This window comes from Crinia signifera, chromosome 1, assembly GCF_055691185.1.
Source record: "Crinia signifera chromosome 1, ASM5569118v1, whole genome shotgun sequence".
Lineage (NCBI taxonomy): Eukaryota > Metazoa > Chordata > Amphibia > Anura > Myobatrachidae > Crinia > Crinia signifera.
Genome location: NC_139217.1, coordinates 102,599,003 through 102,671,091, shown reverse-complemented (window position 1 = coordinate 102,671,091; position 72,089 = coordinate 102,599,003). Strand labels below are relative to the sequence as shown.

Sequence of the window (72,089 nt, the reverse complement as noted above, 5' to 3'; positions counted from 1 at the left end):
TGAGTATGTAAGGGGCATTGGACAGTCCGAAATCCATTACAGTCCAGTTGCATGGAACGTCTCTCCACAGGGAACTTAGCAGCCTCCTATGATTTGGATGTTCCAGTATCATGTTAAATGCCTCCTTCGGGTCTGTTTAGCTACAATGTTTAGCTTGGACCAGCCTAAAGGGTATATCTGCTAAACCCTCCATATGGAAAGACCAAGGTTTCATATATATTCAGTACTGGCCTATATGAAAGGTCCTGTTTCCTTACAGGGAAATGATAGCTGACCCAACCTATTTGCAATTGTCTGCCGACTCGATCTAGCCCTGTTAAGGCCTGGGACATTATTTATCCAGCATCCAGAACTAGCGTTCCCTGGATGGGAGCATATCTGGGTAGGAAAAGGAACAAGGGGAATATGCCCCTCTCCCCACCTGTACATGGTAGTCCGCCTACAGGAGGCTAATGCTCTGGAAAGACAGGGAGGAATCCTCTGTCTTTATTAGGATGGTATTCACTTCACCTCTCGTGACCTGTGTCTGGGAGAAGCCTCCTCTGAGGACTCTGCGGCTGTCACATTGCTCTAGGTTCAAACTGCTGGCTCCAACAGAATGACCCTCCTAGCAAACAGGCCCCTTGAAGGGCTGGGGACTTTAGCAGAACTTAACCTTGTGTATGAAGTCAGGACTGAAAGATCAGAATTAGGTTTGGGACATCCACTGATGCAGGAGCTACATTACTGAGATCTGCACTTGCTTGCTGGCAGTTCTGCAGGCATTTGAAATAGAATTAAAGGCCTGGCCAATCATCAGGGTCCTCTGACCTTTTCATGCCCTACTATCCACTAGGGCGTGGAGTGAGAATAGAATAGTGTGGCGAGCGCAGCGAGCCACCGAGCCCGAAGCGTGGCGAGGGGACGCGGACACCTTCACAGGTATCCGCGTGCCCTTGCGGGCTTCACAGGTGTCCGCATCCCCTCGCGGGGCTCGCTGCGCTCGCCACGCTTCGGGCTCGGTGGCTCGCTGCGCTCGCCACACTATTCTATTCTCACTCCACGCCCTAGTGGATAGTAGGGCATGAAAAGGTCGGAGGACGCGTACCGCCGCCCCTCGCGGGCTCGCTGCGCTCGCCACGCTTCGGGTTGGCGTCAATAGCGGGGTGGCGTTAACGGTGGTGGGGGGCCATGAAACATTTTTTTTTAAAAACATATTGCCCAATTTCACATTGTAATTTTATTTTAACATTGCTGTCTATGGGAAATCGGGTCCATCGCGTCTTTTAACATTACTGTCTATGGGAAATCGTGGGCATCGCGTCGCGGCCCCTTATAACGGCCACGACCGACGCGATGCCCCCGATATCGTGTCTTTTAACATTACTGTCTATGGGAAATCGGGGGCATCGCGTCGCGGCCCCTTATAACGGCCACGACCGACGCGATGCCCCCGATTTGGAGCTAAATCGTGGGCATCGCGTCGGTCGGGTGTCCTTAAGTTAATCAAACTTAAGGACAAAATCGGCAGCCCGGATAACTCACAAGTACCATATTTAGTCATTTATTCTCAAATTCCTTTTATTTGTCAGTGAACTGCTTCTTCCAGGTTGTCTATTAGCACACATAGCAATACCGTGGCGTGCCTGTCACCACTTGGTCATGGTGGTAGACAGAGAGAAGGTGTGCTCCTGAGCCTGGATACACATAAAGGTTTACCATTGTGTCCTTTAGCCCCATGTTTATGCTGTGCTTCAAATGTATGATTTTGAACAAGACTTTATTGACTTAATTAATTTAGCCTTTCTCCATATAAATTGCCTCCAGGGTGACAGACGTTTTGGGGGCTGTGGAGATGTCCCCTTTCGCCAATCTCATTTAAGTTGGCTATAGATCCCCTCCTTTGCTTACACAAAGGCAGCTCTTTCTTTAAGGGCATTTCCATTTGGGTTTTTTGTGTGTGTGAAATTAAAGTAACTGCATTTACCAACGACCTTTTTCTGACCTCCGGAAATCTGATCTTGCATTTTATCAATATGCTCATACCGGCTGTCTGGAGTTTATATCTACTCTAATATACTGTACCAATGTTGCAGAGACTCCAACCCCAATGGAGCCTGTTAGTCTTACTTATCTAGGTTTTCAACTGCCACATATTGCAGACATTACTTTAGCTGGTTTCTATCTGATGGACTTAGGGTCTAGAATCAGCTCATGCTTTCCTATCTGGGCTGGGGAAATTTAATTAAAACTATATAATTTGACATTACAGCCGAAGAAATGACACAAGCTATCTGTTCAATCCACACTAACAAATCTCCGGGACCGGACGGCTTCTCCGGGGAGTATTATAAGATATTACAACCTGATTTAATTCTGGCTCTACTGGAACTCTATCAAACTATCCACAAATCTCAACCTTTCTATCCCACATTCAATGAAGCCTACACAACCCTAATTCCTAAACCGGGACAAGACCCCGCCCACTTAGACTCATACCGCCCCATCACTCTTTTAAACGTGGATTTTAAATTATTGTCCAAAATCATGGCGGCAACAAGAACACAAACCTTTTTTGCAGATATCATCTCACCTGCCCAATTGGGCTTTGTCAGCGGCAGGCAGTCAGTTAAAGGGATACGAACAGCAATCGCCTCAGTAGTGGCCTCCAACCTCACACCCACCGCCCCACACATGTTACTAAGCCTAGATGCCGATAAGGCCTTTGATACTATGTCTTGGCATTTTTTATTCCAAGTTCTGTCAGTCTACTCATTTGGACCCCACTTTATAAATCTGATAAAATTCTTCTATAAAACACCATCCACCTCTTTACTGATCAACGGCGCCAAAAGCCAGCCAATACTAATGAATAGAGGTACTGAAAGACTGGCTATTATGAACCCAAATCTATGCTAACACTCCTATAGAACAAAATTTCTTACCTCGCATCTCCTTGGTTGCTTTCCTACATCTAGAACACGAAGATATCCCCACGAAGATACTTACCAACCCTCTTCTAAGGTTGGTCCGCAAATTGTGGATTACCCTACGCCACACCTTCCACTTAAACCCATACTACACAATACACCTACCCTTCATACAGAACCCACATTTTCAAGAGGGCAATGCCCCACCCTTCTTCGCTAGATGGAAAGACGAGGGCCTACATAGTGTGGGACAACTCATTAACCCCCAAACTCACAACCCGCTCACCTTCTCAGAAGCCTCGTCATGCTTCCCCGTAATCACCACCTTCAATTTAAATTTCATACAAGCTCAATCATACATAGATAAAATCTCTAAACTTATCCCGGAAACGGACTGGGAGAGCTATCTTGACAACGTACTAAAATCCCCCCCCCCCCCTTTATCTAAGAGAGCGATCTCAACCTGCTATAAATTCCTCACAAAACCCTGGACTACTCACCTTTACACACAGGCCTCACTCAATGGCTAGAACATTTCCCCTCCCTATTGGTAAATATACTGTTAAAAATACTACAAATTCCATCACCACCTTCCCGATGGCCAAATTCACTGAAATGTATCTAAATATCTTTCATCGCTCATATATTTCCCCCTCACTAGGTTTCCAAATGAAGATCCTAGACTCCACCACCTGCCCACAATGCAAACACCCACAAGCGGATCTATACCACTGCTTCTGGGATTGCCCCTTAGTCAAAAAATTCTGGCTACAAATTCGAAATTTCGCCAATGAAAACTTGGTGAATTTCACCCCACTTTCCCCGGAATGGGCCATATTTGGCCTTCTCCCAGAAGAAACTAGGTTCCCCAATGCTGTCAAGAAGTTGATGCTGGCAATCTCGTCTGCTGCCCCCAAGACTATCTTACAGATGTGGATCCAAAATACCCCTCCAACCTTGGCGGTCTTTAGAGATAAACTATTCTTTATTTGCCATATGGACTGGCTGGAAGCCTCCCTTCAAAGAGAGGCTTGCACCAAACAATTCTTCGCCACTTGGAATAGTTATATAGAGACATTACCATCATCGACCAAACAAACTATTCATCAATGCTTCCGAAATACCCTCTGGTATGAAGAACGGACATTATGCAACGACCCTTCAATAACATTTGAATAGTCTACTTTTATGCCAATGATGTCTTACTACATGCCTTCTTCTTTTCGTTATCTTGATGCGAACCTTCACATTCTCTGATCCTTGTATTGTATACAAAAATTACATATTTGTCAAATTGTAATGTTTTGAAGCTTTGACCAAATAAAAAGTTGTTAAAAAAAAAACTATATAGTTTACTGAATTATTTACGGTGTAGTGGTTAGCATTACTGTCTCCCAGCACTGAGGTCATGGGTTCAATTTCCAATGTGGAGTTTGTATATTCTCCCTTTGCTTGCGTGGGTTTCTTTGGGTACTCCGGTTTCCTCCCACAATCCAAAAATATACTGATAGGTTAATTGACTCTCAGCAAAATGAACCCTAGAATATGTGTACATGTACATGTGGTACGGAATATAGATTGTAAGCTCCACTGGGCCAGGGACTGAATGTTCTCTGTAAAGCACTGCAAAATATTTGTGTGCTATATAAATAACAAGAAATAAGAATAATAAATAATGTTGCAGTTACTACCAATAGCTCAAAGAAATGTCTGGATTATTACTCCATTTTCCACAATTTTCGGTGGAAGGATGTATGCCCCAAGATTATAATATGGAAGCTTTACCAGCCTAAGGCCAGTGGAGGTATTCATTTTCCCAAAATACAAGCAATATTTCTGCAATATGGATTGGTTTGGCAATATGGTGGATTTAGGAGCTTCAAAAGTTGGTTGCTGCCCCTTGACAGCACTCAGGATCGATCCTAATGATCCTTAAGAGCTAGATATGTATTGTACACAGTGTTGAAGAATGGTACTAACAATGATGTTACCTTATCGGTACAATACGTAAATTTACAACACCAAAGCTACTTATGGCCCCAGTGTAGATGTGTAATGATCCTATGCTACTTGTCCAAAATTCATGCTGATAACATCGACTCACTTTATTGTTTACGGTTGTACCCTTTTGTCTGGAATTTTTAGCTTTTGGTTAACAAATATGCAGACCCTCCTTTAGTAACCTACGAACTATTCACCCCTGGGTGGGCGTTGTTGTCCATACTTCCCAGAGAGGAGCAGATAAGTAGAGTATGTAAAAGGTTAGTGCCGCAGCCAAGAAGATAGCTGTCCAACAAAGAATAATCCCTTTGTTTCCTTACAGCAAATATAATTGTATTTATTCTGTATGGAGTAGATTGACACTTTATTTCACAGAGGAAAGGAAATTGATTATTCTTTGAGGTTTAGGAAAATGATATAATTACTCTGCATTTAACACTATTCCCAGCTTCATAATAGTTTTAAAACCACTTGTTTATTCCTCTTTTAGGTTATGTCTTTCTTTGTTTTCTTGTATTTCTTTTTGTTATTATTATTTTCCTTCATATTATCAGCAGTGAATTGTATTTACTGACAATGTTTGTTCCAATGTAACTTGATGGTTATTTGGTTTGGATGTGACTGTTTTCTGTCAAATTCAAATGCTGCATCCTAACAACACTAGTTTGCAGGAATCTATGATCTGCAAACTCTCTTTGTTCTAGGGAATAGGATTGCCACCTAGCAACAGCTGGTGGGTTATGGTGTAAGCCTCCCGACATACGCTGGAATGGTATAGTGAAATAAAATTTTCACTTACCTTACCACAGCCAGGGGAGTAGGGAGCTTAGCTGCTGATGCATGACATGTGCACAGGCAGTGCACATATACTGCAGGTCATGCAGGTGCACTCTAGTCACATGCACCTGCTGTATATAAGGCTAAGCCCCGCCCCCTGAGGTCAGATTTTACAGAAGCTTACAGATGGCAATCCTAAAGTGGAACAAGAGAGAAATACCATTGTATGCAAAGACCATTGTATGCAAAAATAATGTTACCTAGAACATTCATAACGTACATAGATCAGATCTGAGAAACTCTACTGGAAGGAGTAACAATGAAACTGGGTTGGACTAGGAACCAACAACTGAAATAACTGCCATGCTGTATTGTAGCCAGGCATGTTATAAACTGAGGCAAACTTGTGAGTATAGCAGAGAAGAGGAAATAATTAATTTCTGATCTTTAGGTGGCTGCACTTGTTGCTTCTTCTAGGCCTTTGGAGTGCCTTGAATCAAAGGATAAGTTAGGTATATAACCGAACCTTAGAGAGAACAAGCAGCAGACCTAGCAAGGTACTGGGTGGGAAGGGTGGGAGCTGTTGCTAGGTGGCAATCCTATTCCCTAGAACAAAGAGAGTTTGCAGATCATAGATTCCTGCAAACTAGTGTTTGTTCGTCGGGAGGCTTGCCACCTAGCAACAGCTGGTGGGTAGACTACCACACACCTGGTGGTTGCTCTAAGGAACGCAATTCTTTGAGAACCAGAAGGCCTCCAGCAATGTCTAAAGAAAGTCCAAGCGGATGACCAATGTGCAGCTTGCAATACAGGCTTAAATGGTATGCCTCTAGCAGCCATTGAATTAACTGCGTCACAGTGAATGGCCTCTGAAGTGGAGTGTCTATTCCAGAACTCTGTATGGTGGAAACTATACACTCCCTGGTCATAAAAAGGTCTGGCAGGATGAAAAATATTCTGGCATGTGAGAGAGAAGTTTGTTTGATGTCTCTCCTTACAGGTACTGTGAGGGGTAAGTAAGTGGATTGGCAATCAACTATACAAAGATCTGGATCTGACTGGTCTCTGACCAGATCACATTCCACTAGAGGTGTGTGCATGGAACTTGTTTTTGTGTGTCCCCGTAGAATAATAAGGAAACCCATTGGCGTAGGGGTCATCCAGGTTCAGATATGTGGTTTGACGAAAACTCAGCCCCTCTGGCTGCAAAGGCAGGGGCTAACAGTGAAGCTAACTTCTTTGAAAGGCCAAAGATATCTGCAGATGGTGGTATAGTGGCCAAGAAGTACAAAAAGGGATTAATGTCCCACCAGGTAGAATACCATAGCATGGTGGTCTAGCTAGAAAGAATCCTTTAAGTATTCTTATTCTCTGAGGTCTGGGATAAGGAGAGCTAGAGTCAAGCCATATGAGCATATCTTGGCATAAGCCAAACCTGTTTCGAATGTGGTGGCAAGGAAGTCCAGAGTTATGCTAGGCTCGGAAAAGGGGGCCTGAAGAAGGAAGATTAGAGGACTGTAAGGCTAGAAATTCAATTATGGATTGATATCTGGATCTTATTCTAGGCCTAAAACAGGCAAGGCGTGGAAAAGGCTGAGAGGTTGGGAATGGTCTGCAACCTAGTAATGTTGCAATCCACATACAATGTGGAAGATGTTTCAGTAGGTCTGTGCTGCCCTGGAAACAGTCTGTAGATGAACCTAGAGGAAGCCCGGAACCTTATGAAAAAGGTTGATAAAGGGAACAAAACTCTGGAGGGCCAGACAGAATATGCCAGAAATATTTGGGTATTTTGGACACGTCTGTTTTGATTTTGTGGATGACCCACAACCGCAGAGCCAGAGGGAAAAAGGCATATGAAAGTGGAATGTCAGCCCGCGAAAAAGGACATAGCATCCATGTGGAGAGTCCTTTGAGTCCGAATTTTGGATATGAATGTCAGAACTTGTACGTTTGATGGTGTTGCAAACGTATCCACTTGTGGGTGACCCAAGGTCTTTGCAATTCTGAGAAAGATCTCTGGTGTGTTATGGCAGCAGTGGGATCTAAATCTACACCTCCGAAGGAACTGGAGAGTCGCTCAATCCACAGTATGACTGGTTATGTATAAGGAAATGGCTATCTTGTTTAACTTGTATGCATGTAGCAAACAGGAGAATGGACCGCTGTACTGCCCACTTCCAGGCATTTATTGCCTGCTGACAGAGAATGCAAGATCAAGTGCCTCTTATTCTTTTGAGGTAGATAAACAGTGGTTTTGTTGTCCAGACAGAGCTGAACTGAATTATCCCGTGGGTCTGAGGGAAATACAGAGGATATAGCCAATCTGGCAGCTCTTAGCTCTAAGAGATTGATATGAGCTTTAGAATCTCAAGCGGTCCACTTCCCTCCTACTGTATTGCACTGGGTGAATGCCCCCCAGCCCATGAGGGATGCATCTGATGTAATGACTATGTCTGGAGTAGGAGGTAGGGGAGATCTGGAATAGGAAATGTTTTCCAACTGTGAATCTCCCTGTGGACTATGGGAGATAGTATCATTTTGTCTGTCCTAATCCTGTCAAATAAGGGATGATAGGAGGTTCTGGAATTGTCTGCATATGAGAGGTACGTGGAGAAAACCCAGGATCTGAGGCTCTCATTTTCCTTATCAGCCTAGCCAAGTCTCTCAGTGAAAACTGAGCACCTGAGAAACAGACTTGTATGGCGTTCCACTTGTCTGAGGGAACCGCTATTGATTAAGAAGAGGAATCTATCAAAGACCCCAGAAAGACAACAGATTGGGAAGGTATTAATACAAATTTCTCAAGGTTCTTATGAAAACCTAGATGCCAGAGGAGCGACAGGATAAGATACCTGGGAGAAAAGGGGGACAATTGTTCTGCATGCACTACCTGGAGATTACCTAGGTAGATAATAACAGCAAACCCTTTACTGTCTGAGGTGTGTAATTGCTGCATTCATGATGCATATGAGTATGTAAGGGGCATTGGACAGTCCGAAATCCATTACAGTCCAGTTGCATGGAACGTCTCTCCACAGGGAACTTAGCAGCCTCCTATGATTTGGATGTTCCAGTATCATGTTAAATGCCTCCTTCGGGTCTGTTTAGCTACAATGTTTAGCTTGGACCAGCCTAAAGGGTATATCTGCTAAACCCTCCATATGGAAAGACCAAGGTTTCATATATATTCAGTACTGGCCTATATGAAAGGTCCTGTTTCCTTACAGGGAAATGATAGCTGACCCAACCTATTTGCAATTGTCTGCCGACTCGATCTAGCCCTGTTAAGGCCTGGGACATTATTTATCCAGCATCCAGAACTAGCGTTCCCTGGATGGGAGCATATCTGGGTAGGAAAAGGAACAAGGGGAATATGCCCCTCTCCCCACCTGTACATGGTAGTCCGCCTACAGGAGGCTAATGCTCTGGAAAGACAGGGAGGAATCCTCTGTCTTTATTAGGATGGTATTCACTTCACCTCTCGTGACCTGTGTCTGGGAGAAGCCTCCTCTGAGGACTCTGCGGCTGTCACATTGCTCTAGGTTCAAACTGCTGGCTCCAACAGAATGACCCTCCTAGCAAACAGGCCCCTTGAAGGGCTGGGGACTTTAGCAGAACTTAACCTTGTGTATGAAGTCAGGACTGAAAGATCAGAATTAGGTTTGGGACATCCACTGATGCAGGAGCTACATTACTGAGATCTGCACTTGCTTGCTGGCAGTTCTGCAGGCATTTGAAATAGAATTAAAGGCCTGGCCAATCATCAGGGTAGCTCTATTAACGGCTTTCAATAGGGCCATTTGGAAGCAGAGAATCTAGGGAGTTCGCTGGAACCCTTCTTACTCTGCCTTATCCAGGGCAAATAATACTGGCCCACAGTGTCAGTTACTTTGAACTTTATTTATTTTTATTTATTTATTTTTTGCAGCACTTTGTCCCCCACTTGTGCTGAGAAAGCAGAGTCAATCTCTAGGGTAAAAAGGGCAGGGATTTCAGGAATGCCCAGGTGTTACAGAGAACAATCTGTCCTCCTTAATGAGGGGCTGCAAAAGCCAGCTGGGTGAATTACTACACCTCAAGCACTTGTTCAGGGCAGAGTGTGATGTGTATAGCATAAATGGGGCATTTCACTTGCCAATGCCACTCAGGTCATTTGCAAATAACTATATTCACCCCTGTGAGAGGATTCACTGGATCTTGTTACATCCTCCAACTCCCAAGCCACTCCCTGTGAGTTAGCTGGGGATTGTGTACTGTGGTGACTAGTCCCTTTTCTGAGCACTAGTCCCTGTTATGAGCTTGTTGTTGAGCATACTGCCAGTGACAGGCAGGAAAATGTGCCGGCCATGGGCAAGAGAGGGTGGTCTGTTACAGACCTCTCAGGTATTCCTACTGCAGGCAATACCTGGTAAAGAGATGTTATTGCCTGAACAGGCATCTCTTGAAGAAACATGAACTGTTGTTTCTTTCTTTTTATACCTTTCCACAACACTGTGAGAATAGGCAAGGTGAGGAGGAGACTCTGCCTGTCTGGGCTCTCCTTTCTCCTTTTACAGACCTCTCAGGTATTCCTACTGCAGGCAATACCTGGTAAAGAGATGTTATTGCCTGAACAGGCATCTCTTGAAGAAACATGAACTGTTTGTTTGTTTCTTTTTGTGCCTTTCCACAACACTGTGAGAATAGGCAAGGGGAGGAGGAGACTCTGCCTGACTGGGCTCTCCTTTCTCCACAGAAACTTCCCTGCTGTCTTCCGACCTGACAGGGTTAAATAACTTTCTCCTCTTAAATAATACCTCATTCTGGCCCTTATTCTAATCGGATCGGTACGGCCCGCGTGCGGCCGTACCGCCGATGTTTTTACTCTGCACATGCGCAGAGGTCAATCTGCGCATGTGCAGCCCCCTTCGCCGCAGACGGATTTCGTCCGCCGCAAAGGGGGCGTATAGGGGCGTGAGGGGCTTCATCCCCTCATTTCCCTATGTGTACGCCCCGCGTTTCATGGGCGTTCCCATGCAAACGCGGGGCGTATGCATGGTAATGAGGGCATGACGCTACTCATGGGGGCGGAAAGCTGACGTCGCCGGATGTCAGCTTTCAGCCCCCATACAAGCTACCACACGGACGATTGTCCGTGTGGTCTCAGCTTGCGGGAGCTGCCGCGGCGTGCGGACCTGCCTTCGATGGTCGACGACCATCGAATGCAGGGGGCAGCTCCCACCATGGTGGAGGCGTACGCCTCCACCATTTTTATGCGGATCGCCAGCCGTCCGTGTACGGACGGCCGTGGCGATCCGTAGGGTGGGCGGGGATTGGTTTGTGCGGCCAGAGCCCCGTGTGCGGCTCTGGCCGCACCAACCAGAATAAGGGCCTCTGTGAGGAAGAGGAGGTATAAGCAGCCACAGCCATGTAATGTTTGGAGGGCCGTCTGTTTTGCTGAAGGATGGGGATTTTATTAGTCTGTCTGTAGCAGACACAGACACAGCTTCCTCCTGCCTTCAGCGCTGAGGTAAAATCTGACCTCAGGGGGCGGGGCTTAGCCTTATATACAGCAGGTGCATGTGACTAGAGTGCACCTGCATGACCTGCAGTATATGTGCACTGCCTGTGCACATGTCATGCATCAGCAGCTAAGCTCCCTACTCCCCTGGCTGTGGTAAGGTAAGTGAAAATTTTATTTCACTATACCATTCCAGCGTATGTCGGGAGGCTTACACCATAACCCACCAGCTGTTGCTAGGTGGCAAGCCTCCCGACGAACAAAATACAATACTTAAAAATAAAAAGGGATGGCCCCTTTATAAATAAAAACAAATGGTTGTAAACTACAACCATTTTTTTTAAATATATCTACTCTGAAGTATCCATTCTGCCTATTTAGCTTTTGTTGACAGTCTGCTCATATAGATATGTGGTGATTCAGTTTGATTTTGCAGTGTAAATGATTGCCTCTTTAAAAAAAAACCTGTAGATTTCTTAAGGCCCCCATACACTATGCGATTTTGGGCCGATTTCATCCGATTTCGGCACTTTGTGCCGATAACCGGGTGAAATCAGCCCAAAATCGCAGGACTGTGACATCTGATCCGATCCGATGCGCGCTCTCAGCCAATCAGAGAACAGCTAGTCATTTGACAGGTGTTTTAAAAATATAATACCTGCCACTGCCCGGCCCCCGTCCGTCCCGCAGCGCTGCTGAATGATATATGTGAATGATCACAGCGCCCGGCCAGATCATCACACACAGGCGCCGCCGGCTAGTTACAGCGTCAGGACCCGCTGCCCGCTCCGGCGTCCCCCTGATGAGCCCTGCTACTGATCACACCGCCCCCAGGTCAGCACTCAGTACCCCCGATGCCTGCCCCACTGCTGCCCCTGATCACCACCGGCCCCCATGCCCCTCACCGCCCTCCCCCTGCCCCTCACCGCCGCTGCAGCTCCCCGTACATGTGATAAATTGCAAGCGATTTATCACATGTAAAATTTGGCTCATCAAGTGCCAAATTGTATGTGAGCCTCCCAGGGAGCTGCCGGGCGGCTCACAGGAGTATTGGGTCCGACTTGTCCTAAGGACAAGTCGGCCTAATGTATGGGGGCCTTTACCAAATCTCTCACTTTCTGATCTCTCATCCTTTTAAATTGCACCCAATATATCTTATGTGCCCCTAGGAGAAGTGGCATAGTGTATGGGGCCATTACTCTCAGAAAGTTGATAAGCTCAGTTTGAAGGAAGGACCACCAAGCCTAAAGGAAAATTACTTTTGTTTGAATGCATTTCTTGTGAAACTGAGAAACATTGCTCTTTTGGAGATAAACAATTTTGAAATAAGAGTTTAATGTTGATAGTTTTCCAATGTAAGCCTGGCTTTCTGCCGGTAACCTTGTACAAATACAGATGGCCTTCTGGAGTCTTAAACTGTGCAACAATGGCACGCACAATTTGTCTATGGTCTGATAAAGGAAAACTCTGTTAAAGTTTATTGGGATTAATCCAGCCCCCAGTTGTCAGTACCGCAAAGTATTCATCTGGAATTCTCTGCAATTTTGGTGTTCGGTACGGCACTATAAATGTTGTGATGGTTATGGTCAGGGGCTTCAAATGAAAATGTTATTTACATGTAAGTCTGCATTGTGTTTAAGCTACCATATACCACATATATAATGTATTTACAGTTTCTTATAATGCAGCATATTCCATTGCGCTTTACAATTGGAAACTGATAAAACAAACTGGGTAGTAATAAACCGACATAGAGGTAGGAGGGCACTACTTGCAAGCTTACAATCTATAGGGATAATAGGAGGGATCCCCCACGCAGGTAAGTGCCAGGGGAGGGGGTGGGTGCGGTGCAGGTACCCTTCCACGAAAGGTACCAGGGGAGGGGGAAGTAGTGTGGGATTTTAAATACCGTTTAAGAGGCATTCCCACTGCCTTAAAAACTGTATTTTAACGGGTTGAAATACCGGTTAACTTTAACCGGTATTTCAACTCTGGCGCTTTCCCACTGCAGCCTTAAACGGTAAATTGTGGGAAAAAAACTGCAATTTACCGTTTAAGAGCTGCAGTGGGAAAGGGGCATAAGAGGCAGACTGAATGTGAGGAATAAATGACAGTTCAGAGTCAGTTCAGAATATAATGCATGCAGCATACATGTTTTGAAATATGGATCATTGACTCTGACTAGAAATACACAAAGCATCATACTAGAACCAGCAGCACATCCTGGAAACATTGTGTTTTCTTATTGAACTGCTGACCAGGCATAACATGTAGAATCAAGTTCACAATGACATGGCTATTTACAAGGCTGCTTTTTCTCTAATGTAAAAATGAATCCCATTTCCAATTTTAGTAGACAAGAGGCACTGACCCTAGTGACTTAGTTATGTTTGATCATTATGATTTCCTTAGGGAAGTAAGGGGACTATTCATAAAAAAAAGTCCAGAAACCTATCATTATGACCAATCTCATGTCATCTACGCCATGCTGTTGCCATCTATATAGCAAACATATAAGTAAAGTTAAGGTGCCTCCTTTACTCCTTGGGGAGAGTTGCCCGCGATCCCCCTTAAACCGCCCGGACTGCAGGACTGAATGTGATACACCGTATGCAGTCCTTTGGCATATGTTGTATCGTATGCAATCCCAGCCAAGCCTGCCGAAAGGCCACGTGGCTCCAATCCAATGCTTGTGGGACCTGGGATCTGACCCTGATGTCAAACACATGCGACTTTGACAATTTTCTTCTGATTTCGCTCTGGAATCGGATGAAATGTGACCAAACCGCTGTGGAATCACCCTAGTGGATTGGCACCTTTTACACTTCATGTCACTCACTGTGATTTATTTTGTGTGGATGTAATACCTCTGGCTCCTTAGCAGCCAATAAACATTGGGCCTGATTCAGACATTATCGCTGCAAATTTGCAGAGGACTTCCATCAGATAGCTGATGTTTTTCCCAGTCTGTGCAAGTGTGCATTACGATTCCACAAGTCCGCGACGGAGACAGTCTGATCAAGGCCAGAACTGATGTCACACACCCTCCCTAAAATCGTCTGGGTGTGTCTCTGTTTTTCCTGACACTCCCAGAAAATGCCACAAATGGTGTCTTCCTGTCAGTCAAACTGTGGGGTGATTGTGAATAGATTTATCGCTGCTTTTGGTTGCTGTTTGGTGTCATGCATATGTGCTGCAATTTAGGTGCATCCACAGCTGTTCAATAATACGAATGAGACAATATTCAGGTCTGAATAACCCCCATTATCCTTAAGGAGGATACCGCTAGGTCTAGCCACAAAGCGTCTGTAATATTAGACAGGCCAGCAACGGGAAAGTTAGTTACTGTTGGCACATGTGCGGTAGAGATTGACAGATGCTGAGGAACAGAGTAGTAGCCCTGTGTGGCCACAGGTCTGAAGAAAGAGACTGCAAGTGCATGCATGTCATAGGACAGAGAACACACATTAACCTAGCATTAAATTCAAAATACATGATCAGTCTTTGTTATTCTAAGTAATCCACTTTGCGATTCATTATACTGTATGTGTGTTTTGTGGAGGTTATTGTGTTTTTAAAACATATCTACTTACCCCCTTTAGTTAATGTATTTGATTATACTATATCAAGGCAGTTACATTATGTCATTTTACTATATATTTGGGGAAAGTGTCTGCTGTGGATACATCTAATGGAGCTGTTTCCAGAGTAGTAAAGTCTACTAGAACTGCCATCTCATGTGTCCATACCTGCACCCCGGGTACATATTATCACCCATATTGAAACTTCATTAAGGAATGTACACAAGTTTTTAATGTTACGTTGTTATATGATGCCTTTTATCTTTATAAATTCTCCCTCAACTAGTCAGATATATTCCATATAGTCCATCTTTATTATCCCGCTATACAGATGGAGCGCCTCTCATTCAGCGCCAGCTCTCACCAGATCCCCTGTGCTGGCGAGAGCTGGTGGAGAGGTGCTCCATCTGACGGGAACGTGCGAGCGTCTCCCCCATCAACACGGCGACGGGGATCACTTTCCCTGCCCGTCTCCGATTCAGGGAGACAGGCGGGGTTAGGAGGGAGTGCAGGCAGCCATGGGGGAGCGGCGTGGAATCAAAAGGAGGCGGCAGACAACCAGACGCGTGAGCGTCTCGTGCGCGTGCCCCCTTCTGACTGATGGCGGGTCCTGGCTGTTGCCGATAGAATTGTCAGGACCCGTAACAAAGAGAGTCACTCCATCTGTACATAGCTCTAGTGCTCTGCTTCCCTGTCTCCTCCATTTCAGATACTCTATGCTCGTACATATACCTGTTACAGGTTCCTGAATTGTTGAACATACTTCAACACTACTCACCACTGCTTGTCCTTCAAGCTACAGTGAGTTTTCCCTCATCAGGTTAATCTTGACTCTTAATTACTTTCTTTTTAATAACACTTTTTACTTACAGATACTGAAGACAGCCATGGGAACAACATTTGCCCTAAGTTATGCCAACCTATACATGGGGTTTTTTGAGTCATGCTATGAGTAAGGGGGAGGAGGATTCAGCAAGTCTCTGGTCTTGTATAGACATTATACAGTATAAAGGATATTGTTTTATTTGTGATCAGGATCTTAATACAGCACAACTATGTATTTCTTATTTTCACACCAACACTTTCAAAATACAATTTACCTACACATATTGTAGGAACTTTCTTGGACCTGACCCTTGAGATTTGTAATAACCAAATTATTACCAGTAATTCATATAAAGAAATGGGATGTAATGCTTATTTTCATTAATGTACCAATAAGTACACTTACAGTATATGTGTCAGGAATATGAGTTTCAACGCTCATTTCTTGTACTAAGCGATTCAACACATACCTGTCCTGCAGGTCAGTTTTTCTTGTTGCACTTGTGTTACGATGCTGATGCATGGATGTTGTCATATTCGATCTTTTCAATTAACCGCATCTCTTCTAGTCTGAATGCTTCCTTACCTCTACTGACTCTGGCAGCCAATCTGTGACCTGCATCTCCTTATAACCCCTTCCTGTTCTCCGGCTCACTGACAGAACTATAAAGCTGCTTTCACATTGCATAAACGGCATTGACCCAGTAATTTGAAACGTTTTTAAAAATGGGTCAGACTGCCTTAACCCCTTTCACACCGCATAGCTTAAACTGTATATTACGAGTTTAAGTGCGGTCTGAAAGCGGTATTACCATTTCAAAGCCGTTTTTTCCATCACTTTTTTAAACGTGTAGGATCCTGCTTTTAACACGTTTCAAAATACCGGTATTCTGTAACCGGTAAATTAACAATGGAGCTTTCACATTGCAGCTGTCCCGGTTTTAAAATGGTAAAAAAACGGCAATATACCGTGTTAAAGCTGCAACGTGAAAGGGGTATGAGTCACATTGCTGAAATCCTGGCTATTATTTAGCAGATGCTAGTTTCACTACAATGCATTAGTATTGCTGGGTTTCCTTTCAGCTAGCACTGCTGAAGATTTCCAAGCCACAAATGTATACTGTAGTTCCTGTGCATTTACTTAGCTAAGCCTCAGTAATTCAAGTTTCAGATATTGGGCCAGATGCACTAAGCTTCAAAAGTGATAAAATAGAGAGTGATAAACAACCAACCAATAAGCTCCTGTCTGACATTTTTTAAACACATCACATGGCAGGTAGGAGTTGATTGGCTGGCTGTTTATCAATCTCCATTTTATCAATTTCGAAGCTTAGTGCATCTGGCCCATTACCTGTTAGTTCTGTATCTCAAAACAGGATTGCTTCCGGCTGCACATAACTTAAGTATGCTGGAAAGATATGTAGTTAGTTATTAGCTGGAATCTGCTCCTACATTTTACAACCTTCTCTTTTGATTGTGTTTCCACCTGTGAGTTTTACTTTATCTATACCAGTGTCTTGCCTTCTGTTTTCAAGCAGCAGAGTTCAGCTCATATCTGTTAATTAGCAGTTGCATTCTACCCTTGGAATAGTACACCCTGCATTCCCAGCAGATCTCCTGAATCTCAGTGTGCAGTTAACCTCTGATATTCCTGCATGGCCCGTATGTAGGCGCACTTTATCGATAATAGTTTGTCGTGCCCTGCAATCAGGTCTGAATTACCCCCAGAGTTCTAATGATATCTCCCACATTCTCCTGCAGCAAGCAAATACTATAGTGTCTGCATGTCCTAAGCTTCTAAACACAGTACGTTACTGGTCCTAGCCCAGCGCTATTGTTTTGCATTAATGATCCCTGCCTGGTTTCCAGAATTACTAGTCATAGATCAGCTTTATTTTGCAATGTAAGACTACTAAAACCAGCAATACCAATTTCTGGTCTCAGTCCATTGCCCAATTCCATCCAGGTGTCCAGCTCTCGTCTACTGATTCCAACCCAGCTTCCAGTTTTTCAGATTCCGACCTGGTGTCCAGCTCATGTACCAGTGGTCCCAACCAGTGTCCAGTTCCATGGTACTATGGTCACGATGTTTCTCTAGAACCGTGATCCCATTGCCATTTTCAGCAGTTGCAAGCAGGAGGGGGTATGCGCCTTCTCATGCATCTGCATTGTTATGGATAGCATATGCCAAGCTTCTGCGAGCAGCTTATCCATATTTATCCCATCCATACTGAATCAGGCCCATTGTTCAGACATAGTGGTAAATTATGGGTAGCTTTCCCTGGAGAGCAATTGGATCAGTGTATAATTTGCAGAGACTGTTTATATTACACCACATCCAATAATATGTGTGATAATCTATGCTCTGAGCCTATGCTAATTTGGACCAATCTCATGCCCATTTCATGTGGACTCATGTCGGTGCCCAAGATGAGGACAATACTTGAAACTATGACTTTTCAGACTGCAAGAAAATGGAGCTGGACCATATAATGCTTCATGAAAGTTTATTATACATAAATATATATGCGTGTGTGTGTGTATCTGTTCAACTATACAACACAATAAATTAGGCTTTAAACAAATATAACAATGTTAGATGTCTTCTGCAAATATGACTCCAATAATAAATAGGTTGTATCCCATATGCATAACAATGTGACCACATAGGCCTGTGCTGCACATAAAGCACACCCAATTGTGTCCGCTTTATATGATCTCTGCCCAACTGCCACCACGTAACTATCACAGAATCACAAATGGAGAAGCGCTGTCATTTCTGGCACAAGCACAGGGGGAAATTTACTAAGATTCACAATCACTGATCCCATATATACGAGCAGGATTGGCCGTGATTGACCCTAAAATACAATCTGAGAATTCGGCAAATTTACTAAGCTGACGAATTCTCAGGAGTCATATTTCCGATGGTGAAGTGATTCGTATTTGGCACCTGAGTTTCCTGGTAGCCAAATTCGGACGAGCATGAATTATCACACAGATCGGTCAGATCCGTGCAATGCTTGTCTGTGTATAGAAGAGAAAAATAAATAGTTGGAAAAAAAAAACCTGTTGTAGGGTCCCCACACCAGTATAACCAGCCCTGGGCTGCCCCGGCCTTAATTAAGATCGAATGGGTGCATTCAGTGGTGGAACCTGTGAGTGGCAGGCCCAGGTCCAAAAAATATAATTTGTGCCCCTCTCATCTACCCCAACCCAAGAAGTCATTGCTGGTCTGGGAAACAATGGGCCCTCAGGGGCCCTGGTGCAATGTACTTTCTGCACCGATGGTACTGTAGTTCTGCCTCTGGGTGCATTCGTATCCATTCAATCTTAGTAAATCTCCCCCACAGTCTGCTAAAAATCCCTCTCTGTTATGCTGAGGAAGGTAATTCTGTGATGGAGCTGATAGTTTGGCAGCAGTATTGCAGTGATACCGGCCAGTTTGTCTGCGCTATTGTAATGTAAGAAGCAGCATTCTGTTGCTCACATGGATTATAGGGGCTGTATGTAGTATGTACTTTAAAGCACCACAATTAACCTAAAATACAAATTGTCTTACATAGAAGATGTCATAGGTCTTATAGTAATGTGCACAAATATGTATGTAAATGTTTCAGGAGCTAATCAGAACTGGAAATGATGGATTGCAAAGGATAACTTCCATCAGGACCCTTTTAGGTCGGCATGCATTGTGTAGACCACTGAAGAGTGACAGTGCCTAGGTCGACACCTGAAGTAGGTAGACATGGCTAAGGTTGACAGGGTTGGTAGGTCAACACAAGCATTAGGTCGACAATGGAAAGATTGACAGTCAAAAGGTCGACATGAGTTTTTCAAGTTTTTTGTCCCGAATGTCAAAACAGTCGACATGGACACCGTGTCGGCTCAACAAAAAATGTTAACAAACGAATTTTGACCTTTTGACTGTTGACCTTCCCATTGTCGACCTAATGCTTGAGTCGACATTCAAACCCTGATAACCTTAGTGTTGTCAACATATTTTAGGTGTCGACCTAAGCCCTGTCAACCTTCAGTGGTAGACCCAATGCATGTCGACCTAAATGGGGTCAACCTAGTGACCGGTATCCCCTGCAGCCAGCCTTTGTCATGACTAAAGCAGCTAAGCAGATTGCACAATATAATGTCAGTGGCATCACTGCAGCCACAGTATTGGGTATGACTGCTAAAGGTCCCAGAGGTGAAGGAGACCTGAGGATGCCCGGCCAGAAGTCCACAGGGCTAAATGGCATCACAAATATATGTATATATCTGGGAATGTACTTTGGTACTCTTTACCTAGAAGGGCGCCCATCGCGGCCATCGCGGGCATCGCATGCACTAAAAAATGGCATGCGATGCCCGCGATTTCCCATAGGGAACAATGTTAAATGTCCCAATTGACCCGATTTTCCTGTTCAATGTCTCAATTGACCCGATTTTTCCATAGGAAACAATGATAAATGGCCCACAGAGGCCAAATAGGCACCCTGAAGTGTGAAATGGCCCCCACAATTGTTAACGCCACCCCACGATCAACGTCAACCCGAAGCGTGGCGAGCGCAGCGAGCCCGCAAGGGGCGGCGGTACGATTCCTACGACCTTTTCATACCCACACTATCCACGTTGGCGTGGAGTTGAGAATAGAAAGTGTGGCGAGCGCACGCGGACACCTTCACAGGTATACGCGTCCCCTCGCGGGCTTCACAGCTGTCCGCGTCCCCTCGCCACACTTCGGGCTCAGTGGCTCGCTGCGCTCGCCACACTTTCTATTCTCAACTCCACGCCAACGTGGATAGTGGGGGTATGAAAAGGTCGTAGGAATCGTACCGCCGCCCCTTGCGGGCTCGCTGTGCTCGCCACGCTTCGGGTTCACGTTGATCGTGGGGTGGCGTTAACAATTGTGGGGGCCATTTCACACTTCAGGGTGCCTATTTGGCCTCTGTGGGCCATTTAACATTGTTTCCTATGGAAAAATCGGGTCAATTGAGACATTGAACAGGAAAATCGGGTCAATTGGGACATTTAACATTGTTCCCTATGGGAAATCGCGGGCATCGCATTGGTCGCATCGCATACGATTTTTTAGTGCATGCGATGCCCGCGATGGCCGCAATTTTTTACTAACGATGTCCACGATCAAAATCGTGGGCGCCCTTCTAGGTAAAGAGTACCTGTACTTTATTAACCATTTGAGTACCAAGTGAATTTGTCAAAATAGGTGGGAAAATTGACAAGGAAACATTTTCTTCATCATAATGACCTGTAATGTTACCTTATATAGGAAATATCATCGTATTTTACACATTTTTTATTTGAATTTATATAACAAATGTGAGCGACGCCGGTATATTTAGTGGATATGTTGCACATCTTTCACAGAGAGATGTGGCACTCAAAGGGTTAATAGCTTCTTCCTGCAATTCTAATTGTGTTTTGTTAGGGTTTTAAATAAGTTGTGGCCCCTTAAAAGGTCTTAATTTTCCTTGTATGAAGTCCAATGACTGCAGTGTACAGGAGCAGGGTGCTAGAAGGCATCAGGTGAGTGGGTCAGAGTTGCAGCTTTCTTCAATGGAATTGTGTGTAGGACAAACTTGAGAGTTCTAAACAGTTTCTGAAGCGTCTGCACATGTATTTGTTACTTAAAACATAACAACAATAGCTGTAAATATAGCCGCCGCCGGTCTATAAGATGATTTCACAAGAAACTAATGATAGAATTCTGTAGAACCCTATTCTCTGGCAGTATGTTGCCCAGTGTGTCCTATTCATACAGCACAACATCACACTGTGAGACTTTCTGCAGAGAATTAAGCTGATAACCCATCTGTTTACTGGTCACCTCTCAGCGTTAGGGGATGTAAATCCCTTGCTATGTGGTTGGCAGATAATACACTCCCTTCACCTCCAGCACAAACCTATGTCCAATCTCATTCTAGCTATAGGGTGGTATAAAATGCATATGGGACAAACAGAAGGATCGTCCCACCGGGAAAAGGGTTTGTGGCTAGGGAGAAAAAGTAATAAAGTTTTTTTTATCTTAGAAACGTCACATTTTCTGTCAGCCATTGTCTTCACAGGAACAATATAGCTTTGTTTATCAATGGGCGTTACAAGGAATCACAAACGAAATCTTCGGGCCGAAGAAAATATCCCTACAAAACAGAAACAAACCAGTACACAGTAAGTTCACTTTTTGCAAAAGTTTTGTGGTTGGTGATAATATTACTGTAATGTGTTAAGGCTGTGATTTATTATTGCTAGTCTATTGAAGTTGATCCTTGTGAATGCAGCGTTCTAGCACTTGAGGGCATAGTAGACGGCACATTAATACAGGCTGGCTGCTCTCCGAATGTGTTCACAGGCTGATGCTTAAGGGGGAAAGGAACAGAAGCATCATTGTGACAGCATAATAGCACTTCAGTTGTGCTCTCACAGCCAAATAGCCTCACTGTTACTGCTGGTGCATAGGAAAGATGGAACTTCTACTAGGCCTCTGTGCCAGCTCCGTTAGGCGTCCCGCAAATACATTTCTGCAGGCTGTGCATTTACTTATACTTTATGAGATGTATACTACAATACACTGAATTACTAATATATTAAAAAGAGAATAGAAGTGTAAGTACACATATAAAACTGAATTATTTAAATATCTTTCTGAAAATTGTACTTATCGATAATTAAAATCTTCTGACCTTAATTATTAAATGGTAGAAGAATAAGCAGCAGTCATTATAGTTAGGTTCAGTACCCAACTGACATACTCCAAAGTCAATGGCATGTTCTAGAAACTAACAGCATGACTTTTGTGCATTGTGATGTAGTATTATGATTCATAGAAACAGTAGCTAGTATGGGTGTGGTATGACACACCGACAGTCGGGATTCCGACAGTCATTTCTCCGACGTCGGAATCCCGACTGCACAGCGGGGGGAGCGCAATGAAGCCCCTTGCGGGCACGGTGGCGAGCTGCTCTCGCACACTTATTTTATTCTCCCTCTATGGGGGTCGTGGACCCCCACGAGGGAGCAGTCAGGATTCCGACGTCGGAGTAATGACTGTCGGAATCCCGACTGTCGGGGAGCCGTCCGGCACCCGCTAGTATAATAACCGGGAAAGCTACTGTAGGGCTGCCAACATTTTTTGGGAGCACTTGCTCTGTAGGGGCATGGTTCAGAGCAGGGTACTATAATATTTACCCTAGGGAGATTTGGAGCAAAGGCTCAATCAGATGCTAAGTTCCCCCAGGATATGGGATGCCGGAAGAGAGCTTTTGGCAGTGTGTTAAAGGATGTGGTGGAGAATTACAGTAGCAAGATCCTTTCTAATACCGGTAGATATTATTGTCCCTGGGTCGCCAATGTCTAGGCCAACAGTCACTTGGTCGACCACTAATGGTCTACAGAGACAAGGTTGACATACCATAGGTTGGCATTGGCAGAAGGTCGACACATACCTCCCAACAGTCCCAATTACCGTGGGAATTCTGGGACATTCCCGCGTCCCTCCCGTGGCCGGCAGTGTCCTGCGGCGAGGGGGGGGGGCTGTTGGGAGCCCCCCCTGTCGATTGCTGAGCAGCAGTGAATAAACGCTGTGTGCATGCACAGCGTCTATTCCCGCAGCCAGGGGGCTGGGGGCATGGCTAGAGGCTCACAGGGTCATGCTGCCATAGCGCCAAAATGGGGGCGTGGCCTCGTGGGGAGCTATTATAGGCCATGGCCTTTTATTTAGGCCACACCCCCGAAACCCCCGCATCACTCTGTCCCGCCTTGACCTCCAAAGAAGTTGGGAAGAATGTCGACACAAGCTTAAGGTTGAAATGGACATGTAACAGATCAATAAGTTGTTCATGTTTTTTTTGGGTGTAGACTGACTTGGTTTATACTTTACGATCTAAGAGGGCATGGAGTGAGAATATAATAGTGTGCCTGAAGCATGGCGACATATGTCAAAATAGACATCAAAAACATTAAAAAAGGTCCAGTTTTTTGAGTGTCGACCATGTTCATGTTGACCTTAAGCTTGTGGCGAAATTCAGGCAATACTGACCTATGGTATGTCGACCATTTTCAAGTGTTGACCTAGTCACTGTTGACCCGCTATACCGTAACACTTATTTTTGCCCGTGCATATACCAATCTTATCTTCTTTCCCTCAGAAATCAGCAGCGTAGAAAGAAGATATTATATGGGATGTATACACTTCTTGCTGTACATCCCACCTCACATCGTACCATATCTAGTCACATATGTACTAACGTATGTGATAAGTAACACACAGGGAAGCTCTTCCAATAAGAGCTGCCCTTTGTGATCAGCGCCGTTATCTGGACTTTTGGATTTATAATCAGTAGTCCATCTGTACATGCGCCATAGTTACCTCCCCTCCTGCATTCTGCAGGAGACTCCCTGAAATAGCAGCAATCTCCCTCTCTCCCTCATTAGTCTAGCAATCTCCCTCATTTCACCTAGCCCACATTGCACTGTTACATTTTTTGGGGGAAAAATGGAATGCGAGATTTACAGTGAATCAACAGTACCATTTCCCAGCACTTCAGCAAGTGCTTTGGGGCTCATCTACATTTGGATATAAGTCATTTTAAAAGACCTCTCAGATGGAGCAGTACACACAAACAATTCTAGGTGCCACGTTCACAATCTCTCGATATATGGAACTAGCCACACCCTTTGGGTGGAGCATGACATGCCCCCTCAATGGGGCGCTTTGCAAACTTCTATTACCAACTATAATCTCCCTGAAACTAGTTTTCAAAAGTAGGCAAGTATGACATGCGCAAAAAACGTGGCTGCAGGAGATGCTTGGAAGGATCTGAATAGATCCCTCTGACATCATGGATGTGGAAAGGAGCCCATAGGCTTCTATAAGGTAAGGCCGGCTTTTGGCCGCATTTACATCACCACCTTTGAGAGAAGAAAAGTCTAATCAATTGATGGGTGTGTATTTAATCATGGGTGGGGTTGTATAATATTATTATTATAGTGTAATGGGGAAATAAGTCTATAAATAGAAATGCTATTATTTAGTTCATGTTGATCTGTTTGAGGAAGGGAAATAGCCTGTTTATTAAATGTAAGCACTTTATTGGTGCCAGCACTGGTTGCAGGCAAGAGCAGCCTAGTTATATAATCTATAGGAGGACGGAGTTTTCTTTTTTCAATGAATGTGTTTTAAAAATATGTATTTTTATTTTTTTTATTCTACAATACTTCTCATTAAGCCCTGGATGGTGGGGCATATTGACACTTATGGTTCCTCAAGTGCCAGCATGCCCTGTCAACCATGGGTATAATGCAGCTTGTAGTACTACAACATGTGTGTAGGGTGTTCATGTAATGTGTGTAGAAAAATACATCAATTATTCATTTCATGTCCCAGCATGCCCAGGTGAACACCCTATACCCAGCGGTGTTGCTAATAGCTCCATTGTTATCAGTGGGGATGGCCATCGTTGTCATTGCCATCGATGGTTGCCATCGATGGCAATAATGCAACTGGACATCGTGCTAAACTATGCAATGGATGACCATCAAAACACAGGGGCGGAGCTTCGCAGGTGTTGGGGGGAGCTATGCTCTGTGTTCCGACACTTTGAAAAAAAAGAAGAGCAAAACATTGTTTTGCTGTGCCATCGATGGAGGGAAACCATCTGGTTCTCCCCATCGATGGCAAAAGTATTCGACATCAGCCATAAACCATTGATGATTTCAAATCATCGATGGTCGATGGCCACCCCTAGTTATTAGTATGGGACTGAGTGGTCCACATTTTTTTTTTGGGGGGGGGGGGTCACAAATGAAGGGCCCCTACATATTCAGCGGCCACTGCTGGAGTTTCCCTGTGGCCTGCGCGCCCAGCCAGTGACTGAGCTGTAGGCTACTGCTTTACATACTATTGGATAGCTGAGCTGCTCTGCCGCCCTGTTCTGCTGTACGGCAGCTCAGCTGTCAGTCAGTGCAGAGGAGAGCCGTGAGTGCAGGAATCACTCACCAGCTACCCTCTGCACTGATTGACAGCTGACCTGCCATATAGCAGAACAGGACAGCCGAGCAGCTCAGCTATCCAATAGTATGTAAAGCAGTAGTCTACAGCTCAGTCACTGGCTGGGCGCGCAGGCTGCAGCTGCAGAAAACTCAAACGGCGCACGGGAGCGTTGCCCCTGATTCTCCACCAGTCTCCATTCTGCCCTGATGCTGACAAAACATTTATGAGAACACTGAAGTTTTATATGGTAATGACAGAAAATAAAGATAAACAGAAACCCAATGCACACATACACTATGCTACATAGGACAATGCTTACTTTGGGCAGCAGAGCAGTTCATTAAAATTGCAGTAGCAGGCCATCTCACATCCTGCCCCTTCCCAAAAGTGGTCCTGCAGGCTTCCATCCAGGGGCCAAAGATTCTCCACTCCCTCTGGGATGTTGTGGCAATTCCGATCTTTTAAAATCTTTTTGTAACAGGATAGCCGGCCAGTTGGGGTAGCCCCTATTCCCCACACAGCAATCAGCAGCACAGCAACTTGGACAACTTTCATTTTGTGACCTGAAAGATACATGGTGAGTGGTCTGTGAATGATCAGGTATGTATGTGCCCTGTGTTGGCTTATGTATTCAAAAATAGGACGATAAGGGCTACATTTACTAAAGCTTCTAAAAATGAAAAGTGGTGATGTTGCCCCTAGCAACCTATCACATTCCGTCTATCATTTTCTAGGATGCTAATAATAGAAAGAATCTGACTCATTGCTAAGGGCAACATCACCTCTTTTCATTTTTAGAAGCTTTAGTAAATTTACGCCCAAAGTTATACTGTTTCAGAAGAAGCTCAGAATGCACATTAAGGGCCTGATTCAGTAGGGATTGCGGAGCGATGGTGTGGCTCTGCACATGCATTATGGGTAATTATACGCCTGTCCAGGGCTGCTGTGCGAATGCAATCAATGACTATCACAGTTGCCTAGGCATTCGCATGGGGGGGAGGGGCAGTGGTGGGGTGGGCAGTGGGTGGACAGGAAGCAGGTGCATAGGTACACCAATGGATGTGCCCACAAAAGCAGTTAGTGTGCCCAGAATAACACTGGATGTCCTCATGCGAACGCAGAGGGGTCAAATCCTGCACGGGGCAGGCGGTTAAAGTCACATGACATCAATGCCAGCCCCGGTGAGTTTAAACTGACTGTTATTTGTGAACGGGAGAAAAAAATCATTTGATGGTCAGTGAACATCGAAAGATTTATCCCCCGCGTGAATGGATGTGTCAGTGTACACATCCATTTGCATGCTTCCAACAGAATCCGTGGGGCGGAAGGAAACGGGCATTTGTTTAGCGAACGTGCAGCATTTATCCGCTCGCTAAGCAGTGAACGACCGCTGCTTAGCGAGCATAGAAACATAGAATTTGATGGCAGATAAGAACCATTTGGCCCATCTAGTCTGCCCCTGTTTTTACCCTTCAGGTAATCTCAACCCTTTTTAATCCTTATTTCTTTGTAAGGATATTCATATGCCAATCCCAAGCAGTCCTGAATCAGGACTTAAAGCATCATATGAAGAGATTTATTACTGTGGCAAGTACATAATGTGAATGCTTTACACACTAAATAGAAGTTACACTTAGGGCTAATGCCTGTGTTACATTTAGTCTCAGGACATTCCAGTTTTTGCCAAAGAAATCCGTTATCCTGGAATTCTAGCAGCATCAATAAAGGGCTTTGTAGCACCACCTGCTGTTTAAAAATGATAATGCAGAATAGTCTTTGTTATGTGCATAGATTTATATCTAAACATTTCCTAGATGTCTTTTCAAGAACTGTAAACATTGTCAACAGTATAATAATGATTATTCCAATGTTTACCATAAATATGTACCCAAATATGCTACTTAGTAATAATACTACTTAGAAGGGGTATGGTATGCAGGTATGTCCAAACTATGGCCCTCCAGCTGTTGTGAAACTACACATCCCAGCATGCCTTTCTAACATTCTTTAATAGCAAAACTGTGGCAAGGCATGGACTTGTCGTTTCACAACAGCTGGAGGGCCATAGTTTGAACATGCATCATATAGGGGGTCGACCATTTACAAGTGTTGACAGTGACTAGGTAACTAACATACCCTAGGTCGATATTGACAGAAAGTCAACGCAAGCAATAGGTCAACATTGACATGGTCAACACTAAAAAGGTTGACGCATGGCTTGCTATGCCCACTTGGATTGTAAAGTCGGTCTAAACAAAAAAAACATGAAAAACTTGTATCTCAGTGTCGGACATGCCAATGTCAACGTTTTGCTTGTGTTGACCTTTTGTCAATGTCAACGTAGGGTATGTCGACCATTTATAGGTGTCGACCTAGTCCTGTCGACCATTAGTGGTCAATCTAATGCAGTGGAGCACTATCGCTCCGCTGCTGCCTTCCTTTTGTAAGCCATAAGTAAGTGGCATTGAAATTATTTTATTCTAGTCTTATTTTTTTTAAAATAAAATTTACAGATGCAGAGGAGAGTTACTTCTCCCAGTTTAGGATACACTGTGTGCAACAGTTTGTTGGATTGTGGTACAAGATGGCTGGAAATGCAAAACCCATTCCTAGAAACACTTCCATATTTCTAAAATACAAAACTTGGATTGAGATAAAATTGTGAGAGATAATGTGCCAACCAATCCTCTCCTTACTGTTATTTCAAAAATGTGCCTTTAACCCCTTCCTGACATTTGACGTATATATACGTCATGGCCGGGATGTACTTCCCGACACATGACGTATATATATACGTCATGACTTTAAACTGTCACCGCGTCTATAGACGCGGTGACAGTTTAAACATGTCTGCTGTCCCTGACAGCAGACATGTCCCAGCATGCCCAGGGGGGGCGGCGATGCCTCCCCCCCCGTCGGCGATCGCTGCGATTGGCTGTTCAATGTGAACAGCCAATCGCAGCGTTTTCCTGTGTTACCGGCGAATCAGACGCTCGGTAACACAGGGATCAATCACCGCCGGGTGTGAGGGGGCGTGAGGGGGTCACCGGTGATGACCACACCTCACCCCACCTGCCCCCAAGGCTGTGATTGGTCCGTCGGACCGACGGACCAATCACAGCCATGGCGCGTGATTTAATCTAACGGTGACAGCGCTGCAGACGCCATTCCGGTCTGGAATTGCGTGCAGAGCGGTCACCATGCCAATCTGTCGTGATATACTGACCTGATCCTTGCCTGATACTTACCTGATCACCGCTGGTAGCGTGCTGCCAGCAGCTGGATGCTTCCTGGATCTTGTGACTTCCTGTGTGCTGCTGCTGCAGTGTCATAGAGTGTCATAGAGTGAGAGATAGTGAGAGATAGTGAGAGATAGTGAGAGATAGTGAGAGATAGTGACAGAGAGTGATAGAGAGTGCTATATATTGTGTCTGCTGCCCCCCCTTTTGTGCTGATCAGTATATCTGTGCTGATCAGCAACTTTTTGGGGGTGCAGGGTTTTTTTTTTTATATATATACCTGTCAGTTGCACCAAAGGTTGTGCTGCCTGTGCAACTGACTGCTGCCCCCCCTGCTGCCCCCCCTTTTGTGCTGATCAGTAAGCAACTTTTTGGTTTTTTTTTTTTTTATATATACCCTGTCAGGTTGCACCCACAGTTGTGTGCCTGCTGCCCCTCACTGCTAATCAGTGTTGCATCACTGCATCACTGATCTGCAGTTTTTTTTTTGGAGAGTGCAGTGGGGTTTTGTTTTTACACCCACGTTGCTTTTGTGGGTGTCCTGTGGCCGCTGAGCGCTGATCAGTGACGTACATCACTGAACAGCATTTTTGGCACAGGGTTGATATAATTTTTTTTCTGCAGTTTTTTTAAATAGTTTTTTTTTTGGAGAGTGCTGTGGTTTATTTTTTTTAAATAGTTTTTACACCCACGTTGCTTTTGTGGGTGTCCTGTGGCCGCTGAGCGCTGATCAGTGACGTACATCACTGATCAGCATTTTTGGCACAGGGTTGATCTATTTTTTTTTTTTTTGGATCAAATTCCTGTTGCCTTTGAGCGCTGTTCAGTGACGGACGTTACTGACCAACATCTGTGCTCAATTTTTGGCGCAGGACCTTTTTTTTTTTTTTTTTTTTTTTTTTTTAACCCCTTCAAGGTTGTACCAAAAGCTGCCTTGAAGTTGCTGAGTGACGTACATCACAGATCAGCATTTTTGCAACAGGGTTGATCTAATTTTTTTTTTTTTTATTGGGATCAAATTCCTGTATAAAGTATTTTTTTTCTGCACTACATACACACTACACACTACATACCCCCCGTGTTGAAATAAAGTTTGTACCCCCCCTACACTATACACGTGTTGAAACATTACACTTACAGAAACACAAAAATAAAAATGGCATCCCAAATGTCATCCCAAATGTCATCCCAGTCATCCAGAAGAATGTATTCAGCGGAGGAGGCATATGCCATGCTTGCCTCTGACTCTGACACAGCCAGTGATGCAAGCGGGGAATTTGAAGGATTCGTCTTAACCTCATCTTCCTCCTCTAGTGATGAGGGACCCCCTCAAAGACGCCCCCGTAGAGCAGCTGAGACCCCCCCCAAATGATTGATCCCGTATGGACCCCACCACCAGACAATTTTGAGCCCCAGGTTCCTGAGTTTTTGGCCATCCCAAGAATCCAATTTGATTCAACAGGTCTCAGAGAAATTGACTTTTTCAAATGATTTTTCTCTGATGATTTTATAAATTTAATGGTGGACCAAAGTAATTTATATGCCCAGCAGTTTATTGCTCAAAACCCCACGTCATCATTTGCTAGGTGGACCCCTGTAGATGCAGTAGAGATGATGACGTTTTGGGGTCTGGTGTTACATATGGGCATAGTAAAAAAGCCAGAAATTAGGCAATATTGGAGTACAGATGTTCTGTACAGCACCCCACTTTACCGTATGGCCATGACTCGGACTCGTTTTGAGACAATCCTTAAATTTTTACATTACACCGATAATGCACAGTGCCCACCCAGAGATGATCCCACCTTTGACCGGCTATTCAAAGTCAGGCCGGTCATTGATCATTTCAGTGCCAAATTTGCAGAGATGTACATCCCTGAAAAATTTATTTGTATCGACGAGTCCCTTATACATTTTAAAGGAAGGGTTAAATTCCGCCAGTACCTTCCCAGTAAGAGGGCAAGGTATGGCATAAAAATGTATAAACTGTGTGAAAGCACCTCAGGGTACACCCACAGGTTTAGGGTATATGAAGGGAAGGATTCAAGAATTGAACCGCCAGAATGCCCCCCCTCCCTCGTAGGTGTTAGTGGAAAAATTGTCTGGGATTTAGTGCACCCCTTCCTGGATAAAGGTTATCACCTCTATGTGGATAACTTTTACACTAGCATCCCCCTGTTTAAGGCCCTTGGTTCAAGAGGTACAGCAGCTTGCGGTACTGTGCGCAAGAACCAAAGAGGCCTCCCAAAAACGCACATTGCCCAAGTACTGAGAAGGGGTGAAAGCAGGGCACAATCCACCGAAAATATGTTGTTGGTCAAATATAAGGACAAGAGGGATGTCCTTATACTGACAACAATTCATGGAGACAGTACCACCTCCGTCCCTGTACGAGGTACCAGTACCCACACCTCAAAACCTAATTGTATCCTAGATTACAATAAGTACATGGGCGGAGTGGATCTTTCAGATCAGGTACTGAAGCCGTACAGTGCCCTGCGGAAAACAAAAATCTGGTACAAGAAGCTGGCCGTGTATATCATCCAGATGGCACTGTATAACGCTTACGTGCTATTCCGTTCTACCAGCCAGAGGGGGACATTTATGCACTTTCAAGAGGAAGTCATAAAGGGCCTAATATTTGGGAACCAGCAGGCAGAGGGCCCCAGTACTTCTAGTACTGGCCCCCGTATTGTACCAGGGCAGCATTTTCCTAACGAAATCCCCTCCACTGCAAAAAAGGGCAGGACACAAAAAAGGTGCAAAGTTTGCTATAAAAAGGGAATAAGAAAGGATACTATTTTCCACTGTGAAACTTGCCCCGACAAACCCGGCCTATGTATAAAGGAGTGTTTTAAAATATACCACACATCTATGGATTATTAGGTTCATCATTTCACCGTGCTTCGGGGGTCTTGCTAATGCCACATAGCACCCACCATTCATTCCACTAGAATCTGAGCTGCAAAATCCAAAAATCACTCCTTCCCTTCTGAGTCCTGCCATGCACCCAACTGGTATTTTTTGGTCACATATGAGGCATTGCCATACTCGGGAGAAATTGGGGCACAGATTTTGGGGTGCTGTTTCTCCTTCATACCTTATGAAAATGAAAAATTTTGAGCCAGAACTGCATTTTTGTGTAAAAAAGTGTAAATTTTCATTTGCACAGCCCAGTTGTATCAAAATTGGTGAAACCCCTGGGGGTTTGAAATGTACACTATACCCCTAGATGAATTCCCTGAGGGGTGTAGTTTGCAAAATGGGGTCACTTGTGGGGGGGTTCCACTGTATTGGTGCTTTGGGGGTCTTGCTAATGCGACATAGCACCCACCAACATTCCACCAGAATCTGTGCTGCAAAATCCAAATATCACTCCTTCCCTTCTGAGTCCTGTCATTTTTTGGTCACACATGAGGCATTGCCGTACTCGGGAGAAATTGGGGCACAGATTTTGGGGTGCTTTGTCTCCTTCATTCCTTGTGAAAATGAAAAATTTTGAGCCAGAACTGCATTTTTGTGTAAAAAATTTAATTTTTAATTTTCACTGCCCAGTTGTACCACAATTGGTGAAACCCCTGGGGGTTTGAAATGTACACTATACCCCTAGTTGAATTCCCTGAGGGGTGTAGTTTGCAAAATGGGGTCACTTGTGGGGGGGTTCCACTGTATTGGTGCTTCGGGGGTCTTGCTAATGCGACATAGCACCCACCAACATTCCACCAGAATCTATGCTGCAAAATCCAAATATCACTCCTTCCCTTCTGAGTCCTGCCATGCACCCAAATGGTATTTTTTGGTCACATGTGAGGCATTGCCGTACTCGGGAGAAATTGGGGCACAGATTTTGGGGTGCTTTGTCTCCTTCATTCCTTGTGAAAATGAAAAATTTTGAGCCAGAACGGCATTTTTGTGTAAAAAAATTTAATTTTTCATTTTCACAGCCCAGTTGTACCAAAATTGGTGAAACCCCTGGGGGTTTGAAATGTACACTATACCCCTAGTTGAATTCGCTGAGGGGTGTAGTTTGCAAAATGGGGTCACTTGTGGGGGGGTTCCACTGTATTGGTGCTTCGGGGGTCTTGCTAATGCGACATAGCACCCACCAACATTCCACCAGAATCTGTGCTGCAAAATCCAAATATCACTCCTTCCCTTCTGAGTCCTGCCATGCACCCAAATGGTATTTTTTGGTCACATGTGAGGCATTGCCGTACTCGGGAGAAATTGGGGCACAGATTTTGGGGTGCTTTGTCTCCTTCATTCCTTGTGAAAATGAAAAATTTTGAGCCAGAACGGCATTTTTGTGTAAAAAAATGTAATTTTTCATTTTCACAGCCCAGTTGTACCAAAATTGGTGAAACCCCTGGGGGTTTGAAATGTACACTATACCCCTAGTTGAATTCGCTGAGGGGTGTAGTTTGCAAAATGGGGTCACTTGTGGGGGGGTTCCACTGTATTGGTGCTTCGGGGGTCTTGCTAATGCGACATAGCACCCACCAACATTCCACCAGAATCTGTGCTGCAAAATCCAAATATCACTCCTTCCCTTCTGAGTCCTGCCATGCACCCAAATGGTATTTTTTGGTCACATGTGAGGCATTGCCGTACTCGGGAGAAATTGGGGCACAGATTTTGGGGTGCTTTGTCTCCTTCATTCCTTGTGAAAATGAAAAATTTTGAGCCAGAACTGCATTTTTGTGTAAAAAATTTAATTTTTCATTTTCACTGCCCAGTTGTACCACAATTGGTGAAACCCCTGGGGGTTTGAAATGTACACTATACCCCTAGTTGAATTCCCTGAGGGGTGTAGTTTGCAAAAGGGGGTCACTTGTGGGGGGGTTCCACTGTATTGGTGCTTCGGGGGTCTTGCTAATGCGACATAGCACCCACCAACATTCCACCAGAATCTGTGCTGCAAAATCCAAATATCACTCCTTCCCTTCTGAGTCCTGCCATGCACCCAAATGGTATTTTTTGGTCACATGTGAGGCATTGCCGTACTCGGGAGAAATTGGGGCACAGATTTTGGGGTGCTTTGTCTCCTTCATTCCTTGTGAAAATGAAAAATTTTGAGCCAGAACTGCATTTTTGTGTAAAAAAATGTAATTTTTCATTTTCACAGCCCAGTTGTACCAAAATTGGTGAAACCCCTGGGATTTTGAAATGTACACTACCCCTAGTTGAATTCCCTGAGGGGTGTAGTTTGCAAAATGGGGTCACTTGTGGGGGGGTTCCACTGTATTGGTGCTTCGGGGATCTTGCTAATGCGACATAGCACCCACCAACATTCCACCAGAATCTGTGCTGCAAAATCCAAATATCACTCCTTCCCTTCTGAGTCCTGCCATGCACCCAAATGGTATTTTTTGGTCACATGTGAGGCATTGCCGTACTCGGGAGAAATTGGGGCACAGATTTTGGGGTGCTTTGTCTCCTTCATTCCTTGTGAAAATGAAAAATTTTGAGCCAGAACTGCATTTTTGTGTAAAAAATTTAATTTTTCATTTTCACTTCCCAGTTGTACCACAATTGGTGAAACCCCTGGGGGTTTGAAATGTACACTATACCCCTAGTTGAATTCCCTGAGGGGTGTAGTTTGCAAAAGGGGGTCACTTGTGGGGGGTTCCTAACTTTTAGCATCTTATGGTGCCTAGAAACCTACATGGTGCCTAAAAAATAATCTCATAAAAAGGAGGCTCCAAAATCAAGTAGGTGCTCCTTCTATTATGAAGCCTGTGGTTTGGTCAACGTGCACACTAGGGCCACATATAGGATATTTATGAAAACAAAAGAATTAGGGGAATCAATTTTTAGTCACATTTCTCTAGTAAAAACTACTGTGTTCCTTAGAAAAATGTATTAAAATTGAAAATCTGCAAAAAAAAATGAAATTTTGAAATTTCACCTACACTTTGTTTTAATTCCTGTGAAACACCTAAAGGGTTAACAAACTTCCAAAATGCTGTTTTGAATACTGTGAGGGGTGCAGTTTTTGAAATGGCATCATTTATGGGGGTGTCTCACATACAAGTCCCTCAAAGTCACATCAGAACTGAACTGGTCCCTAAAAAAATCAGTGTTTGAAATTTTCTTGAAAATTTGAGAATTTGCTATTCATATTTTAAGCCTCCTAGTGTCCAAAAAAATTAAAAGGAGGTTGAAATAATGATGGCAACATAAAGTAGACATATGGTCTATGTTAGTTATTAACTATTTTGAGTGGTATGATTATTTGTCTCACAAGCAGAAAATTTAACATTTTGAAAATTGCAAAATTTTCCATTTTTTTACGACATTTTGGTATTTTTCACAAAAAAACACAGACTGTATCGACCCAAATTTACCACTAACTTGAAGTACAATGTGTCACGAGAAAACAGTCTCAAAATCACTGGGATAAGTAAAAGCAAAAAAAAGTTATCCCCACTTAAGTGATACATGTCAGATTTGAAAAAAAGGGCTCTGTCAGGAAGGCAAAAACAGGCTGCGGCGGGAAGGGGTTAAAATATAAGGTAGAAGCTGATTGAATGGGACTTTATCTCACACCCCGCCCCCTCGGGCTGTATTTAGTATCGTTTGCAGCCATCACCGGAAAATGGCTGCCATAAGGAATATTTTTTTTCTACCAGATGTACCATTGGAGAGTTACATGTGCAAGTCAGAGCCACTGGGAGGGCAAAGCCCCCAGGTGCCTTGTATATCCTTGTATATTTTACGCCCCATGGCATACACTACAAGCTCCTCAGTGGCAGAGGCCGCTGCTAATTAATTATATTTGTTTCTTACCAGATGCAATTCTTGATTGCTAAACTGCTTTGGAACCAGTAGTTAATTACACTACAGAACAACACTAATAAAATGAGAGGGTGAATCACTTATGTGCCAACTGTAATAGCATGTGCTTTCCAATACAGACGCTAAAGAATGAAATGCTAGTTACATCATGTTCGAGATAAAAATAAACCTAAACATGATTCTAGTCTTTGAATACACGCTTTAACAATAGGTCTAGGAATTCATTTCAAAACCAGCTTTATGTACACAATGGCCCTTATTCAGATCTGATCGCAGTACAAATTTCTTCTCAAAATGGGCAAAACCATGTGCACTGCAGGTGGGGCAGCTGTAACATGTATAGAGAGAGTAAGATTTGTTCAAGTTATTTTGTTTCTGTGCAGGGTAAATACTGGCTGCATTATTTTTACACTGCAATTTAAATTTCAGTTTCAACACACCCCACCCAAATTTGCAGTGCACAGCATTTTGCCCATTTTGAGAACAAATTTGTACTGCGATCAGATGTGCATAAGGGACAATATCTGCAGTTTGTACTGGCAAGTGGCCTAAAGGTATTATACAGTATATCAGTGTAGAGAAAGTAATCAGTTAACAGTCATCATTCAGGCCATGCACTGACTCTTTATAAGACACCATGGGTGACATTTCATGGGTTTCATGAGTTTTTTTAAATCTAATTTTTTTTTGGAATGCGCATATTTAATTAGATGCGAATTCCGGGCAAAAAAGTGCGATAATGTGCGATTTTTAGTCATGAAAATGTGCAATTTTTGTGTTAAAAAAATGGGAAAAAAATAAATGGAGTGGGGTCCCCCCTCCTGAGCATAACCAGCCCCGGGCTCATTGAGTCGAACCTGGATGCAAAAATACGGGGGACAAAAATCGTAGGGGTCCCCCGTATTTCTGAAAACAGACCCGGACTCTTGGACCGTCCTGGTTCCAAAAATACGGAGAACAAATTGGCTGAAGGCATCCCCACACCCCAGGTACTCCGTCCAAGGCTGACCAGCCATGGTGAGCATGATACGGCTGGGGGACCTTATGTAAAAAGTGTCCCGTGGCTGTGGCATGACACCGCAGGTTGTTGGAGCCTGGTGCTGGTTTCAAAATATGGGGGACCCCCAGTTTTTTTGTCCCTCATATTTTTGGAACCAGGACCGGTCCAAGAGTCCGGGGCTGGTTTCAGAAATACAGGGGACCCTACGCTATTTGTCCCCCGAATTTTTGGAACCAGGTCCGGCTCAATGGGGCTGGTTATGCTAATTTTTTTTTATTTAACTTTTACACATTTTTAAGACAGAACCATGCACAGATATCAATGATCTGTGCAGGGTTCTGTCAAATTCACCTGTCAGAACCTGGTCTGCATGTGTGACGATTTTTAGTAACATTTTCCTGAATTTGCATCTCATTAAATATATGATTTGTATACTTTATAATGGAAAAACATCTGGATGCGAGTTCCGGCGTTACTAAAAATCGCCACTTCAGAATGTGCGATTTTGCGTAAAAAATGCACGATTTTTGACGCATTTCACATATTATTAATTATGCGATTTCTGAAAAAGTGCGAAAACGTCAGTTTTTGGTGAAAATATTGGCAAAAAAAAAAATCGCATCCCATTAAATGTCACCCCATTGGTCAAGAATTTACTATATTTGTATTGTACTCACAATACAAATGTACTGTGCTATGACTTACTATTTGTTGCACAATTCAAGCCCATACATCACAACTGTCCCAATTCCAGCAAGACAGAACTGCTATTTAGACACTGTCTCACTGTTTCTCTGAACAGCAGGGGATCACTGAATAGATTCCGTGCACGTATCTAGGCATGGCCAGCGACCATGATTCATAATCTCTGATGGTTCAGGGCTGATTACTTTTGCCATTGATGGGCCTAACTAAATGTTTTTTGTTTTTTTAACAAGAGGCTGAAACACAGGGCATAGATCCGTCATTGACACCCCCAAAGTCCCAGACCCAGGTTCTTATTGGCCCATGCGCCAGTCAGTGGAAAAACAAGGATGACCATTGGTTAGTGAAGCATCAAAGTAGGCCATTGCATAGTTAATAGCCAGAGTTGGTCACCTACCAAACTGCCATCAAACAGCAATAGCCATCCCTACACACATCTATACACTGCAGGGAGGTGAGCTGGAGCCAGTGGCATAGCTACATATGTGGCAAACCCTGCAGCGGCTTGGGGGAGCATCGCCAGCAGGGTCTGTGGTGGGCGCCACTGGCTGAACTGACAGGTGACCCAGGCAGCAGTGAGCGCTGAGCTGATCCCCCCCTGTACATATCTAATGAGCGGGGACCCAGTGCAGTGCATATTGGATGCCTGGGTTGCCTGTCAGCTCAGCCAGCGGCGCCCGTAGTCCATCGCCTCACCTCTTCTTGGGGGGAAGTAGGGGGCGCAAGAATATTTTATGGCAGGGGGGAGAAAAATTTCTAGCTACGCCACTGGCTGGAGCTCCCCAAAATCTAGAAAGCATAGTCAAGCAGTGAGGCCACACCTTCAACCAAGGCCACACCCCTACCAAACATGGCCTTGGTAACACATTTTAGAAGACATGCAAGCCAGTCATTTAGACTGTACAGTACCTAATTTCTCTTGTATAGCACTAAATATATCAGTACTGGCAGGGACAAAATGAATGTACATTGAAACAACCTTGCTTTAAGTGCAAAAAACTGTAGAAAATTGTCAGGTTCAGGTCATTTTTACCTATAATTTAGACTATATTCAGATTGTATATTGGAACCTCACTTACTCCACATCCACTGAGCATAATTGCATTCAGCTCTTCTACACAATAGCAGAGGAAACTGGCTGACTAGATGTAATGACAAAGAGAATGTGCTTCATCAGTATATGATTATAGTCAGTCAGGCTAGATAGGGAGACACACGGCCCACATATTATTTCTTCTCTCTGGGATCTCTGCTTAAATCCTTGAGTATGCTGCTGTGCAACAGTAGAGGAGCATAACAACAATCACAATGATCATTTTAAATCTATGATATTTCTTTTTGAGTAGGACCCAGTGAACCTCATACTTGCCTACCCTCCCGGAATGGCTGGGAAAGGGTCCCGCAAATTTATTATTTTATTTATTAACAGTTTCTTATATAGCGCAGCATATTCCGTTGCGCTTTACAATAGCAGACAGTGATACAACAAAACAGGGTATTTACAGACAGTCAAAATGTAGGAGGGCCCTGCTCGCAAGCTTACAATCTATATATATATATATATATATATATATATATATATATATATATATATATATATATATATATATATAGCAAATCGAATCCCCCTCCTGGCCCCCCGGGAAGGTGGGCAAGTCTCCCGCATTTTCGCCATAGCCCCTGCTCCCCCTCTCCCCACGATCTAAAATGACAAATTTTGCTGGTCTGCGGGGAGGGGATGGGGCTAAAATGACGCGATTCGTGTAATTTTGCATCATTTTAGCCCCTCCCCCATCCACGGACCCGCTTGGTGACATCAGCCGCGCCCCGCCCCAAAAAAAAGCCTCTTCCCACCCCCCTTTCAAAAAGTCGGCATGTATGATGTACCCTCCTGCGGCAACGTGAAGAAAACATTCACACTATGGGCACGTTTCAGGTTGGCTTACCAAGCGCCTGAGACGCCGCCCATCCAAATGCCCGCCGCCCACCACCGCCAATTTCCTTTGGTAACATGCTGAGGGGATGTGTAACGAAAACACATCCCCTTGCATGCCTCTGCTTCAGGAGAAATCATTCTATGGTCGACGACCATGGAATGATTTCTCCTGCCTTCACAAATAGAAGTAATTGAAAACTGACTTTTATTTGCGTGCGCCTGGACGAAGACCGGGCGGGTGGCTGAGATCCTGTGATGTCATCTGCCTCCCCCAGCAGGCATTGGCCCCCCGGCGTACCCATGGGAACACCCAGCGTTTTTATGGGGATGCTCATGAAACACGTGCGTTGCCATGGACGAGCCCAATTCCCGCCGCAGTCTGGCCTTGGCCCTTCCTCCCCACAATGAATGGCCCGGCGATTGTGTAGACTTTGGTTGCCAGGGTCTTCACATGCGCAAATAAGCGCTTGCGCATGCACAGACCCCCAAACATTGGAACAGGGCTGAATTTGCCCCGTTCCAAATGAATCTGAATTAGGCCCTATATTAGCGTCAACCAAGTGAGGAATGGTGGATAATTACACAGAAGATAGTAATAAAGCACCAATCGCCTATCACATATTACCTGTTCTCAAGATCTACCAACAGTCCACTTTTTCCAGACCACCTGGCTGGTGCACATGTGCAGTCATTGCTAACAGCCACATTTGCTGCATTCATTCCTAACCCGCACATTCTACAGATCAACTGGTGGTCTGGATTTGGAGGACCGGTTTGGCCACTCATGACCTACATTATGTGATTTATAATATGGGATGACCTTTACAATATCAACATTCATGATGTTGACACCACAATGATAGATGACATTGTTAAAATGTCCACAAGCAACATATCAACAATGTCAGAATGTCAACAGTTGAAATGTCGACACTGTGAGAATGTCTGCATTAGGATCAGACTGCGAGAAGGATGTTATGGTTAGGCTGAGGGCGTGGGGAGGTTAGAGTTAAGCACTCGAAGTGTGGTTTCTAACCTTTCTTGAATCACTGCGTTCTACAGTAGCTACAAATTTTAGAAAAAATATTCAGTAAATTGTGCCTATCCTTAGGGTCAGTTATGTGGTTTTGTAGAGAGTTGTGCTTCTGATTGTCCATATGATTTATGACTGATCACCACTAGCCCTGGTGTTTCCTATCACATGGATCATAAATAATTAGATTTGGATCTGGATAGCCAATCCGAAGCAGCCCTGCAAGAACTCAAGTACCCAATGGTACCTAGGTACATGGTTTGGGAACCACTGCACTAGAGTAATTGTAAGGGGGGCTGATCAGGGTTATGGATAACAAAGAAATACTTATCAGAACACCGGAGGTATTCTCTTGGTATATATGGATGCCCGGAGGTTGGGATACCAGTGGTCAAAAAACCGACAACGGCATATAAATGGTCAGAACCCTCTACCCTCCTTATCCTCCCTACCAGATACCTAGCCCTAGCTGTGCGGGAGGTACCTGGGCTGGTTGTGCGGTGTCACTCGACATGGGGGGGGGGGGATGCCGGGCCGGTGCCGGGTGATGCGGCGCAGGAGGTACTCTGGGTTGGCCGTGTCACTCGACGGGGGATGGGTGCTGGGTGACAGGGCGCGGGAGGGACCTGGGGATTCCCCTGCTCTACCCGCAGGAAGCTGCTTGAAACTTACCCCTGCAGGTCCTCTGCAGTATCCCATCCAGGTCCTCTTCGGTTGCGGACGCTGTCGACCTCCATCCAGGGGGGCCTGCTCCAGCATGGAGCCCTCCAGTGGCTGACAACAGTACCTTGCCTGTGTGTAGGGAGGCGTTTATTTTTTATTCTTAATGATATTATTGGGGGAAATTTACTAAAGGAAATTTGTAAAAAAAATAGGTGTATTTGTATCCAGAAATACACTTATTCTGGACATTTACTATCCCGAAAATACGGCAATTCGTATTGATGTGCTATCAATACAAATACGAATTGCCGTATTTTCGGGATAGTAAATGTCAAAAATAAGTGTATTTCTGGATACAAATACACCTATTTTTTACAAATTTCCATTAGTATATTTCCCCCATAGTATCCTGGAATGCCAGAACTGTTTTTGTAAGCAACTTTTATTGCTATGTATTGCAGGGGGTGGGGACTGAGTGAGTAGATTCCAATTATTGGGAATTGGGAACCCATGCATTGTTTGAGTATTTTAGTTCTTATTGCATACGGCTGTGGGCCTACAATGAAGTGGCCCATTTTAAAGTGGGAAAACTGAATCATAACTACAGCGTTATACCAGCGTTACACCCAAGTGACACTGAAGGAGACCATTCTATCAAAACTCTGCACCCTACAGACCAACTTTAGCAAATGTATGTGATTTACATTAGTATCTTAAAAACACTATAACTGCTAATCTGTATTTTGCCCATTGCATAACCAGTGTTGTATTGTTAATGTGTTTCTAGCCTTTGTAGTACCTGTTTGAAGCTGAAGTGAGGCATAATTTATTGGATTATATATTTTTTTGGCTAGTGTTAATTTAACCCAGGCTAATTTATGTCCTTTGATTAGCTGGTCATGTGACCTCAGCTGTAGGCTCTCTTAATTAGGCCTGGTATATCTGTTCACATAGATGGAAGTTCTCTAAGTGAGAAATTACAAAGTGGGAATTACTCAAAAAGAACAGTTAAAAAATAAATAAATAATAATAAAAAAAACAACAACAGCTGAAAAACATTGAACAACTTCAAGCAAGGTAAATTCAATACTTTTACACAATATTACTTTACTTATCCACTCTACTTAGCCCTATCTCTAACATACACCAATCACATCATGCTCACCAAAGTGCTACTTCTCATTTCATTACATGGAATACTCAATTTCAACCATCCTATAATCTCCCTGACACTTACCACTCAGTACACATTGCCTCTTCCATTATTCACTCCCCTCTTCTAAACATTCATGAGCTCTTTACTTATTTCTCTACTTGTACTTTCACATCCACATCCCACCACCAATACAAAAAAAAAACACCAACATCCACCTATATATCTATCTCTCCTTTATAATCTTATTAGCTGGTGACATATCACCAAACCCAGGCCCCACCCACATGACCCACTCAGATTTTACTGGTTTTACTGTCCTACCTACGCTCCTTCCTCCTAGGTGTTCGTGTCCGGGTGCCGGAGTTTCCAGGACTGTGATTTGGCACGGCCTGAAGGTGAGAGGGTGCAGCGCCAGGTAACTGGTCAGACGACACCTGCACAGCAGCAGGCACCACACTGCTCCACCCCAACACCCCTCTCACATCTACCCCATCGGGGAGAAAAATTAGCTGGGAGAAGGGTGCGAGTTGGCCTGCCATTGTCTGCGTTTTAAAGCTGTGGCAATTGCAATTCGCATAATTTCCAAAAGTCGAACATAAGTTAGCAAGTGCTGTATCTTGTGAGACTATTGAACCCCACATGTGATGCTGACAGATTTACCAATATCCATAATGCTTTATTGGTCCCTGCAGATACTTTAATCTTCAAATTGTGGTAGTCTGTTGTAGCCTATGAGCTACAGAATAGGGATGCTGCTCTGGTAGGGTTCCCCAGGAAGCCTCCACAGGAAGTTGCTGCTGTGCACTGTGGGCTGGCTGACCGTGAATGCACAGCACCACCGGCAGCCATCACAGCACATAACAGGGACAGGCTACTTTCAGAGCCCCCCCTATGGGTGCTGAAAGTAGCCTGTACATATTAAAATGCGATCCTGGGTGGTAAGATCATGTCCAGATAGCATTAAATATGGCCCAAAGTCCCACACATCCTGCAACTTGAGTGCCCTTTTTTTATATAGTGAATCACTCTTTTTAAGATATTGTAGACATCTTCCTGTACCTTGCTGAACTTCTAAAAAGCTCTGTATTCATTATGTAAATACATAAGAGCCCAGTGAAAGTGATTACTTACATTTAATATTTGCTCAAAACCATCCAAAAAAATCACATTTAAGTGTAGTATTAGGACTAGTTTGCATAAGTCCAGCAGGAACCAGTGATAAATAGTGGATAGGACACTAGGCGCCAGAGACCTTTATTTGTTATTTTGTTTTGTTTGTTTTTGGTATGATTTCACCGCAGAGTGATCAGTGAAAAAAGCCCCAAACTGGAAAATGTGCCAATATAAGTAACCCTGGAAAGTAAAAGCAGTTTAAGTACTAACAATGGCACAAGCTCAGGGAAAACTCTTCTGCTTAATAAAAAAAAGAACATGCTGAGAAAAGCGTTTGGGACAGATCACAATGAAATACTGTTCTGTATAGGTTTCATTCTTCATACTTCCAGCCTTGAGCAAAAACCTGAATACATATTTTAACAGATCATTCATAGCTCTCCGGAGAACCTTTTTTTCGTAAGAGATTGATTTGGTGTATTCCAGTGTGATAGAGGCAAACTGTGACAAGAAAAGGTCATTGGTGGACCAACATGGGGTACATGAATACATATTTTAACAGATCATTCAGAGGAAATATAAAACCCAGTCCATTATCTATCTATCTATCTATCTATCTATCTATCTATCTATCTATCTATCTATCTATCTATCTATCTATCTATCTATCTAGTCTATCTATCCCACTTTTGCAACCTGCACGACCAGACATTTGTCACCACATAAATAAATACAATTACCAAAATAACCCTGAAGGCAGTGGGTGACATCAGGATGATGGTGACAGAAGAGTGAGGGTGACAGGCAGTGGGTGACAGCAGCGTGAGGATGACAGGCAGTGGGTGACAGCAGCGTGAGGGTGACAGGCAGTGGGTGACAGCAGCGTGAGGGTGACAGCCAGTAGGTGACAGCAGGGTGAGGGTCACAAGAAATGGGTGACAGCGACATGTGAGTGATAGTGGCGTGTGGGTCACAGCGGTGTATGGGAGACAGGGACATGAGGATGATAATGGCATGTGTGGGACAGGGAGCTGGAGACAAATATTACAGTTTATCTACCTTATCTGGTGCCAAGCAACATCATCAGCCACCTGGGAGCTGTAGATGGAGCAATCCTTCTCACCCTTGTCCTGCTCTCTATCACACTTACACACTCCCTCACCCCATGTAGTGCTCTCTATCACAATGACACACTCCGTCACCCCATGTAGTGCTCTCTATCACACTGACACACTCCCTCACCCCATGTAGTGCTCTCTATCACAATGACACACTCCCTCACCCCATGTAGTGCTCTCTATCACACTGACAAGCTCCCTCACCCCATGTAGTGCTCTCTATAACACTGACACACTCCCTCATCCCATGTAGTGCTCTCTATCACACTGACAAGCTCCCTCACCCCATGTAGTGCTCTCTATAACACTGACACACTCCCTCACCCCATGTTGTGCTCTCTATCACACTGACACACTCCCTCACCCCATGTAGTGCTCTCTATCACACTGACACACTCCCTCACCCCATGTCCTGTGCTCTCTATCACACTGACACACTCCCTCACCCCATGTCCTGTGCTCTATTACACTGACACACTCCCTCACCCCATATAGTGCTCTCTATCACACTGACAAGCTCCCTCACCCCATGTCCTGTGCTCTATCACACTGGCACCCTCCCTCAGCCTGTGGCCTGTGATTTACAACACTGATGCACTCCATCACCCTGTGGCCTGCGCTCTATCACACTGAAAAGCTCCCTCGTCCCATGTCCTGCGCTATATTACACTGATACGCTACCTATCCGTGGGGCCTGCTCCCTATCACACTGACAGACTTCCTCACCCCATGTCCTGTGCTGTATCACACTGGCACCCTCCCTCACCCTGCGGCCTGCTCTCTATCACACTGAAGCGCTACCTAACCCTGCAGCCTGCTCTCTATCACACTGACACGTTACCTTACCCCACGGCCTGCGTTCTATCATACTGGCATGCTCCCTTACCCAATGTCCTGCACTCTAGCACACGGACGCACTCCCTGATCCTGCTCTCTATCACACTGACACGCTACCTCACCCCATGGCCTGCGTTCTATGAAACTGGCATGCTCTATCACCGCGTGTCCTGCCCTTTATCACACTGAAACGCTCTATCACACTGACGTCCTTCCTCGCCCCTGCGCTATATCACACTGATGTGCTCCTTCACCCCCACAGCCCATCACTCCGATGTGCTCCCTTACCTCGCGGCCTCCGTTCTATCACACTAACACGCTACCTAACCCAGCGGCTTGTGCTCTGTAACACTGACATGCTCCCTCACCCTGCGGTCTAACCCTCCCTTTCCATAGCCTAATTCCAAGCCCCGCCCCCCTAGCAGCCTAACTCTTTGTCCCCTGCTAGTGCCTAAATCTGACCCTCCCTTCCCCACCCTAATGCTAACTCACCTCACATACTTAAGTTCACAAGAAAAATTCCCAGGATTCCCTCCACTTACTCTTACCTTAAGAACTGGCTGGGCGAGTCCTGGGTGTGACGCTGCCTCTTTTCTCCCTCCCTGATAGCAGCAGCAACATGACCAGCAGCCTGGGCCCTCCCTCCAAGTGCTTCTCCAGGGTAACTCCGCCTCCTCCCTGCAGACTTCCGCAGCATTGACCTGGCTCCACTAAGCCGCCTCGGGTCCGTAGGAGCATTGTTAATCCACTGCTCCCACTCCAGTGACAGACTTTGTAAGAGTCGTGTCAGTTGCCGTGCAACAGCAAGACAAGCCGTACAGTGACCAGTGCAGTTGCATGGCTTGTCCCCCTGTAAAAAGTTAAAACGGCCCTGTATCTATCTATCTTTCTTTTGTACATTGGGTAGTACAGATGGTAGTGTTACTGTCTCACAGCACTGAGGTCTTCAGTTCAATTCCTACCACTGCTATAACTGTGTGGAGATTGTATGTTGTCCCTGTGCTTGTTTTGGTTTCTACCCGCAAATCAAAAATATACTGGTACTGTATGTTTACTGATTTCCCACAAAAATTAACCCTAGTCTGTGTATATAATATGGTACATAGATTGTAAGATGCACTGGGGCAAAGACTGATGTGAATAACCACATATTTTTTTAAAAGCGCTGCGGAATGTGTGTCTGCTATTTAAATAACCTTTAATAATAAATTACATTTAAAAAATGAATATGATAACAGATCCTGTCCTGACTTTGTTTGATTTTTTTTTTACAGGTCATTAAAGGTACCAGCGGGACCATGAAGATGGGGATAACATGCACTGGCAACGGGTGCCGGATGACTGACCGGCAGTCCGGATTCCGACAGTCATTACACCGACGTCGGAATCCCGACTGCTACAACCCGACAGACAGGCAGTGGCTATTCTCTGATGTGGGGCTACACGACCCCCATAGAGAAAGAATAGAATAGGTGGCGAGCATAGCAAGCCACTGTGACTGCAGAGTGGCGAGCGCAGCGAGACCACAAGGGACTTCATTGTGCACGCCCCGCTGTTTAAGTCCCGGCAGTCTGGATTCCTATTTCGGGCTAATGACTGTCGGAATCCCGACTGTCGGTGTGTTTTACCACACCCCTGGCAACTTGCTGGGACCAGTAGTCCACTTGTGAAACAATATTTTATAATAGTGATTCCAAAATGCAGTCCTCAAGGCAATCCAACAGTCTATGTTTTAGAGATATAGCTGCTTGTGCACAGATGGTATGTTTATACTGACTGAGGTACTAATGAAATCACCTGGATAGCCTTAAAACCTTGACTGTTGGGGTGCCTTGACTAATGAGTTTGGAAACCACTGTTTTATACTATTCCTTATTTATTAATGAAGCCTGATCAAGCCTAATGCTGGCAATATTAAAATTGGGGGAAACCTACACTCTCTGTTTCCCCAATTTTAACATTACCAGATTAGGCAGAAGTGCTAGTGTCGGATGTGGTTAGATACTTTTCTCCTTTTTAATTCTAAGCATATTTCCAGAAAACACCGTTAAATTGCTCTGGAATGTAAGCGCAACGTAGCTTCAGAATTAGTCATAAATCGCTGGCCGGTGGCTGGGTCAGCCTCAGGCTCGCTATACATTCAGCAGGTTTCAGAGAATTCAGAGAATAATCCTATTATACCACTTTTGCACAAAAATCTCAGGTCAGACTGGTGACAGACCCCCTTTCACACCATGGCGCAGATCCGGGTTATTCCTGGGTTGGCGCTATATGCACTGCACACAGATGCAGTGGAACTGCTCTGCTGGATCTTGCAGATTAGGTCATTTCCAAGCACCGGAAATCCAGCTATACCTGGGTATTATTATTTTTTTTTTTTTGGGGGGGGGGGGGGGGACCCTTTCACACTGAGATGCAACCCAGATTAACCTGGGGTGCAATAACCCATGCAAAGAGGCAGTGTGAAAGGGGTATTGAATTTCCCACAATCTCACTGTGAATCCCTATCATCATGCTTCCCAGTTTTATTCTGGATGAATGATCCTACATCTGAATTCATCTATTACTCTTCCCTTTAACTGCTATATTGTGCTGATACTTCTACAGAATACCATGACATAGTGTTCCCCCAATCCTATTATACAAATAATAAGGATATACAGTATACAATTTATGTTGGGATTAAGAATTATTAGCATTTGAGAATGGAAATATTACCTGTTTGTGCTATAAAATTCCTGTGAGTCCTTTAGAACTCCTGACAGATCCGTGTTTGCTCCAGTACGTGTAGAATGAGGTACATTACTGGTAAAGGGGCCAGAGAGAAGTTCTGGGATGGGGGAGTGGGCTGACAGTAAGAGGGAAGCATAAATGTAGCTTTGTTTCCCTAATAGTGACGAGTTATACTGTGCTGCCAGTGGTAACTGGGAATAACAGTCTGCTTCATACACCTCCAATCCTTAGGACATCAATGATTATTTCATTTCCAGAGCTAAGCAAAGGCCGTCTTTATATAGGCTACAGTGAGAGTATTTCAGGCACAGGCAGAATACATGCGAATAGAATATTTTATTAGGTTAAACACATATAGGAACAATTACCGAAATGCATATATGACGTTAAATCAGAGCTGTATTATTGTTATTATTCTTATTCTTATTAATAATAATGATAATAATAATAATACATTTAATAATGTTATCATAAAAAATAGGGATAAAGCAGAGCTGTATTATTATTATTATTCATATTATGAATAATAATTTGACCTGGTTGCCTACCCTCCCGGGATGGCCGGGAGGCACCCGATAATCGGGTCCCCCTCCCCACCCCCCGGAAAGGTGGGCAACCCTTTTGGATACCTCCCCCCCCCACCCCCGCAGCAGCGTTAGCTTCAATAGAGATGAATATTGAGTTCAGTGCAGGCTGAGGGGTACCAAGTGCAGGCGGTCTTGTTACCTATTGCAGGTGTACCTATTGCAGGTGCAACACCTTCTTATAACTTTGGCTTCATGTTGCTGCCCTGTAAATGTTCAGCCTGGAGTTGACTGGAACCACCAGGACTTGGGAGGAGCTGAAACCGGAGAGACTTGAGCCGGGCTGGAATCGGCTGGAACCACATGACTAGATTGTATGGAACTGGATAACTGGACTGTAAAAAATAGGTAACTGGACCAGATGGTGTTAGGCGCCGTCCCAGGCACGGCCGCTGTCCTGGTCCGTTAGCAGCATCAGCGCTGCTAGGACGGCGGCCATCTTCCGGGGACGCGTTGCTGGAGGATGTCGGGGACGTTGCTAGGCAACGTCCCGAACTTCCGCCACGGCCGTCTCTGCAGGGGGAAGACTCTGCAGGACGGACCGGAAGTGACGTCACGCAGGGGGCGGCAAATTTGAAATATAATCCGGCGTCTCCCTCAGACAGACGCCGGTTATAGCGTTCTGTCAGTCCATGTCAGAGTGTGTTCCTGGTTCTCCTGCGGTTCCACGCCTGTCCTGCCTTGCCTGGGTTTGTCCTCCTGCTGTGCCGGAGATTCAGCTTCTGCTCCGCTGTACACTCATCTGCCCAAGAGATCTGCAAAGTGCTTGTCTGGGACTCCGTCATCTTCTCAGATAAATCAGGGGTACCCTGTCTGGCTCTTACGCAGTTTTTGACACACGGTGTCACTGGGCATTATCCTCATTTCTTTATATTACATCTCATTCGCATTGTTGCCATTATTCTTATATAACATCTCATTCACATTGTTGCCATTATTCTTATATAACATCTTATTCGCATTGTTGCCATTATTCTTATATAACATCTCATTAGCATTGTTGCCGTTGTATGGTATTATAGCTCACGGGCACTACTGCCAGTCAGTGACTCCTGCCCGGCCTTAATACCTCTTTCTGGGCTTCTGGGAGTTCCCCGGTATAGGGACTTAGCTAGCGGTTCCCCTTGACCTCTCCTGGCCTCGGCGGACGTGTTGTCATTTCTTAAGACCTGCCTGTAGTGGAGTGGGGTGGACCTAATTCGCCCTTCAGCCGAGACGGGCCCAGGTGAAGCCTAGCACCGCACACGTCCGTCGATTCCAGTCAGAGGCAACGGAGTTAGGGTACCGGGGATACTCCCAGAGTCCTTACATTATAACCGGCCAACCACGATCCCCCAGCTGTTCTGGAGGATCTCCTTGTACTCAGTTGTTGTGTCCGGGTGTCTTGTGTTTTTTCATCCGTCATGGATCCCTCTGCTGGGGATCCAGCTCAAGTACTCTCAGATCAGGTGCGTCTCCTTACGCAGCAGATGGTGGAGTTGTCCCTGCGTGTGGAGACACAGGAGGAGGTTAGGAGAGTAGTCCCGGGTAGTGCTCAATCCATCAAAGAGCCTAAGATGAATCTTCCCGATCGATTTTCAGGTGATCGGAAGTTGTTTTTTAATTTTAGGGAGAGTTGTAAACTATATTTTCGTCTCCGACCCGTTTCCTCAGGAACGTCCGGGAAATGCCAGGGCCTAGAGGTTAGGGGAGGATTCCTTTTAGGCCAGTCCCGTTTGTCTCCCAATAATTCTCTTCTTATATGTATTTGTTTGGGTCTCGGGGTTCAGCGGTGGGAATCCCAGGCCTTTGTGGATAGTGGGGCTGCCGGGAATTTTATCGATTCCCGCCTGGTTCAGGAGCTTGCCATTCCATTGGTCGCTCTTCCCTCCGAGTTGTCTGTTTTTGGCTTGGATGGTAGTCTCCTTCCCAAGGGTCTCATCTCACATTGCACGGTGCCCCTAGACCTAAGCATAGGCTCCACCCACTCCGAGACTGTTGAATTCCTTGTTATTCACAGCCCCTTAGCTCCTGTGGTGTTGGGGTTACCGTGGTTAAGGTTACATAACCCTCATTTCGATTGGCGGACTGGGGAGCTGTTGCGGTGGGGTGTGACTTGCGCTAACTCCTGCCTGCACCTCCCGGTCAGGGTCTCTAGTCTCACCAATTCTCTGCTCCCTGCTCCGTATGTTTCTTTTTCTGATGTCTTTTCCAAGAAAGAGGCAGAGACCTTACCTCCCCATCGACCTTATGACTGTGCCATCAGTCTCCTTCCTCAGGCTAAGCTACCCAAGGGTCGATTGTATGCTTTGTCCTTACCTGAAGCTAAGGCTATGGAGGAGTATATTGCCGACAACTTGAAAAAAGGTTTTATTCGTCCCTCAAAATCTCCTGTGGGGGCGGGGTTTTTCTTTGTCGGTAAGAAAGATGGTACCTTACGTCCATGTATTGATTACAGACAGCTTAACTTAATCTCTGTAAAGAACTCTTACCCGTTGCCTTTGATCTCCGTTTTATTTGATCAATTACGCTCTGCCACGGTTTTTTCCAAGATAGATCTCCGTGGTGCGTATAATTTGATCAGAATCAAAGCGGGGGATGAGTGGAAGACCGCTTTTAACACCCACACTGGCCATTATGAATACCTGGTTATGCCCTTTGGATTGGCCAATGCCCCTGCAGTCTTTCAAGACTTCATTGATGACGTCCTTCGGGATTTTTTGGGTATTTTTGTGGTCGTTTATCTGGACGATATTTTGATTTTTTCTTCTTCTTTGGAGCAACATAGGGTACATGTTAAGAGGGTTTTACAGAGACTCAGAGAGAACAGTCTGTATGCTAAACTCGAAAAGTGTGAGTTTGAGGTCCAGAGTATTTCTTTCCTTGGCTATGTTATTTCTCCAGAGGGCTTCTATATGGATCCTGCCAAGGTTCAGGCTATCTTGGCTTGGGTGCAGCCCACTACTCTGAAAGCAGCCCAGAGATTTTTGGGGTTCGCGAACTACTATCGCAGGTTCATTCCTGCGTTTTCAGATATAGTCGCACCCATCGTTGCACTCACCAAGAAGGGGGCAGATCCCGCTCTCTGGTCCACTGAAGTCCACAATTCTTTTCGTCTCCTCAAAGAGGCCTTTGTATCTGCCCGGATTCTACGTCATCCAGATCCTGACCGTCCGTTTATTTTAGAGGTTGATGCCTCCGAGATTGGCATTGGGGCTGTCTTGTCGCAGGTAGATTCTAAAGATGGTCTATTACACCCTTGTTCCTTCCATTCGCGCAAGTTCTCGTCCGCAGAGCGGAATTACGATGTGGGGAACAGGGAACTTCTGGCCATAAAATGCGCCCTGGAAGAATGGCGACACTGGCTGGAGGGAGCCAAATTTCAGGTGACCATTTTTACTGATCATAAGAACCTCTCTTATCTTCAGGATGCCAAAAGGCTAAATGCCCGTCAGGCAAGGTGGGCATTATTTTTTGCCCGATTTAATTTCCTGACCTTACCCCCTCTGGTAGATTGTTTGTTCCCTCCAGACTCCGAGGAAAGGTTCTTGCGGAGTTTCATACGGCCAAGACCGCAGGCCATCCTGGTTGTACCAAGACATTGGAGTTAATCTCTCGTTCTGTATGGTGGCCATCAATGAGAGGGGATGTGGAATCTTTTGTTAAGTCTTGCGAGGTTTGTGCCAGAAACAAGTCCCTCCGCACCCCCCCCCACGGGTCAACTTCTTCCTTTATCTTGTCCGGAGAGGCCATGGACCCATATCTCCATGGATTTTATTGTAGATTTACCGTCTTCCTCTGGTCATGATACTATCTGGGTGGTTGTGGACCGTTTCAGCAAAATGGCACATTTTGTTCCCCTGGTCGGTCTCCCCTCCGCTCAGAAACTTGCTGCTTTATTTGTTCTGCATATATTTCGCCTCCATGGTCTTCCCACGGATATTGTCTCAGATAGGGGTGTGCAGTTTGTTGCCAGGTTTTGGAAGTTCCTCTGTGCAGCCTTAGGCATCAGTCTCAGTCCATCTTCTGGGTATCATCCCCAGTCGAATGGACAGACTGAAAGAGTCAATCAAAACCTCAAGCAATTTTTAAGATGTTATATTTCCAAGTGTCAGAACAATTGGTCGGAGCATCTGCCTTTCGCAGAATTTGCATATAATAATGCATGGCATTCTGCTTCGAGAATGTCTCCTTTTTTCTGTGTCTCTGGTCAACATCCCAGAGCCAATTCTTTTGATTCCGGATCTTCCGGGGGTGGTTCTTGGTTGTCTCGGAGGAGGCTTATTTGGAACAAGGTTCATAAGGCTCTCCTTGCTTCTTCGGCTTCTGCCAAACGGTTCTCTGATCGTAACAGGAGGCCTTGCTCTTTTAGAGTGGGAGATTGGGTTTTTCTTTCTACCCGGAACATTAAGATTCGCCAAGTCTCTCAGAAACTGGGGCCCCGCTTTATTGGTCCTTTCAGAATCATCAGTCAAATCAACCCCGTGGCTTTTAAGCTCCAACTGCCCCGGGCCATGAAGATTCACAATACATTCCATTGCTCTCTTTTTAAGCAGGCATCTCAACCCAGGCGCAAGGCACCTGCACCTATCCTTGTCCAAGGGCACGAGGAGTTCATTATTGAAAAGATTCTTGATTCCAAAGTGACCCGCAATCAGCTCAAATTTTTGGTTCATTGGAAAGGATATGGCCCGGAAGAGAGATCCTGGATCCCGGACCACGAGCTCCACGCTCCTACCCTCAAGAAAAGATTTTTTGAAGAATTTCCCCATAAACCCAGACTTGGGGGTCCCTTGACCCCTCCTCAAGGGGGGGGTACTGTTAGGCGCCGTCCCAGGCACCGCCGCTGTCCTGGTCCGTTAGCAGCATCAGCGCTGCTAGGACGGCGGCCATCTTCCGGGGACGCGTTGCTGGAGGATGTCGGGGACGTTGCTAGGCAACGTCCCGAACTTCCGCCACGGCCGTCTCTGCAGGGGGAAGACTCTGCAGGACGGACCGGAAGTGACGTCACGCAGGGGGCGGCAAATTTGAAATATAATCCGGCGTCTCCCTCAGACAGACGCCGGTTATAGCGTTCTGTCAGTCCATGTCAGAGTGTGTTCCTGGTTCTCCTGCGGTTCCACGCCTGTCCTGCCTTGCCTGGGTTTGTCCTCCTGCTGTGCCGGAGATTCAGCTTCTGCTCCGCTGTACACTCATCTGCCCAAGAGATCTGCAAAGTGCTTGTCTGGGACTCCGTCATCTTCTCAGATAAGTCAGGGGTACCCTGTCTGGCTCTTACGCAGTTTTTGACACACGGGGGGAAATTTACTAAAGGAAATGTGTAAAAAATAGGTGTAAAAATAGGTGTATTTGTATCCAGAAATACACTTATTTTTGACATTTTCTATCCCGAAAATACGGCAATTCATATTGATGTGCTATCAATACGAATTGCCGTATTTTCGGGATAGAAAATGTCAAAAATAAGTGTATTTCTGGATACAAATACACCTATTTTTACACCTATTTTTTACACATTTCCTTTAGTACATTTCCCCCACGGTGTCACTGGGCATTATCCTCATTTCTTTATATTACATCTCATTCGCATTGTTGCCATTATTCTTATATAACATCTCATTCGCATTGTTGCCATTATTCTTATATAACATCTTATTCGCATTGTTGCCATTATTCTTATATAACATCTCATTAGCATTGTTGCCGTTGTATGGTATTATAGCTCACGGGCACTACTGCCAGTCAGTGACTCCTGCCCGGCCTTAATACCTTTTTCTGGGCTTCTGGGAGTTCCCCGGTATAGGGACTTAGCTAGCGGTTCCCCTTGACCTCTCCTGGCCTCGGCGGACGTGTTGTCATTTCTTAAGACCTGCCTGTAGCGGAGTGGGGCGGACCTAATTCGCCCTTCAGCCGAGACGGGCCCAGGTGAAGCCTAGCACCGCACACGTCCGTCAATTCCAGTCAGAGGCAACGGAGTTAGGGTACCGGGGATACTCCCAGAATCCTTACAGATGGTATGAGTACCTGGACCAGATGGCACAAACAACTGGACCAGATAGAACTAGGTAACAGTATAGAGGACTTGATCCCAGTGGAAATTTATATGCTGGCCTGTAGGCACAATGAGGTATTCCACCATGGAGTCCAATTCAGGAGCCAGTGAACGAAGTTTGGTCAGCAACTTTGCTCAAGTTCATCAGGTTCAACAGATACAACAATGGTACAATCTGCCAGTCACTCAAGGCAGTCCCATAGGGAGCTGTTGCCTCCCTCCGGGATTCTTCTCTATGTGCATTTGCAGGGCAGCCCCTAAAAACAGGTTTTGTGCATGCTCCAGACTGCATGCACAAGACCAGGACCAGCAATACAATTCTACGGGTCTCCTCACAAAGCAGTCCCATAGAGGCTGGGGCCAGCACATGCGCAGTAAACAAGAGGCTACTGCGCATGCAACTGTGATTGGGACAAGAAGATGGAGGCGGGGACCTGCCGGGACCAGCAGAGGTGGCACCAGAGTGGGGCATCTCGGCAGCCCCTCTCCTCTAACGAGGTAAGAGCCGCCACTGTTTGTAATATATGCCTTTATCATGTAGAGACGTCACAACAGTGGTGCACTATAACATTACATGCAGCATTTGGCTCCTGTCATAGTGTAGGAGCGGGCACAGCACACAAAGTCCCCCAGGGACAGCCCACATCTGTAGGACCCCCAAAGTCATGGAAATAAGGGTTTGGCTGTGAGGCCACACACCCTTTTCCAGATGTGCACCTTTGGTATGTGAAGCAGTTACCCTCCGCACCGTGTGTCATATCAGGTATGCAACTGTATCATGTGACATGGGAACTACATTTCCCATTGGCTGTGATTTGTATAATATTGGAGGCTACGGTATAGATGATAGACAATGTCTAGGTCGAAAGTCACTAGGTTGACCACTAATGTTCAACACTAACTAGGTCAACACCTAAGAATGGTTTACATACTGTAGGTCGACATTGACAGAAGGTTTTTTTGGTGTCTATGTTGACATATGTTGACATGGACACCAAATAAGTGTACCGCGTCCCCTCACTTGGCTCAAAGTGCTGACCATACTTTGGGCACGGTGCCTCGTCCACTTGGCACACTATTATATTCTATGCCCACTTGGATAGAAAAGTATGAAAAACCATCTTTTTTTAATTTGGTACTTGTGTACATTCACGGCTCCCATCGCATGCAATCGCATGCCATATGTGGTGGCATGCGATGGCATGCGATGCGATTTTACCGTGTTTTTATGCATTTTTGTTAAAAATCGCATGCGATCGCACCGCATGCGATTACATGAGACCGCATGCGATCTGATGCGATGCGATGTCATTTTTCACAGAAATTATGGACATCAGTTGAAATCATGTAAAATGCACCCCAAATACCATTTTTCACACTGTACCACCCCCACTATCAATGCCAACCCGAAGAGTGGCGAGCGCAGCGAGCCCGCGAGGGGCGGCGGTACGCGTCCTACAACCTTTTCATACCCCCACTATCCACGTCGGCGTGGAGTTGAGAATAGAAAGTGTGGCGAGCGCAGCGAGCCACCGAGCCCGAAGCGTGGCGAGCGCAGCGAGCCCCACGAGGGGACGCGGATACCTTCACAGGTATCCGTGTCCCCTCGCGGGCTTCACAGGTATCCGCGTCCCCTTGAGGGGCCCGCTGCGCTCGCCACGCTTCGGGCTCGGTGGCTCGCTGCACTTTCTATTCTCAACTCCACGCCGACGTGGATAGTGGGGGTATGAAAAGGTCGTAGGATGCGTACCTCCGCCCCTCGCGGGCTCGCTGCGCTCGCCACGCTTCGGGTTGGCATTGATAGTGGGGGTGGTACAGTGTGAAAAATGACATTTGGGGTGCATTTTACATGATTTCAACTCATGTCCATAATCTCAGTGAAAAATGACATTGCATCGCATCAGATCGCATGCGATCTCATGCGATCGCATGCGATGCGATGTTTCCATATACGATGCCCATCGTGGAAGCCATGATTGTACACAAGTACCTTTTATTTTTATGAAAAACACATGTTAACCGTATTCACGTCGATCGTGTCCATGTCGAGCTTAAGCTTGTGTCAACTTTCTGTCAATGTCAACCTAGGGTATGTTGACCATTCTTTGGTGTCCACCTAGTCACTGTTGACCATTAGTAACTGCCGACCTAGACATTGTCGACCCAGGGCCGGTACTAGGGTGTCCGACGCCCTCCTGCAAACCATAAATTTTGCGCCTTTTCACATTGCCACAAGCTGCAGCCCAATTGTGGGAGCGTACGCAACATGCGATCCTATGGAGGATCTCGGGTGCATGTACATGTATGCATACACCATCTCAGTGCTGTGTCCGCAAAATGTTGCAGGCACTAAAGGTGCCCATACACGCTGCGAGAATCGCATACGTCATGGGCTAGATCGCATCGCACGGCATGCATGCAATGTGTGTGCGATGCGATCCGAAAGCAGTACAAAAAGTATGTGCAACACATACTTTTTGTACTGTGCGATGCCCGCAGGAGCGCACATTGCATCGCAAGCTGCTATTGCAAAGTGTCTAAATTAATATAAAAAAAATCTACAATTATTTAAAAATTTGTTATAAACATGCAAGTGTCCGTGAGGAAGAGGGGGCAGGTCACAGGACAGTGTGTGGGCGGTGCAGGGAGCTGCTCAGCCTCTCCATACTGTGGCCGGCTGTCAGACAGGCACTGCGGGCGGTGTGCAGGCTGTGTGCACTCGAAGTGCAGGGAGCAGCTCTTTATACTGCCGCCCGCCCGCTGTCAGACAGGTGCTGCTGGCGGCGTGCAGGAGGCAGTGACAGTGAGGGCTGAGGCAGCTTTAGCAGAGCAGGGAGGGAGACAGCGCCTTTTCAGCATGGCGCCTCCCTGCTTTGCAGGAGCTGCTGAGTGGGTAGCGCTGGCCCTGCAGGGGCCGCATACCAATAGCCTTAGGTGAAAATAAACAGTAATGGATGTTTGATATTAACTATAGGCTTTTTAAGATCATTATGGTGTAAGATCCATTTAATAGTATAATTTACTAATCCTTATGAATCGCTGGTGCTAATGCTAGAATAACGCTACAGTTAAAATATCCTGTCTGACACCACTGTATAAAGGATTCTAGTATTAATAGTGTTATTATGCATAAAACAGTATTGCATGAGCAACAGCTAATTACAGAAAATCTACTTTCATATTATTTATTGTGGTACTCTGCCAATTTCACTTTTTCGTTTTTTTATTTTCACTACATTATAATTTTACGTTAAAAGACTTCTTATTCACAATTTATACTGGCAGTTACTGAATGTAAAAGGTTACTAAATGTCATATAATATATTTTTTACTATGTTGACACACGTAAAGGTGTAATAGCGTCATATGAGCTGCAATAATTAGGAAATGTTCAACATGTCAGGCTATGATTTTACGCCGCTACCTGATTTTTTCAGCACCGCTATAAATTAGAATTTACTTGACGTTTCAATTACACATTTGTCCATATTACATGTTGGCAGAAATGTCAGACGGCCTCCATCCTTATTTTCTGCCACAAGTATATTTAATGGTGGCAGAGAGCCAGGGAATTTGCACAAAATGATTCAGGCTTTTACCAGGATAAAGACTGTGAACCAGCGCACGCGTGATTTCTTTTATGTTGTAAACTTACTTTGTATCACGCAGTGTCATTTTAAATGTATTCTGGACTGTACTTAAATGAAATGGCCCTGCTGATCTCTACTGTAAACTGTATGAATGTGCTGTTTCGCAGTAATGTTTTCCAGCTGTGTTGTATACAGACACCTATTTTTGAAACTAAAGATAGTCATGTGACATGTACTTTGCAGAGTCCACTAAATTATCCTTTCAGATTATACACAGCGATATCTGTGTTATTTAAGTTGCACAAACTATTCTTTACTCAGTACCCACTTTTATGTGCTTTTCTCAACTATATCTTCACTGAAGCTGAGCTCAGAGCATTTAGTGAGTTGAAACTATGGACCTTTTTCAGGTCCATTGGCTCCCCTGCGTGTTCGCGCGGGGAGCAATGGTGAGCGGCTGCGCATTAACTTTTATGCGCATGTGCAGCTGCTTGGAGCGAGCGGGCGCAGCAATTTGCTTGTTCGCCACATTCACACCTGGCAGTGCCGGAGGGGGGGCGTGGGGCGATGTCAATGGGCTGCGCTTATGGGAAAGTCCAGTGTTTCATGGGTGTTCCCATTATGTGGGTACGGAGGGCAGGCAGTTGACATCAACGGATGTCAGCTGCCTGCCTGCTTCCCACACAGGGCGCTCGCCAATGTAAGACACCACATCTGCGAGCGCTGTAGAAATCATTTGATGGTTGGAGACCATAGAATGATTTTATCCCTAAACGCAAGCTGCGAATGGATGCTTATGGAAAATATCCATTCACATGTGTGCAGGGAGATTCGCGCGCGGGGGGGGGGGGGGGGGGGGTGCAGCATTAAAATGACATGCAAAGCTGGGAAGCGGGACTGGCTGAAGTTGGGAAGGCACTAAAGGGTTGGTGAGATATAAAGGTACTGGCTTGGGTTAGGGAGATACTGCATGGCTGGAGAAACATAAGGGGACTTGCGGTGGTTAGATAAACGCTACAGGGCAGCAGAGACATAAGGGGACTGCCTGGGATGGAGAGACACTGAGATGCAGTGTCTCTCCATCCCAGGCAGTCCCCTTATGTCTCTGCAGCCCTGTAGTGCCTTCCCAACTCCTGGCTGGAGAGACAGAACAGAACATGCTGGTGGTTGGGAGAAACTGCAGGGCTGAAAAGACATTAGGAGACCGGCTATGGCTAGGGAGATATGCAAGGGCTGGAGCAACAGGAGGGGTCTAGATGGGGCTGGAAAGACAGAAGTAGACTGGCTGTGGACAGAGAGACACAACAGAGCTGGAGAGACAGAAGGAGACTGCCTGGGGATGGTGAGACATGCCACTCTGCTACAGGAGAGAGGAGCAATGGGGAGCAGTCATACATAAGAAGGTAAGTTCAGGGCTTAAAATTACAGACAGCAAAGGCCTGGAGAGATAGAAGGGTGAGACACTGCATGGCTGGAGAGACAGAGGGGAACTTGGGTGGGGCTAGAGAGCCAGTGCATGACTGGAGAGACATGTGGGAACTCTCTGGGACTGGGGAAACACTGAATGTCTGGAGAGACAGAAGAGGACTGGCTTAGTCTGGAGAGACAGAAGAGGACTGGCTGTGGCCGGGAGACAATGGAGGTGTGAACATACAGAAGGGAACTGCTTGGAATAAGGAGATACTGCATCGCTGGAGAGATTGAAGGGGACTGGCTGGGGTTAGATAAAGACTACAGGGATGGGGAGACAGAAGGGGATTGGCTGAGAATAAGGAGACACTGCAGGGATGGGGTTGGGGAGACACTACAGGGCTGGAGAGATAGAAGGATAATGGCTTGGGATATGGAGACACTGTATGGCTGGAGAGACAGAGTAGAACTTGGTGGGGCTAGGGAGCCAGTGTATGGCTACAGAGACAGAATGGAACAGACTGAGACTGGGGAAATACAAAATGTCTGGAGAGACACAAGTGGACTGGCTTGGGCTGGAGAGACAGAAGGGGACTGGCTGTGGCAGGGAGACAATGGAGGTCTGAACATACAGAAGGGGACTGCCTGAGAGGGGGAGACATGCCATTCTGCGTGTGGATGAGGGGGCTGACTAGGGCTGAAAATTACAGTGCAGGCCTGGAGAGACAATAGTGGGCTGCATGTCGACCTTTTGACCTAATGACCCTGTTGACCTAACCCATGTCGACCTAGACTCATGCTGACCTTCCTGCATGTCGACCTAGACACATGTTGACCTAAATGCATGTTGACCTAATGGTGTCGACCTAATGACTGTCGACCAACTTGCTGGTGACATACTGATCCACACCACATCAACCACTAATCATATGTATGTTCCAGAATAATGATATCCTAATTATATCATTTTTGATCAGAAGTGGTTTTAAATAAAATGCAATAACTGGACAATAAAACTGATTAGCACACACACATTCAGTAAGTGGGAGAGGGAGATATCAGAAGGAAAAGATTTGAACATTTTGTATTTAGGTGTCAAGAAAGTGTCTGTTTTTGTTTTACTAATAAAATAAATGGTTTGCATGTGTATTCCTGTATATCAGTTTATACTTGTTATTCAATAAGCATTGTGTGTTTTTTCATTATATTAAAATGTAATTCAATAATGTTGTTTGTGTTCCACTACACTTTACTCCCCATTTTTACTAAGACATACAGTATGTTCTTTAAGAAATAATTGTGAAATATTCTTGGTTTGTATAAATGCTGCAAAAATAATTGTTTCACAATATATCTGATTCATTTAAGTCTCAAATAAATGGGATAGATCAGGGAGAAACTGAACACTCCCGAAAGAGTGTCAGCTCTTGAAACAAATGTTAGTGGAGGTTAATTTTGTGTGAGATGTTTTTTAAGGTATTTTAGATACTTTTAGAAAGACCAAAAGTTTTTATTTTGGTTAATTTTTTCATACCCGCAAGTCACACATGCTGAGGTCAAACTTGTCATGTTGACTTTTTCAAGTTTATCTATCTATAGGCTGGTCTTTTTTGATTAATATGTTTTAGGAAATCTTTCTAGGTTTCTGCATCATCTTTTTAAATATACACGTCATTGATGTATCCTCTCAGATAGATGATCTATTCTCAAAAGGGGTTATTGTACCATATCTTTTAAATTCCCAGAACAACATAAAAGCATACCTAGGTGCTAAATCTGTGCCCATTTCCATACCGTGAGTTTGGACATAGAGGGTGAAATTTAATAGGATGACAGATTCAGAAAGTGAGAGATTTGGTAAGAAATCTTTTTAAAGCGGCAATCATTCACACTTCAAAATCAAACTGGTTTTGCAGTATAAACGATTGCCGCCTTAAAAAACCTGGAGATTTAATACTAAATCTCTCACTTTCTGTATCTCTAATCCTATTAAATTTCTGCCCAGAAACTTGGACTTAAAATAATTAGACTAAATAAAGGATAAAATTGATGCTCTCCATGATTAAGTACATTTTTGATCCCCCAAATGGTTTTTTTTGCTTTCTTAGTACAAATGTGTTCGTGAAATGACTTGATGCGGCTTTATTGACTTATATAGAGTGGCAGTGTCTGTGGTACCAAATATATCTTCTTTACAGACAGTATTTTTTATGATTTCTATGATTTGTATGGAATCCCACAAATATGATAGGAGTTTCGCAGCTGATTTTTGTAAATAAAGATCCAACTATCTGAAAAGTCTTTGGGGGATGTATCAAGCTTTGTTGAGAGTTAAAGTAGAGAAGTTTACCAACGTAAACAATTATCTTCTACAGTATCTGTCATTTATAGTGCCCAGTCTTTGCAATAACAGAAGCTGATTTGTGGCTTTGGACAACTACTTAACTTTATCTCTATCAAATTAACCTCAATAAGAAAACGTGAGCCGTGGCTTATTGTGGATTTTGTTTCACTTGCCTCAAGCGGGCAAAACCAAAGCCTGGAAAGCCCTGTTTTTTGTGCCAATGTGCAGTGTTCACATTAAAGTGAACTGAGATTATTAGATTTTAGTACCTTGGGAAAAAATTACAGTGGCATAATAACCCCCTCTCTGCATGTCTGTAATAGTAACAATATCTGGACACTGCAATTTTATGGTTTTGTCGATCAAATTAATTTTTTACCAAATGGACACTTCTTTTTTTTGGTCTTTTGAGGCTTTTCATTCTCTGGCCAATATTAACTTTTAATACAAACTATATGCCACTTGACTGCTGTGTCAGTGCTGGAAAATAAATTTGCTGTAGAAAAATATAGACTGTAAATTCTAACAGGGTAAGAAATTTGTGAATATATATTCTGTCCAGTATGGTGTACTATAGCATATAGTAATGAACTTGTACTGATAGAGTTGATATATTTGCCATGTTTTGCCTATAGGTGTGGTCTGTATTGTGTCATAGTTGTATTGAAGTGTAAATACTGAGATCTGTCACTCTAGTGCTGATAAAGTACATGCAGCTTCGGTGTGAAAGCAAATATAATGTGTAACTTAGCTAAATATGGTCTCCAAGCTAAAACTGTAGTCACCAGTGCCACCATTATCAGTGAACAATTGCAACTATGTATTGCAGTCAGTGAGCTTGGCTTAGCATCTCAGAGATACCACTTTATGGCATAATGTGTATAAGGGGCTCTACTACATGGCATAATGTTAATAGGAGACACTACTGTACGGTGTAATGTGAGTAAGGATGCATTTCTGTGGTGTCATTTTAATTGGTACTATTGTGTTGCCATGCACCTTTCACATGAATCCACACCCCTTTCTGGAGCACACAGTATTACAATTCAAGATATGGTCGAGAGGTGGGGTACCAGTGCTCTTTCTGGCACAGGGCACCAAAATGTCTAGTTACAGCTCTGAGTGAAGAGAAAGAATGCTCCCCTGAAGACTGGCACAATGGATTGAGATGGACTGCCCCCTACCGCTGGGACCAGTGCCATAACTAGACATTTTGTTGCCCTGTGCAGGAAAATAAATTGGTGCCCTCCATACCTAAAATAGGGAGAGTATGGCTTCAGAAAAGAAAGGGCTTGGTCAGATAAAATAACTAATTCACATTACACCACACAGTGCCACTTGTACACATTATGACAGGTAAAACAGACTGTGAACGGTAGTGACCCTTAGACACACTGCACCAGGTATACGTAGACATACTATGCCAGGTACTCCCAGCACCCATTACACACATAATGCTTACTGGAGAAGTGCAGCATACGCACACAATGCCCAACAGAAGTAGCACCACTTACACACTCAATGTCCACAGGAATAGCACCGCTTTTGCACACAATGACCACCAGAGTAGCGCCGCTTACGCACACAATGCCTGTACTCTATCACACTGACACACTCCCTCCCCTTATGGCCTGCACTCTATCACACACTCTCCCCCATGGCCTGCACTCTATTACTCTGCAGCCTGTGCTCTCTCACACTGGTGTGCTCCCTCGTTCTGCGTCCTGCGCTCTATCACATTGATGCACCTCAACCTGCTGCGTGTGATCTATCACACTGATGTAATCCCTCACCCTGCCTTCTGCATTCTATAACACTGATGTAATTCCTCACCCTGCTGCCTGTGCTCTATAACTCTGATGTGCTCCCTTACTGTGTGACCTGCATTCTATCACACTGAAGCAATCCCTCACCCTGTGACCTGCACTCTATCACACTGGCATTCTCCCTCGCCCTGGGACCAGCGCTCTATCACACTGAAGCAATACCTCACCCTGTGACCTGCACTCTATCACACTGGCGTTCTCCCTCACCCTGTGATCAGCGCTCTATCACACTGAAGCAATCCCTCACCCTGTGACCTGCACTCTATCACATTGGCGTTCTCCCTCGCCCTGCGACCCGCGCTCTATCACACTGAAGCAATACCTCACCCTGTGACCTGCACTCTATCACATTGGCGTTCTCCCTTGCTCTGCGACCAGCGCTCTATCACACTGGAGCCTTACCTTACCCTCCCTCCCCACAGTCTAACCCTGACCCTCCCCACTAATGCCGAACCCTAACTCCTGTACCCTGATGCCTAACCCTAGCCCCTGTATCCCGCCACCTAACCCTATCTTCCCCCAACAGCCTAACCCTAACCTTACCATAAAGTCTCTTGACATGCACACACACACACACACACAAGTTTACATGCAAGATACACACACACTCACTACTTACTCTTAATACAAATCAGTGGTTCACAAACTTTTTCAGTCCAAGGCACCCTTTGGGTGTCCATGACTTTTGCAAGGCACTTTTAAGCCAGAAGAATTACTGAACTGTTCCATTTTTTTAAAGTAGTTGGGTCAAAACAATGATATCAGTCTTTAGATCAGGAAAAATGACTTTTTAATTTGTAAAAATAATAAACAGAAATCCAATAAAAAATATATTTCTTCAATTTCTTTCAAAGAACAATTGGCAGCACTCATTAACAGGAATAACATTAAAAAACCCCAAACAATCTACCATGTATGGCCATGAATCAGCAGACGGAATGGCCATCGACCATCGATGATTTAAAATCATTGATGGTTTGTGGCTGATGTTGAATACTTTTGGCATCGATGTTTCCCTACATCGATGGCAAAGGAGAAATTATGTTTCCTCTTTTTTTTTCAAGGTGTCGGGATCACAGAGTATAGCTCCGCCCCCGGCACCCAGAAGTCCAGCCCATGAGTGCTGATTGGCCCACGGGCCATTCAGTCAAATATAATGGATAACCTCGATAGCTAAAACTATCGATGGTTATCCATCAAATAGTTTGCCACTATCGATGCCTAGGTGCAGAATCGCCGTCGATGGCGTCTGCACCGATGGCCATCCTTACTCAGCAGGGGCATCTACTCTGCTCCCTGCACTAGCCCCACTCCCCCGGGGCTGACGTACACACTGCCCAGCCTGATGAATCGGCACTGGCAGCCGCTCAGGTCCCTGCACTCCAATCCCCATCCACCCGCTGCATGGCCCGCTGACTCAGCAATGTGTGCTGACTGATCTATGCTGACCAGGGTAAGAACACTGGCGATCTGACTAGATAAATACTGCATGCAATATCTACCTAGTCAGGGAGTGGCTATGCATGGGGGGGTATACAAAGGGAGTGATCCAAGCTAATCAGATCGATTAGAAATAAGGCAAAAATTGCCCCATAAGGCTTTTACAGTTGCACATATATTTAAAAAAAACACCTGAAAAAAGTCTAACCAACGGTTTGACAGAGACGCCAAGCAAATTTTTTCTTCAGCAAGTTTTAGAAGATAAGGAGAAGCCATTTACTGTAAGTATAGATAAAAAAAATTGTTTTTTTTTTCTTTTGGTGGGGGTGTGGGATGATTTCAATGTGCAGACTAGCACATAATAGCACATAACTGAAATTAAATCATTTTTAATAGTAATGCCTCCTTTCTGCTTCTGTTAATCATTGTTTGTGTAAATTATCATCAGAGTGCACATGAGTAGTCACACATCACACGAGAAGAAAAATAGGTTTAGCAACACTTCATTTGTCAGATGCATTTAAACAATGTAGTTGAAGTTCTTATTAATGTACTCAAATACAATTGTATCTCTTATAACATTTGACCTCATTCTGGAACGGTTCCCAGCTTGAAAGTTAAGGTTTGTCTCCACCTAGTGGTAACTATCATTATCACACTTACATACAGTACCTTTTCTAGTTTATCATGCTTTAATAGATTATTGCTTCTCAATCATTTTCCATCTGGGTACCCTGCTGTACCAATATGCATTTTTGCATAAGTAACATTTGCAAAGCAAACATTTGTAATAAAATATAAATGCTATTTGAGACAATGTTTAGGCAATGAGAGAGAGAGAGAGAGAGAGAGAGAGAGAGAGAGAGAGAGAGAGAGAGAGAGAGAGAGAGAGATCAACGCAAGTCTCATATTTTGTACTCTATACACCACGACATTGGGTTTGAAATGAACCAAACAAGATGCGCTCTAACTGCAGACTTTCAGCTTTCATTTGAGGGTATTTACATCCAAATCAAGTGAACGGTGTAGAAATTTAAGGGACAAAAATAATGGGTCAATCGTGTCAAAAGCTATTTCATGGACAGGTGTGGGCTATTCCCTCATTATTTCATCATCAGTTAAGCAGGTAAAAGGTCTGGAGTTAATTCTAGGTGTGACATTTGCATTTGGAATCTGTTGCTGTTGACTCTCAATATGAGATCCAAAGAGCTGTCATTGTCAGTGAAGCAAGCCATCATTAGGCTGAGAAATCAAAGCAAACCCAGAGAGATAGCAAAAACATAAGGTGTGGCCAAATCAACTGTATGGAACATTCTTAAAAAGAAAGAATGCACCGGAGAGCTCAGTGGATGACAGAATAAATATTTTCCTAAAAAACCCCATCACAACAGTTGGCGTCCTTGCGTATAGGGGGAAAGTCATTCAATGGTCAAACATCCATTCGCAATGCAGCGGGGATATTGGCACAGCGGGGGGCGTTAGATGGCTTGCTAAGCAGCAAATTTACACTGTTCAGCGAGTCAACCTGAATCGGGGCCTTAGTGCATACTGGTATTGTTTTTTGTAACTGCCTACAATGCAGCCCAGAGATGCTAATACAGGTTAGCAATAACCCTTTACTGGTTCACACTGGTGTTATAACTGCCCACATTGCAGGCCAGAGCTTCTACAGCCCTTAGCTCCCAATAGTCATATATGGAAGCATTAACCCTTTCTTGGTGCCCACAAAAGTTTCTGGTGTGTGCCCTCACTACTGTAATATGAGTGCAGTGATTTGCAGCAGTGTGTAATTAAGTGTTTTTAAAAAAGTGTGTGTGTTAACGGCAGGGCAGGGGCACTATGATACAACATGTTCCCCTGTGGCTGCCCCCTGCCAACGTCAGGCCACTACGCTCCCAAAGTTTGCGGACACTCAGGAGTGTGCGTTCAGGCGCCAAACTCACGAGCCACTGAACAACAAAGCACGCCCGACTCCCCTCCTACCCCCGAGCAACCCCGAACTTTTGAAAAAAGCTGAAGCCAGACGCAGCAGCCCCTGCTCCCCTGGGGCTGCTGCATCAGGCTTCGGCAGGTTTGTCCTGCCCCAGGAACACCCACCACCCAAGGGGTTAATAATTAGAGCACTGTTTTGAGTCGCAATGCGAAGTTGTTGTAATTTATTAAAATTCAGAATATTTTTTGAAATTATTTGTGCGTGTTCAGAACCAGGCAGTGGTATTGTATTATAATAATGCTCAGTAGGTGCCATTCCAACATGTTAATAACATAAGCACTGTGTGAGTCGCAGTGTATTTCTTTTTTTAAAGTATATACAAGAAATAAAAAAAAACAGAAAAAAAATAAAAAACGAAAGAAACTTTTGTGTGTTCAGAGCCAGGCAGAGGCACCGTGTTGCAATGCGTTATTTAAGCACTTGTATGCAAGTACGATGCACCATTTTTTTTTTTTGGGGGGGGGGGGGGGGGGCATCTAGACTTGTCATGGCTGGGCTGTAATGGTGTGTTCATATAAAAGCAAAATTCAGTGAGAGCACTATGACAGAACTGTAGGGCATGCAAAGTTCACTAAATATTTCCAATATGTCAGTCATATCACTGTTGGAGAAGTATGCACTCAATGGTTGATTGGCAGAATAATGTACACACTATTGCCATTTGTTTATGTCCCAGAAGTCCAGTGGCTTAACCAGGCAGTGGGGTGTATAGATAAGTGATGGGAAGACCATACTCACTGTTAAACTGGGTGATGGCATGAAGTTAAACTTGTAGCTGAGCGAGGTTCTGATAGCTCACCAGTTGGTGGTTGTCTCTTGGATGCAGGTAGAGGTTCAGGAGAACACCAGTCTCATGGGGTACTTGGTTGCAGTTCTCTTGGAGCTAATGGATAGACATCCATCTCCCACTATGTCACTCATACACAGTAAATCTCCCTACACACTATGTAATCTCCACCAATGCTGATATTGGCAGTGGTGGGGTGTCCACTTGCCAATGCGGGCGGGGAAGAGAGCGATGGCAGAGAGGGGTGACAGGGAGAGCAGCGAGGACCTCCCTTGTCAAAACATGTAAGACAAGGGAGGGTGTTTTTTAAAATATTCATATCGTAAAAAACACCCAATTTTAAAATCATATACTTGGCGTTATAGTAAACGATATTGCTCAGAAGGGTCCTTCTGAGCAATATATTTTACTATATCCTGATTACCCAATAGGCTGATTAGGCTGCAGCCTATGGCACTGGGTCCTGGGGGGCAGGGGCACAGCGTTGGCACAATAGATTTCACTGGGGTGGGAGCGCTGGAGTTTTGGCTGAAAAAGGTCTCATGAGATCTCCCCCAGGAACTGTGGGAGCATCTGTGCCTGATGGGATTGCCAGTGTCCCCGAGGCAGGGATGCTGGGATGGGGTATCCTATGAAAGCTCCACCGTTGAGGCTGTGATTGATGCCACTGTTGCCAGCACTGCTGGGGCGGTTAGTAGCAATATAAATGAAGCTAAGTCACTGAGGCAGTGATTCCGAGATGAGGAAACCCTATGAGAGCTGTGGCTGGCTCTGCCTCCGAAGCTGAGATTGATGCCACTGCTTCCAATGCTAGCACTGATCGGGCGGTAAGTGGCAATATGAATGTAGATGAGGCCCGAGCCTATTAAAGATTATTAGTATGAGTGAAAAAATTAGTGATGGGGGAAGAGGAGGGCAACTGTATTAATTTGATTAAATGGGCCATAGGTAAGAAACCCGGTGGCACTCCAGCTGCTGTGGAATTACACATTACAGCATGCCCTACTGCAGTTCCTAGCCATATATGTGTAGCTGGAAAGACCATACGATATTATGTGATATGATCTGGAAATATGGATTGAATTTTTGGAATACATGGCATTCAGTTAGATAAACAACTGTAATTTACATAAATTCTACTGTATCGGTTAAGTTACACTGTGTCCCTTTTAATATTAGTTTTGTGGTTTTTTTTTTCATTTTATACATTTTACCTACTTAATCTTTAATAAAACAACCATTCACTGTTATGTGTACGTTTTCTGACAAGCTCTTATTTATTATTATGGTCTACATTGGCAAGCAGTTACATTTTTTAAATGAAATTCACTTTTCCTTACACTTAACAGGAGTTTTTGCGTTACACCCTGTGGTTTTATTTAATTGAATAGGAGCGCACAAATCCCTATGGCCAAGATAGGGATTTGTGAATATTCAGAAGACCCCCTTCTGAATATTCAGATCCAATTAAGTTGAGATCTTGTTGTGAATCAGCTGTGCGGCTAGGCCAGTGCACAGATGCTCAGTGTCTGCCTTGTACTGCTTGGTACTTTAATCACAGTCAATCTCCCACCACACAGAGATGTAAACTGTTCGGATTGAAAAATAAAAACAAAGCTAGGGGAATCAACAATACAAACCTGGTTTGAATAATAATAGTCCTACAACAAAGTTAAGTTTTCTGTGGTAAATAAACAATAAGCTGAGGGAAGGTTATCTAAGGATCTGTAAAGCAATGCACATTGATGCAGACATCTAAGTTTACAATGGTACCCCTTTCACACAGAAACCCAAATTACTGGGTGAAGCAGTTTTACCTGGTAATTTGCTGTTCAACGCTTATGTATAAGGATAAACCCGGTTCTAAATTCTGGGTCTCCGACCCTGACATTTATCAGTAAATGTAGCACCAGGGATTTACGGTCCGGGTTGACCCTTTCACACAGAAGAAATCCCTGTGTTATTCTGCAAATTAACCAGTTGACAATTTAAATCCGGAATGTGAAAGAAGGTCAGGTTGCTTCCGGCAAAATGACCCGGCACTCTAAATGCCAGGTAATTGCTGGGTCGTATGTCTGAAAGGGGTATGAGAGACTTTTTTTTTTTACTAGGGATGTGTGGTTTGGTTTTTTTAAATTTACCAGAGTGCTGAACTCAGATTTAAAATCAGAATCTTGGATTTGGATTTTTCTGTCCTTTGTGATGTCAGGTGTCATTTCACCCAGGAGAGCATGCACCAAATTGAATGGAAATGAATGTTATTGATGTTAATAATACTTTAGATACAAAACTAGGTCCAGTATATGTGATTTTTCGACAATTTCAAGAAATCCAAAACCAAATCCGAACCAAAGCACTTAAGGATGATTTTGCCATACGGTCCACGCACATCTCTGATTAGATTTAGGAGTGAATAAAAAAAGAGAATATCAAAAGAGGGCAGTTTGCACTGTGGAAAAATCATGTTCCACCATAAGTGGGCAGAGAAATTGAAAAGTTTAGAGTGTGTTCCATCAGTCAAAATTTCACTGTAAAAACAATGCTGTCCATTATTTTGTTCACTACATGCAAAGGCAGACAATATTTTTCTTGCATGCAATAAACTAAATGCACTTTCACCGCTTGTATTGCAGTATGGATTGTTCCAGGACCAAATTATTTCCGGTACTTGTTTCCTAGCACGGCCACAACAATCTTAATCGTGGTCATCGGGGGTAAAATCGGGGCAATCGCGGGCATCGCCGCCGCTAAAAAAATCGGGTGCGATGGGCCAGACATGATGCCCGCGATTTTCCCATAGAGAACAATGTTAAATGGCTCAATTTACCCGCGATGACCACGATTTCCCATAGGAAACAATGTGAAATGGCTCAATTTAGCCAAATTATCATAGGAACAATAGTAAATGGGCCAAAAACACCCTTGAACATTGAAATGTCCCCCCAAAAGTAGTTGACGCCACCCCGCCATCAACGTGAACCTCCGACCTTCCTCCGACCTTTTCATGCCCTACTATCCACTAGGGCGTGGAGTGAGAATAGAATAGTGTGGCGAGCGCAGCGAGCCACCGAGCCCGAAGCGTGGCGAGCGCAGCGAGCCCCGCGAGGGGACGCGGATACCTTCACAGTTATACGCGTCCCCTCGCGGGCTTCCCAGGTGTCCATGGCGACGCAGACACCTGGGAAGCCCGCGAAGGGACGTGTTTACCTGTGAAGGTATCCGCGTCCCCTCGCGGGGCTCGCTGCGCTCGCCACGCTTCGGGCTCGCTGCGCTCGCCACACTATTCTATTCTCACTCCACGCCCTACTGGATAGTAGGGCATGAAAAGGTGCGCTCTCTCGCCACGCTTCGGGTTCACGTTGATGGCGGGGTGGCGTCAACTACTTTTGGGGGGACATTCCACTGCTCTGTGGGTTTTTTGGGGGTTTCTGGCCCATTTACCATTGTTCCCTATGCTGATTTGGGTAAATTGATCCATTTAACATTGTTTCCTATGGGAAATCGTGGTCATCGCGGGTAAATTGAGGCATTTAACATTGTTCCCTATGGGGAAATCGGGGGCATCGCGTCTGGACCATTTAAGCATTTTTAGGTGCACACGACGCGACCGACCCGATTTTTCACTGTTTTCAATGCATTTCAATGGAAAAATCGGGGGCATCGCGTCGGTCGCGTCGCAGGCCACTAAAATTTACCCCCGATGGCCGCGATTGTGGCCGTGCTAGGAAACAAGTACCTTATTTCCTTTATGTTACATTTCTTATTTGCTACTAAATAGAAATTGGACTTCATGGGGGAAATGTACCTATTTATTTAGCACCTTCTACAAGATAATTGGTTGCCATCTTGTTAAATTTTCCCCTGTGCGTTTATCTGGTGTAAGTAGATTCCAAAGCATTACAAGCAATTATATAGTATGGTCTAACTTGCACTAGAAATATAAATTGGTAGCACCAATATTAAAGCTTTTCATGAAAAATATTGAATAAACAGTTAAACACTGATTCGATAAAAGCAACAACAATAAGGGTTTTAATAAAAAAAATACTTTCACAGCTCTGTATCTACAAGTGTTATAACTGGAAATAAAATCTGGTTTCTATATTTGATGCTTATTAGCACATAGCCATAGACAGCCTCTAAGCTAGCAAAGT

At 44.7% G+C, this 72,089-nt stretch overlaps 1 protein-coding gene across 1 annotated transcript; it reads right to left on the bottom strand.

The window, feature by feature from the left end:
• Positions 1-20,714: 20,714 nt before the first annotated feature.
• Positions 20,715-48,079, bottom strand: SCRG1 (stimulator of chondrogenesis 1). The gene is made up of 3 exons (XM_083156856.1): positions 47,916-48,079; positions 25,919-26,162; positions 20,715-21,751 (listed from the first exon to the last, which is right to left on the bottom strand). The coding sequence occupies exons 2-3, from the start codon at positions 26,152-26,154 to the stop codon at positions 21,697-21,699; spliced, it is 291 nt and encodes a 96-aa protein (XP_083012982.1). The 5' UTR covers positions 26,155-26,162; positions 47,916-48,079; the 3' UTR covers positions 20,715-21,696.
• Between the last annotated feature and the right edge of the window lie 24,010 nt (positions 48,080-72,089).

Excerpts from the sequence above, each read along its gene's own strand:
- SCRG1 (XM_083156856.1), bottom strand. The coding sequence starts at position 26,154 with ATGAAAGTTGTCCAAGTTGCTGTGCTGCTGATTGCTGTGTGGGGAATA. Across the intron at positions 21,752-25,918 it reads GAACTGCTCTGCTGCCCAAA|GGATATTTTCTTCGGCCCGA; the intron begins GTAAGCATTGTC and ends TCTGTTTTGTAG.